General features: G+C 36.4%; 2 protein-coding genes across 2 annotated transcripts; one reads left to right on the top strand and one right to left on the bottom strand.

Moving 5' to 3' along the window:
• The first annotated feature begins 33,277 nt into the window (after positions 1-33,277).
• On the top strand, positions 33,278-69,674 carry LOC129256725 (DNA/RNA-binding protein KIN17-like). The gene is made up of 10 exons (XM_054894891.2): positions 33,278-33,443; positions 39,791-39,885; positions 50,225-50,391; positions 51,417-51,598; positions 53,295-53,416; positions 54,059-54,161; positions 57,962-58,087; positions 58,528-58,627; positions 61,713-61,813; positions 63,821-69,674. The coding sequence occupies exons 3-10, from the start codon at positions 50,244-50,246 to the stop codon at positions 63,881-63,883; spliced, it is 945 nt and encodes a 314-aa protein (XP_054750866.2). The 5' UTR covers positions 33,278-33,443; positions 39,791-39,885; positions 50,225-50,243; the 3' UTR covers positions 63,884-69,674.
• Positions 43,251-44,345, bottom strand: LOC135153462 (uncharacterized). The gene has a single exon (XM_064096077.1). It carries the CDS (start codon positions 44,343-44,345, stop codon positions 43,251-43,253), a length of 1,095 nt encoding a protein of 364 aa, XP_063952147.1.
• Positions 69,675-72,089: the final 2,415 nt, after the last annotated feature.

Genomic DNA, 72,089 nt, shown 5'->3' with positions numbered 1-72,089 from the left:
ACATATATGTATGATAGCAGTCCAACCCATGTCTGTCTTAGCACACGCTCTCTGTTTCTTTATGAATCATGAACACTCGCCGTAATGTCCTCGTCACCCCCATCTGCGAATGGCCAAGTTCCTTTTCTCTTTCCCCCCCCCCCCCTGGGATACTATCTCTCTCCCCCTACCCAGCTCGCACTCCATCTTTGTTTCTTTATGAAACATGAATGAAAGGACTCGAATATTGTTTCATAAAGAAACAGAGAGATGGTGCGAGAGGGGCTGGGTGGGGGAGAGATATTGTTTGCTAGAGGGGGGCCGGGGGGGGGGCCAAAGAGAAAAGGAACTTACTTGGCCATCTATAGAGAAAGAAACACTGATATTCGCAGATGGGGGTGACGAGGACATTACGGCGAGTCAATTCATTCATGATTCATAAAGAAACAGAGAGCGTGTACTAAGACAGAGCATAGAGGCGAGCTATTACAGACAGAGAGGGGAAGGGAGATTGCAAGAGAGAGGGGAAGAGAGAAATCGAAACTTGAAAAAGGGAGGGAGAGAGTGCTCGTCCATTCGTTCATGTACAAATTGATGAAGCTATAGAACTATCGCAGAGTCCATGCGCCTGCGCACTTCAGTTTTTTAGCTCAACTTCCCAGGACCAAAATCCAATTGAAACAAGTTGGATTTCCAACTGGTTTCAATTGGTTTTAACTGGAATATACCAATTTCCAATTGAAACCAATTGGAACCAGTCGGGCAACTGGAAATCCTAACTGGAACCAGTTGAGTAACTGGAAATGTCTTCCAACTGGAAGTGACTTCTAACTGGAACCAGTTGGGTAACTGGAAATCCTAACTGGAACCAGTTGGGTAACTGGACATTTCTTCTAACTGAAAATGACTTCTAACTGGAACCAGTTGGGTAACTGGAAATCATAACTGGAACTAGTTGTGTAAATGGAAATGACTTAATTACAATTGGAAAGTTGGGTAACTGGAAATTACTTCTAATTGGAACCAGTTGGGTAATTGGAAATCCTAACTGGAACCAGTTGGGTAACTGGAAATCCTAACTGGATCCAGTTGGGAAATGACTTCAAATTGGTTTTCAATTGGAAATTTTCCAGTTACCCAACTGGATCCAATTGAAAATCAGTTGATTTGCATATTATCTGCCAATGTGTAAAGATTAATGTTTTATGTGATTCATCATCATTTACAATGTATCTATTCATTTCTTTTCATTCTCAAGTGCCACACTTTTTTAAGATAAATGTTTCGAATACTTAGCAGTGAAAACCATGTTCATAAATATTATAGATTATAATTAAAACTGATTAAAAGATAATTTATACACCACTAACTTTTACCAAATTACATCAAATATAAATTCATATAATCGAAGCTCCTCCATGGAAATATATATATATATATATATGAGAGTCTATATTTAAGCAATGCCCTTTACTTTGGTATTTGTAGACATATAACAATGCCCCTGTGTTGGCATGAGCAATAGTTAGTACAAATGCTAATTAATTTGTAACTAATTAAGCTCATTCCAACTGGAAGTCCCAATTGGATCCAGTTGAAACCAATTGGTTTCAACTGGAACCAGTTGCCTCCAATTGGTTTCAACTGGAACCAATTGAAACCAGTTGCCTCCAATTGGATTCAACTGGTTTTAATAGGGAAATTGGAACAACTGGAACCAACCGAGATGCAGTTGCCTAATTGGTTTCAACTGGAACCGATTGAAACCAATTGGCAACTGGTTCCTTCTAACTGAAAATGACTTCTAACTGGAACCAGTTGGGTAACTGGAAATCATAACTGGAACTAGTTGTGTAAATGGAAATGACTTAATTACAATTGGAAAGTTGGGTAACTGGAAATTACTTCTAACTGGAACCAATTGGCAACTGGTTTCAATTGGAACCAGTTGTTCCAATTTCCCTATTGAAACCAGTTGGCCAACTGGTTTTTGCTCTAATTGGTTTCAACTGGATTTTGGTCCTGGGTTATGAATAATTCATGCACCATAGCGTTCCCACGTACGGAAAAATATTCGCGAACGGGCATACGTGCATGCAGCTATAGCCCGGCGGCACGGGCGCCGGGTGCGCTAGCGCAGATGCGATGGTCGGACAGCGCCCTGCGGCCGCTTTTCACCAAAACTGCGGCTCGTTGTAGCATGCAGATCAATACGGCCGGTGTAGCGGCGGATTCGGTTCCACCGGCGGATACCGTATCCGCCGGCAGATATCGTTCTAAATGGTCGATATCGTTTTTAATCGGAACCATATCCGCCGGGTTTGCGCGGCTTGAAGTTTGCAGATTTGGTTCCTCGGCGGATTTGGTTCTATTGACTATACGTGTAATTCAGACAACCTCGGCAGCGCGCGCATGCGCGGCTCTGGCAATGTCGATCGCAATGGGGGGGGGGGGGGGGGGGATTTTCGTCCGCCTTTAGTGAATTTTTATTCAGGGGCGGATCCATACAGCGTTCGACATAGGGCTCGATGGGGGTGAGGATTAATAGGAGAAATAATGTCTCGATATTTCATGTATTACATAGACCTGGCACATACGCCAAAACTTTGATATTTATTATGATCAGATTTTGATGAAATTTTAATCATTTTGTTTTTTTGAATTTGTATACTATTTTCAGTCCGCAGTATGCATCGATCTCTTTAACTGTGCTTTTTCACATCAATGTTAGTGTCAGTTTGCCAGACTGTTTGGCGAAAATGTGCACCCCCATACAGTGCGTATAAAAAAACGGGACAGTTTTGAAAAGTCTATAAAAACTTTGTTTCAAATTATGATATCTATATTTTGATGTTAATAGATGCTCTGAAATCTTATCTTTGAAATGCCATTTAAAAAAAAAATTGTTCATGCTTGAGCGAACACGGGACGTTTTTGTCGGGGGTTCAAAGAGAGGCTTGCGCCAAAATGGCAGAAATTAGAAATTTGATGATCAGACTTTTTGCTAATCAGCAGGCTTCCTTTTTACCTTTTCCTTATCTTCGCCATGATTTTCGAATTATGCTGTCAAATTTTATTTACAAATGTATTTATATACTTGAATTATTTTGTTTTTTCATTAAAACTTCTTTAACCTTTGAATTTTCCTTCATAAGTAAGAAAAGAAGACTTTTGTCAACCCAGGGAAGAAGATTTGCGTTATTAATCATGTTAATTGGGAGAACTTGTAATTATTCAAATCATATTTTATTAGGTGAAAAAAATTACGTTATGGTACCTTTATAATAGAAAAACATGAATCCTATTTTCAAGGGGTCATTGATTCCTTGACCAAGTTTAATTAAGTGCTTGACAGGGCAAACAAGAAAGGATTCATGTCTTTCAATGGCAATGTATTGAGTAAATTTTGAAGGAGCTAGATATGGCAGATCGGATAAAATGTATTTAAATAGTTGTGAGCGAGCAAGCAAAAATTTCCACTTTTTTTAATATCCAATTCTGTGATAGATTTTGACAAAATATTTAGAAAATAAATCATATTTCACTTTCTATCTTTCCTTGTATTCCCTTTCCATTTTTTTATTGGGGGGGGGGGGGGTAACACCCCGAGCCCCCACCCATCTGTATGCCACTGTTCAAAAGCACCATAAACACAATGTAGCACACAATGGAAGGATTAAAAAAATACACGCTTTCCAATACTTCGGTTTAAAAATTTTGTTTTTGCTTATAGAATGAATATTGAAAGCTAAAAGAGAACATATTAAAAAGAAACAACAGAACAATTCAGGCAAATAAACAGATTCGAAAATGAATTTTAACAGCATAATTCGAAAATTATGTCAAAGATAATTAAAAGGTTAAAAGGAAGTCTGCTAAATAGCAAGAAGTCCGATCATCATATTTATCATGTTATGCCATTTTGGCGCAAGATTCCTTTTTAACCCCAAACAAAAACATTCCGTGTTCGCTCAAGCATGAACAAAACTATTTTTTAATGGCATTTGAGAGATAAGACATCAGAGCACCTATTAACACCAATATATAGATGTCATAATTTGAAACAAAAATTTTATAGACTTTTCAAATCTGTCCCGTTTTTTTTCGATACGCACTGTATAAGGCATATTGGTTTTTGAAACTACAAATGTTTAGAAAAATTTCAACAAATTAAAACTTCATATTTCCAAATAAATGATGCAAATAAGTGTATGAAAATATGTTTTGCTGTTAACTCATATTATTGCTTGTAGAATGCTAATTTTGGGTGAAAACATAAATTTGACATTTTTAACAAAAATCCCCCCAAAAAAAGAATGTCAAAACATGATTTATTTCTTATGTAGTTTATTGTAGGCCAATATTTAATTTATCATGTATTTTTTTTTTATTTTTTTTTTCTTCAATATTTTTGTTAAGGAATCTGAACTTGGGGACCGGAAGTTCACCCTGACAAAAGTTAGATACGCCACGTATCGTATGCTCCTTAATTTACCTCTCAGTCATCTAATTTTAAGATCAATATGGGATCTTTAGTGAAATATAATTTCTCCTTTATATCTTTTGTTTCTCTTACTATACCCCCTTCTGGTTTTTCATCTCTTTATTTTTTGCCTTTCTTTCTGTCCCTGCTCATTTCGCCCCTTTTGCCTCTTCTCCAGTTTCCTAACATTTCTGGCACATGAATATATCTGGGGCGTATACGCGTGGGTGATATAGCACCAAAAAGGGAGAAATAGAAAGAGGAGGGAAGGGAGAAAAAAATATACGAGAAAATGTGGAGGAAATAATAATAATACATAGGAATTTCGCAAATCAAGAGTTTCATTCGCAGTGATCATTATCTATACTTCCCTTTTTGCCTCCGACGAAGATTCTGCTAGGATCGAAAGCTTAGGCCCCTTTTTGACTTTCTAATTTACTCCATTGGCTCTCTTTTATTAGATAAGCAGTTTTCAGCAGCTTCTTTTTGCCATTGATCTCCTATTCTGCTGTTGTATCACTCCCATGTGATCCTCCTTATCTAATTTGTCTTGTTTTATCCATATATGTTTGATTTTCTGTATTTGTATTTTAGTGTTTTCTTATTTACATTCCTTCCACAGTTAAACTTGCATAACTTTTTTTTTTCTGGTATCTTTGTCTGGTCGATTTTACTTTTCAGCTTGATTTAATTAACTTTGTGTATTCTTATCATTCTGTTTTAGGTCCAGTTCAAATCTACTCGACTTTTCTCATTCTTTATATTAGATATTTTTTTAATTTCCATTTTCTTTGTTTTACACTTTTTTTTATTCTAGGTCTCTTTCAGCTTGATTTAATTAACTTTGTGTATTCTTATTATCATTCTGTTTTAGGTCCAGTTCAAATCTACTCGACTTTTCTCCTTCTTTATATTTTGATTTGTTATGAATATCCATTTTCTTTGTTTTACACTTTTTTTTATTCTAGGTCTCTTTTCTACCATGACTAACCATCTATCTTTATTTCACCAGCTCAGGAAGATCAAGCTGAAGGCCCTCAAGACCTCTTTTCACCAGGACAATTACAGATTTTATTCCCTCAATCGCATTATACCCTCAGGCCTCCAACTTCATTGCACTCCTGGTCTCGGTACGCTCACACCTGAACTTCGCAAACGATGGAACCAGACCTTACATGGAGCTTCAGTTCGACTAATTAACATCCTCTCTGAACAGTGTATTGCTTCTCTTGATTATTTTTCAGCTGACATCAGTAGCCTGGAAGACGAACTACGTTCTTGCTGTACCCAAACCCAATGGCTTCAGTATAATGATGAAATTGAATCTGATCTCTCTAAACACAGGTCTCTCCTCACTGAACACAGGAACAAGAAAATAGGCAACCTCACAAAGAAGCGACAACGGTCAAACAGATTTAGACGACATACCAACAACAATGATGCATCCCCCCATTTGGTTGTTAATCTCTCATCCTCCCCTCTCTCCCAAGCAGAAACATCTCTTCTCTCTAAAGGTCTGAAGTTTTGCCCCACGCCACCAGAAGTTGAACAGATAGCTCTCAGCCAAGACCTCTCTACATTCTATCGCAGGATACGTCTCAAAGAGTTCTTTTAGATGCACCCCCTTCTGATCCCGAGCCCTTCTACAAGAAAAGCACATGGATTCCACCCAAGAATAGAGTTCCTTCTCTTGAAACTTACATCCAAGCTGCCTCATCCCAAGTTCGCTCCACAGATACCCTCGACACCAGAGCACATGACAACCTTCCTCGAGAAAAACGCCAGGCTCTCTCATCACTAAAAAACAGGTCCGCCATCATCATCAAGCCTGCAGACAAAGGATCAGCCGTCGTTGTTATGGACCGCCAGCAGTACATCGATGAAGCCATGAAACATCTCAATAATCGATCTCACTATGCACTCCTCGATTCTGACCCTACTTGTAATTTCTCCCTACAGATCCAATCAACACTGAATGACATGAAAGAACTCAAGCATCTCTCCGAGAAGGCCCACAAATTTCTCTCCCCTACTAATGCTAAACCTGCCCGCTTCTATCTCCTCCCGAAGATCCACAAACCTGGCAACCCCGGTCGACCCATCCTCTCAGGAAATGGTTCCTCAACAGAGAACATCTCCCTTTTTGTTGATTACCACATTAAGCCCCTTGTCTCACGTGCACCCTCTTACATCCACGACACTCCAGACTTTCTCAGGAAACTAAATATGACATCAAGGACCAGATACCCGAGACTGCGATCATCGGCACTTTCGATGTTTCTTCACTGTACACCTAGCATTCCCCACGACGAAGGTATCCAAGCATCATGTGAAGCCTAATTGGCCGCCAGTGGCCATTCCAGTCCCCCCATATCCGATATCAAATATCTGATGTCTCATGTACTAACAAAAAACAACTTCACATTCATGGGCAAGGACTACCTACAGATATTCGGTACAGCAATGGGCACCCGGATGGCTCCTAGCTTCATTCGCCTGTCTCTTCATGACCAAGCTGGAACAGCAGATGTTAGATTCAGCCCCCATGGATTTGGTGGCGTTACATAGACGACATTTTCTTCATCTGGACCAGGGATGAAGATAGCCTCCATACATTCATTGACCACATCAATTCCTTCCACAGGACCATCAAATTCACTTCTGATTTCTCCCAACAGGAAACCCACTTCCTTGATGTCACAGTCCAGAAAAAGTCTAACGGTATCACCACTACCCTATACTCTAAACCCACAGATACCCACCAGTACCTCCACTCATCCAGCTGCCACCCCCGTCACTGCAAAACCGACATCGCTTACAGTCAAGCCCCAGACTTCGCCGTATCTGCTCCGAGGACCCTGATTTTTCCTTCCATGCCAGGAATTTGCAGAAACATCTCTGTGCCAGGGGCCACGGGGCCAGGGCAGTCCAACTGGCAATTAACAAAGTTCGTTCTCTCCCCAGATCTGAAGTTTTCAAACCAAAAAGTGACAAGGAGACTACCGACAGAATACCGCTTGTGACCACCTTCCATCCCAATCTACCCCCTCTCCGCAAAATCCTGTGTGATAACCACCACATTTTACACACTTCTGATCGTCTCCAACAGGCCGTTCCCGATACTCCCCATCTAGCATACCGACGCCCACCGAATCTCAGGGACCTCATTGTTCGTGCTGAAGTGCCCTCCCTCACTAACCATTCTTCTCCCATACAGCATGGCACCTTCAAATGCACCAGCAACAGGTGCATCATATGTGAAATACACTTTCACGAGGGCGACACTTTCACCAGCAACTCTACCAGCCTGTCTCACCAAATCAAGGGCAACATAACATGAACTACCACTAATGTTGTATATCTCATCACTTGCAGACTTTGTAGGGTACAATACATAGGGGAAACCAAGACCACACTCAAGAGACGATTCTACGGGCACAGATCCACCGTCAACACAGCAAAGCTGGACACTCCAGTTGGCCGCCATTTTAACCTCCCCAACCACTCCATCACTGACATGATGCTACAGGGCATCGAATCTTTAGGTACCCGTCCTGACTCAGTCCATACTAGCAGAGAGAAGCTCTGGATGAGACGACTTCGCACCACCCAACCTCATGGCCTGAACATCCAAGAGGGGAACGACTGATTATTCTTTCCTATCCACTTTCAATTTATATATACATATCATTTTTCCCCTCAGCTCTTTTGAATAGTTACATTATAGTTTCTTCCTCTACTTTCCTCCCATATATCATACAAGCTCAGCTCCAATTTTTCCTTCCTTATTCAGGCGATATAATAATTATTATATATATATTTTTTTTCTCTACTCACCTCTTTTAGATTTACCACATTTGCTTATTTACATGTATACTATGGTTTCTTCATAATACACCCCCTCTCTTCTATATTTGCTTTTACCTTTTTAGGCAATTTGCTTCCTCTTTTTCACATATACAGGTTTTGTTTTTTTCCTACTGTATAGTCCTATATGTTTTTTTCCCGTCACACCTAGCGGATTACAATATCAGTTACACCATATGTGTATTTATATTTTTTCATATACATTTCTTTTTTTGATATATTTATATACATATCACTTATAGATACATATTTACACTTACCTTCTTCTCTTAGTTTGTTTAATGCTTTATCATATATACTTATATGTCCTTTGCACATTATCAGTTGTTCCCCATTCTTTTCCTTTTTCCCCCCACTCTTATGCACCAGTTTATTATGCCTTTCTTTGTAACCTGTTTGACCCACCTCTCACTAATTCTCTAGTTATTCATCCCTCTATCACTGTTTTGTTCCAGATCCTAGCTGTTTGATGTTGCCTGCCTCATTATCTTAATCCCTCTTGGCCTTACTTACACTAACTTCCCTTTGTGTCTGCCTACTCCTTTTCTTTCATCCCCTTCACTAACCTGATTGGTCTTCTCTACTCACTAGGTGGTTTCAGACCGCCTCGAAGTTCGCCAGTTCCAGGTATTCTCTGATCGGGAAATTTACCCCGATCAGAAAATCAGGGGCGGTATTCTGAAAACGTTCTTATCTTAATTTTGTTCTTATCTACGTCATGATCTCAAATTGGTATTCTGAAAACGTTCTTATCTTTTTCTTATCTTTTGTTCTTATCTTTTTCTTATCTTGCTTTCCATCCTATGCTGAGCGCGTAAATTTACTACTCGCGCATATAATACAAAAGCGCGCTAAAAAGATAAGAACAAAATGAAGATAAGTGGTATTCTGAAAACGTTCTTATCTTTTTTCTTTCTTATCTTTCACGATATTTAAGATAATATTTAAGATAGCTAGAGGGTAATCACATCTCACGATGTACGCGTTCTTTCTTGCTAAAAATCGATGGCCACTAGTAGTAACAAATACCCACAAGTATTCCTCCCACCCTTTCTTTAATTCACCCTTTATTTTGCCCGTCTCTTCTTTTCTATCCCTTCTTTCTTTTCTTTTATTTATTTTCTATTTTTCTTCCTTTCTATCTGTCTGTCTTTCTTCTTTTCTTTCATTCTTCAATTATATCTTTTGTTTCATTCTGTTTGAATCTTTCATTTTTTGTCTTTTGCTTTGTTTCATTTATACTTCATCTTTCTTCCTTTTTATTTTCCCTTTTCGTTTTATCTCTTTCTTTTTTTCTTTACTGAGTCTTTATTACTGCTTTCCCCCTTTTCTCTTCCTTTCCTTTCCTTTCTTTTTCCTTTTTCTTTCTTTCTTCCTTCATTTATTTGTAATCTTTTTTTTTTCTTCCTTATTTTTTCTTTAATTCTTTCGTTTAATATATGCTTTTCATTTTTTTTAAATCATTGATTTTATTTTTCTCCCTTTTTCTTTTTCTTCCTTCCCTTAATTCTTAATTTTTCTTTCTTAATTTTTTTTATTTCTGCTTTCTGACACTTTTTGTGTCTTTTTTTACTTTCTTTCTTTTTTTCTTTATTTCGCTCATTTTTTTTTCATTCTTCATTTACTATTTGTCTTTACTTTCTTTCTTCTCTCTGTCTTTCTTTTATTAACTTTTTCTTTATTCTTTCCATTGATGTTATTTTTCGTTTTCTTTTCCTAACTTTTTATTTTCCCTTTTCGTTTTTTGTTCTTTCTTTCTTTCTTTGAATTTAGCTTTCTTTCCTTTAGCTTTTTGTAGTCTTCATGTTTGCGTTAATTTTCCTTTCATTTTTTCTCTCTCATCTGTTTCATTTTCCTTTTTTTCTTCCTTCACTTTTTAAATTTTAATTCCCTTTTTCTCTCTTTCTTTCTTTTTTTATCTTTCTAACTTTCTTTCATTCGTTTTTTTTCAAACCTTTTTTCCTTTTCGGTTCCTTGTTACTTTATTTTTTATTCTTAGTCTGACCTTTTTCTTTTTTTGTTCCTTTTATAGATTCGTTCTTTTCTTTATTTTTTCTTTATTTTTTTCCCTTCACTTTATCATTGATAATTGTTCTATTTCTTTCTTCTTTTTCCTTCTTTTATTCATTCTTTTTTTCATTTTTCTTTTTGAGTTATTTTGCTTGCTTTCTTTTGTTTACTCTATTTTTTTTCACTTTTCTGCTTTGTTCCTTTCATCTTTTTTTCTGCTTCATTCTGACCCTTTTCTGTCTTCTTACTTCAATACCTACTTACTTTATTTCTTCATATTTTATTCCTAAAGACCACCGCACACCTTACGACTGTTCGTGATCCGATTTTGGAACAAATCGCATTTTGCTTATTTTCGGAAAATGTGAATGGAACATATCATTTTATTTGAGGTTAAAATTAATTGAAAGAATACTAATATAACCATTTTGAAAGATTACAAGCCTTTATTTTGGAGTAAAGGCCAAATTAGTTTCAAATCGTAGCCAATCGTACGACTGCTATGACGTCATTACGACTAGATATTAAATTTGCTTTTATTCTAAGAAGGATGATAGCATAGTCACAGATTTGAACATGGGAATTCGTACGATGATTTCGAACATTACACAGTAAGATATTCCACGTCTCAATATTAGCATCAAATTTTACTTCGTTTTATTCCAAAATCGGGTCGCAGACCAATCGTAAGGTGTGCGGTGGCCTTTATTCGTACCTGCTTTATTTACTTTTCTGTCTATATTTTGTGCACGTGGACGTCTCGAAATAATAAAATCAGTCATTGCGTACAAAATGCCTATTTCGCGCAATGCGCCAGAAACAGTGTACGCGCAGTGCCCATGATATTCTCTTCACATAAGGAACGCTTCTATTGGTTAAACTGCCAATATAAAGCGCATTTTGATTGGTAATATCCTAAAAATGGGCGTGTTGAAGATAAGAAGGAGGCAGTCCTTACAGAGATAAGAACGCGTTAAGAAGATTTTCAGAATACCGATTTGCAATGATTTTAGCGTCTTCTTATCTCAGTGAGATAAGATAAAAGATAAGAACAAAGATAAGAACGTTTTCAGAGTATTTTGGCGGTGTGAAAGCAAACTACGCGTAATATCCCCGAAAGAAAATACCCGATAAATAGTAGGTACTTGGCGAAATTACGAGAACTTTCGCGGGGATTTTTCCAAGGTCGTGGGTATTTTGGCGGTCTGAAAGCAAATTACGGGAACTTTTAGCCCAGCGTGTCGTTGGTTGCGGCGCCGCGCATGGGTTGCTGCTGGGCTAGTGATTTGGAATTTCGCGCCTTGCTGCTTATCAGACCATACTGCGCATGCTCGTAACTTCAGGAACTTATCCCGAAGGATATGTTTCAGGGCGGTGTGAATGCAGGAATAATTAATGGGTATTTTTCAGCCTAAAAAAGTTCTCGTAATTTAACGGGGATTCTTGTGATCGAGGCTGTTTGAAACCACCTACTAATGCCCCTTTTGTCTCCTTGTTTCTAGTGTTGCTGTAGCTGAAAATGTCTGTGTTTTCCGGAGATTACGCCCGCATATTTTTTTTCAGCGACTGGAGTACAGGCTACGATTTTTCGGCGACTGGATCACTGATCTGGAAATACGTATTTCCAGTTCAGTGGACTGGATCGCACGCTACGATTTTTTAGGGTGTCTGAATCACAGGCTATCTAACAATGGTGTCCGTGTAGTGCTTGCGAAAAAGCAAGTCAATCATATTTTTTAAAGATAATTTGCTACTATAATTGTAAATTATAATCCACTGTTTCTTGTTAGTGTTCTCTCCATTGTGAAATTTTACATGAGTTTGTTTTTATACTAGATAAATATGCAAGTACCTTGTGTTACTGTTAGGCCTACTTGTTGCGTGTGAATCAACTAAATTAGCAGGCCTTTGGTCCCACTTATACATTTTTATGTGGCTATAGAATCGTTGAATCGGGGGGGGGGGGGCAAATAGTGCATATAGGTATTAAGGACAAAAGATAGATAACCACTGTTATTCATGTTAATAAACGTTATGAAATTACATAGACAATTTGTGCGTGCAGTGTATATTTTAAAGGGGAATTGTTGTAAAAATAGCTAATTAAATAATACAAAATATTAGTGAAGGTTTGAGGAAAAACCTTTAAGTTATTGGATTTTAAGTTTGGGATTTTCACGTCATAAACGAGCAGCTGGACCATATGTTATGTATTAGAAAATGCACCGAAATTTTAATTTTTTGATGGTTCGTAATTAGTTATTTTTGTTTTCGTTTGTAGGAACGGGTGTAAAATAATTTGGTGGTACAATAAAAACCGGTTTCAGTTTTCTGAGAAAATGACATTTCATTGATTTCTTACCATTCGATTATGTAGGAAAGCTGCTCGCATATGACGTCACAAATCAAATAATAAAAATTCTAATAATTCTTTTTCTTTGATGCATTTTGTCTTAAACCTTTGATAATATTGTTTTAATTATTATTTTTTCTGCTATTTTTACATCATTTTTTGCCAGGGTGAACTTCCCCTATAATGGTGTTTTTTATTAGCTATCCCAGATTATTTATGTGATTGATCAAGTAATTGTTTTGTATGTATAACAAACTATGAAATTGCACCCCCCCCCTTACATGAATTACGTCCCGCTCCGCGCGACCGATTATGAATACTCAACCCCCCTACTCACAAAAGAAAGGAATTCGTGTCTACGCCCGTAAATTGTGAGGTGGGGGTGGACCACTTTGCACTTCAGTGTGTCCACAAAATACTGTAGAAGCGTACAGAATTTTTCGCGAATCGCGGGGGTCCCGACATTTTCGCGGGTTGTTAAATTCGCGATCGGAAGATATAAAAATATTTCCACAGCACTTAAAAGAAGTAAATCTAGTGCAAATCACGTGCATATCTTTACTCCTCAAAGTCCCCATGCTGATCTGTGTTATGTACATAAATATGTCCCTGTAAAAACAGTTACAAACTGTGGAAAAAAGTGGTTTAAATTTCAATTTTTTTACCTTTAAATCTGAAAATTCATCATGCCACAGTTTGATCTGTAATTTATAGGGTTAAGCAATCTTTAGAATTGGTGTTTTGTTCTAATAATTTTTCAAAAAGATGGTAAAAGTGCAAAAATGTGGAATTTTGTGAAGAAAATCTACACCTTGAAAAGCTCTGGTCATGTGACTTATGAATATTAATGAGTATGCAAATAGCTGCCAATCCGTGTGTATAGAGTCAATCAGATGACAATAAAATCAAATTATTTCATGGAAAATACATTTTAATATTACAGTGAGCGTATAGATATTGATGAAATAATGTTAGAAAATACTTTAGGCTCTGATTTTGTTTGAGAAATTAAAAAAAGTGAAATTTTAGATAACTTTTTGAATCACTAACTGTACTTTCTAAGCCTTATTTTTTGTACATATAGAGGTGCATATCTCCATTTTCTCACTATACAGTTTGTTTTCAATAGCAAAGCTTTGCTGCTGGGGACATTGGCACTGACTAAGAAGTGTGTCAATATTTTCGCGTGTTGTTAAATTCGCGGCCGATCGGCATTTCGCGAAATCCGCGAAAATAAAACCCCCGCGAAAATTACAGCTTATACAGTAGGTAATTTCAATCCTGTCAAGAGTCAAGACCAGGGGTTACAGCCAAATACCAAACTTTGAATTTAAATTTCTAATAATTTTCAACCAAACTTGGTGACTTTTTTCTAAAATTTCAATAAATATTTCGTTGGGTATAATATTTCTTTTTGCCATGGGAACTACAAGTTTGAAACACGTTTTTCTATTTTTTTTTATCCCATATAATATATAAAATCATGAAATATATTTTTTTCCAATTTCTAATGTCTGAAATGAGTTTATCCCTTCAAAGTCATAGAATATGATTATTGCTTATTGTATATACCTTGCATACCTTAACAGTATATAAATGAGTACAAAAATAAATAAATTATTTTATTTAATTATCCAAATCTAGTTGAGAAAATTTGCTCCCATTTGGCAAATTTGAGTATTCTAATTAAATCATAGATTAATGAATTGTAAACTGTCTCCAAACTGTGATTATAAATATTTTTACATTGTATAATTCAAAATGTTCTTTATTAGGCCTGTTTTAATTTAACCGCCAAAATATGTTGCCAACCTCTTACCAAGTTCTAAAGCTCAGTCGATCTATGTCATCAATCGTGCCAAACATGATCAGAATAATAAATAAAAACAACACTGGGCCTGTGAACGATCAAAATACCTTGGTGTTGATAATGTTACAAAGCATTTGTTGGTTGCCCCGACAAACAGGGAATGTACACCTATATTAACAAGGGGCTTAACTAAAATCAACCACGACTTGAGGGAGCTATACACAACAAAAAAAGTAAGTCCCCCCTTAAACAAACATCAATAATTTCCGAACCAAGGGCTGACCATGCAAAAAATCACAATCGTATGGTCATTTTTTAATTTTTGTACATGCTTTTGGAAAAAAGTGGGGGGGGGACTGAAGCTCCCCGCCCAGCCCCCCCTCGCTTCCGCGGCCCCTGCAATACATTGTGCTCACTCAACCATGAACATATGATATCAAAAATGTGTGTGGAGTGGCCAAATGATGGAAATTAAAACAGCATAACACCATAAAATTCACCTAAAGACAACATTTGTATTTGCACAATCTGAAAAACGACTCTTGTGACTTTAAAAAATGATCATTTTTAATTCAATCTTTAATTACTCATGCATGACTCAACCGATCAATCTTATATTTCCCCAGGAGTTGCTTAATGAGTGTAAAAAACCACCTACGGAATATCATATCTCAAAATGATTCCGTTCAAAAGTTACAGCAATTTGATTTAGGGGGGACTTACTTTTTTTGTTGTGTATATATTGTTTATTATTTCAGGGGTATATATACACAACAAAAAAAGTAAGTCCCCCCTTGAACAAACATCAATAATTTCCGAACCAATACGAGTTTTTGATATATTTTTACATGAGCGTGTAGGTAATTTTATAAGCTACCCTCTGAGTAAATGTTATGGACGTATTTTACGTCATGCTTTAGTGAGCACCGTCAGAAGGCAAAAATGTCACTTTTCAAAAGTCACAAGCCAAAAATCATGACTTTGATTCCATTTTATTGGAACTGATTCCACATTCTCATCATGAAAGTTAGTCAGAGGGCTTGTAAAAGGTACTTTCTAAAAGCCGATACAATTTTTTGGCTAAATTTCACGGTTGAATAAACGCAAGTCCAAATTTGCTATAATTGGATTTTTTACACATTTTCATCAATAAAAATGATAGAATATGATGACAGTTATTTTTGGGAAGAGTATCTTGAACAATATTCATCGTTTCACGGTTCAATGAACATTTATTGAAAACAAAAAATACGATTTACAAATATCATAGGCAAGTATTGTTTCATTTTGGTAACTGAAACTGATCTTTTATCAACTTTTTCGTTATGTTCATGACCAATTAATATGCTTCAATGATTCAAAGGCGTTTAATTAAACATTCACGCTTGAATGAACATGTGGAATGTGTTTAGCTCTTTTTTACGTTATTGGAAAAAATGCACTTTGTAACTATGGATATCTGTCACAAACCTCCTTGTATGGTTGATTTGATTTGATTTTTATGAAAATCACAATGTTTAATGCATCAGTGAGCACACAATATTCGAAAATTATGCAAATGAGAAGAAAGTTCAAGGCCTTGGCCCCACTCTGTGTCGTATCGAATGGTTATTTTGGTGTGCGCGCCTTTTGGATAGTGTTACTCTGAAGCCATGTACGAAGTTTCATGAAATAACTATTGGCAGAAGTAACAAAATCCGTCCATGAAACAAACCCTCATTTCATATTTGTTAAAATTTTGACTTCGTCTCTCATAGACTTGTGTACATTATGGGTGCACATGTTTAAGAATAAGTAACCCCTTATTCAATATGGTGGAACTTTTTTTCACGGCTGTCTTTAGCAATGTCACTTAGGAAGTAATGTTTATCAACCTATGGGCAGAATTCTGTGCAAAAATGAAATCGATTTGGTTATTTATGGATGAGTGAGCACGCATCAAAGTGGGAAAATTTGTATTTTCAATGTCACAGACTCATTTTAAAGGGTAATAAAGTGAATATTGGGGGCAAATTCGGTTTCAAATAAGACTTAAATTGCTATTGTTTTATCATCCATCATTTCTATCACCATACACTTTCCGAACTTTAAACATTTTCATGGTTGAGCGAGCACATTCGAAAACTTAGGAATGAATACTCTTTATACTGCATAAATGTATTCTTTTCTAACAATTTCTCATGATCATTTTAATTTATGGACAAATCAGTGGTGGGTCCAGAATTTTAAAATGGGGGAGGGGCCTATAATCGGGGTAGCCACCAACATTTTCAAATTTTAACATGATCTAACAAGTTGTAGAGGATACTACCATAAACCCCTATGATGATACGTCACAATACAGGGGCCGGGGAAGGGTTTTCAAAGTATGGGGGAGGGGCTGAGGCAAAAGTTGGGGGGGGGGGGCTGACCCATGCAAAAATCACAATCGTATGGTTATTTTTACATTTTTGTACATGCTTTTGGAAAAAAAAAAGTGGGCCCCCACCCCGCTTCCGCGGCCCCTGCGATATTGTGCTCACTCAACCATGAACATACGATATCAAAATTGTGTGTGGAGTGGCTAAATGATGGATAGTAAATCAGCATAACACCATAAAATTCACCTAAAAAAAACTTTTGCCCAACTTTGTATTTGCACAATCTGAAAAACGACTCTTGTGACTTTCAAAAATTGTCATTTTTAATTCAATCTTTAATTACTCATGCATGACTCAGCCGATCAATCTTATTTTTCCCTAGGAGTTGCGTAATGAGTGTAGAAAACCACCTACGAAATATCATATCTCAAATTAACTCCGTTCAAAAGTTACAGCAATTTGATTTAGGGGGGACTTACTTTTTTTGTTGTGTATATATGTCGCTTGGACACTCTTCTCGTAAGTTCAGTTGTACCTATTATTTAAAGGGATGCTCCGGGCTGAAAATATTGATATTTGAATAAAAAGAGTAAAATTCACAAAGCAAAATGCCGAAAATTTCATCCAAATCAGATAACAAAGTTATTGAATTTTTAAGTTTTACAATATTTTGTGAAAACAGTTACATGCACGTTGTCATGAATATTCATTAGGTGGGCTGATGACGTCACATCCCCACTTTCCTTTTTCTTATATTATTACATGAAACTATATATATTTGTTCATTATTTCATACATTTGTGAATGATATGTCTCCCATATAATGAATTAAGATGCAGCAATTAATATTTAATGCACTAAATCAGTTGTCAATCCAATCTGTTTAGTTCTTGGATGAAAAAAAATGAATAAACCTTATTTCATATAATAAAATACACAAGAACAAGTGGGGATATGACATCATCAATTTTCTCATTGAATATTCATGAAGACACGCCTAGAACTGTTTCACTGGAAAATTCAAATATCTTTAAAATGTCATAACATTGTTATTCATTGTCCAATTTTGATCAAATTTTCAGTGTTTTGTTTGTCTGATTTTTCCTTATTATGTTCAAATCATATTTACTTCAGCGTGGAGTATCCCTTTAAGCATAATCCACATCCCACAATCGGGACCAAAAGGTGTGTCAAAATCTGTTCATTTGACTTTTTCATTAAAATGTCTGGTTCACGGGTGTCGATCGGTATTCTTGGTTGGGGGGGGGGGGGGGGGGATGATTGACATAAATGTTATTGTGGATGGGGATCTTTCAACATTACCCCCACTATATCACAAGTTAGGACATTTGGGAGTGGTTGATATGCATGATGTTCTTGGAAATTCCTTCATTGTCGCAGTGTACTGTACTTATATAATTTTTTTGAAAATTCAATTTGTGTTACAAGTAAGCCTATTCTAAACTCATACGAAAGAAAAAATGACAAAAATTGTCTGGACCATGTACAAAGTGATCTGTTTATTGAGCATGATGTATACAACTTCTCTCTTAAATCTAACCCGACTGGCAATATCTTTTTTCTTCTTAATGCATGATGATAAAATGCAGATTCGGATAAATTAAGACTAGCACAAATTGCAAACTGTGTGGCTTCTCGTGCGCCATCGGGCTTACCGTCATTCCTTAGACGATTTTAACCCTGGATTTTAACTTGTTTTAAATACTTTATAAGTGCATGTAACAAAAACAAACATAAAAACAATCAAACTCAACTGTCATGTTATGATATTTCTCTAACATTTTCTTGAACCATCAGTGTGTAATATCAGCTAATATGTGTGTTAAAATGAAATTTACGTATCGCATGAGTGTGCTCATATAGGATGCAAAACTGTCATCCCTTTCCAAACTAAAAAGAGATTTCTTTTTGCCAAAATAAGAAAAAACCAATCAAGTTTAGTTACTCAAGTCCACAACAATAACAAGAATAACATGGGAAAAAAACATCCGATGTTCATATCCGAAGATACGCTTTAGATAGAAATTAATGATAATTCTTTCTGAAACCATTAATTGGTTTCACTTATTAAAAAATTGTAAAAATATGATCATATTATATTGAGCTCACTATTTTTAATATTTTCATGAGAGGCATCTGATGGGGTCACATGAAAAATGTTTAATATTAATTACATCCAACCGCATACAACAAAAACACCATACATATGAGCTACTGATCACCAAACGACCATTATGACTTTTTAAAAGTGATTTTTTTTGCATTTGATATGGGCTCACTCTTCATGACTATAGGTACCTCACTTCCACATAGATAGGTAATGAGGACATCAATGCTCTCCTGCAAAATATTATTGACCAAAACTTATCGTTCAAGTCAAGGTATTTGGATATACAAGTAGGGGTAACTTTCGTTTTGTGCAGATCTTCCTTTTGGTATATATTTTCTTGTTCAAAGGTTTACTGAATGCCGAACTTAATATATAACAATACTACCATGACATACATCGGTAAAGTGTGTATAACCAGGCAAATAAATGAAGTGATTAGCCTATAGTCTATAGAAACGCAAAGGTATTTTTCTTTTTCTTTGAATTTTCTGGGAATGAATAAGAAAAAGGGTGAAATAGAACAACATCTATTTCAGGTAGTCTCAATAATGTCCGAAAATCTTTCGCCTCATGATAGACCCCAATGCAAATAACTTATTTTACATAACAAAAATGAAGTGATATTCAAAAGGGTTGTAGATTAAATGGGACAAACATCATGCACTTGGATGAGGGGAGGGGTAAATCTAAGAAAAGTTATTTGTTCTTTTCAAGATCTATTTACGTCCATGGGGTTTTCCCCGTTTATCTTGCCACCCTTTTACTCCCGTTTATTTTTCCACCCTTTTGAATTAATTGATTTATCAAAATTAATTAATTCACCACTGGTGGGATGGAACACCCTATCAACAAAAGTTGTTTTTCGTCGGGGTCCTTTTATGTCATGTGTTTTCTACCCTAAATTATTGGGGGGGGGGATGATTATACAGGCCACCCCCCCCCCACTTGAAATATTCGGGGGGATATATCCCCCATCCCCCCCGTGATCGACACCCATGGTCTGGTTCATACGAAAGTGACCAAAAAGCGACAGATTTTCACAAGCCTTATGACTACAAGTACTAGAAGAGTATATAATATACAGGTTTGATCGATTTAATCTATACCCCCTACACTAATACACATTACTTTTCTAGGCGTAAAATAGTAAAAACAAACAAAAACTTGGGTCTAATGATAAGAAATACTACTACTACTACTACTAGTAGTGCTAATGGGAGTAAAATATCGACGCATAGGACGAGGGCCCCACTCGATCCCTCACCCCCACTCATTTTGAAACCCCTTTTGAAACCTTAATTGTATGCTAACAATATCCCACTTGTCCTTCATTCGCCAATTTACTTTTTAATGGACGAATTCAAAATCTTGCTTGATGAATAGCCTTTCTATGAAAATGGGCATAATGATAAGAATACTACACACTTAAAACAGATCAGTCAAATTGACTAGACCAGTAGTCAGCTGGGAGCAACTGATATGGCAATCACTGATATTCACATTTCTGACATATATTCTAGTCAGAAATAACTCTATTCTAGTAAAATATGACTAGAAAATAGTCAAATATAACTAGAATAACAGTTGCACCCAGCTGACCCTATTAACCAGTCATTTTTGACTGATTTGTTTTTAGAGTGAATTACTACTACTATTAGTAGTAATAATAAACACAATATATATGGAGATTTAATACAATAACAGTAGTACACATCTGTAGTTATTATTACTTATATCATTATAATGATATCCCAATAATTAGACATGTTAGGCCAATTCTGAGGCCAGTGCCTATTTCAAAATTAGAAGAGTGATATTGGCGGATGCCTACTGCCGTGACTGCCCCGAGTGCCCCTTCCCCTATCATTGAAATAATGGGATGATTTCACATTGAATTGAACTGAACTATTTGACAGCGTCGGGTAATTTCGTAGTCTAGGGTATTATTTGCAATTATTTCAATCGACCAGGGAGATGTCTAAAACTCTAATGCCTCGAAAGATTCGGTGCCCTCGTGCCCGTGCGTTACGTTGCTGCAGCGTTCTATATAATCCAGCTGAGTTACAGTACATTACTGTTTCTTTCAGACAGTTCAGAGTTTCTGAAAACGTGATTTTGGTGGCAAATAGTAAAATGTTTGCCTGATAATGACTGATCTCATTATGACCTTTAATGCAAAGTTTCAAGTTGGCCTATTAGCATTCTCTAGACTATCCCAAACGGCTGAATCATCCTAACACTAGCACCGCATTTATAAAATATACATGATGATCGCCTTCTTGCCTGATAATAAATTTACCCCTAACTCCCCTTAAGTAAACACCCCGGGGTAAACACCTAACCCTAATGGGGGTAGTTTTCCTGGTACGCTAATACGCGGCTAGTACGCTGACATGCAGGATGTGCAAAACATGAAGCCTGCTTATGTGTTATGACGACTGAAAAACAATGACTACGCACGGAGAAAACGTCCGCCCCTCGGCGGAGAATAGACCAGTTCGTAGTTACTTCATGGAAAATTTTGGTCAAATGACCTTTCATTTCTTTCATTAAGATAGGCAGATTTCAAAGCAAGATATTACGTATGCATGCCTTACATAGCGGGATGAAGAAATTGAATAGACCAGGTGACGAGAATAGCACATCATGAACACTCTATGAAGGTATTTGTTGCATTTCTACTTTATTAGAGGATGTTGTACAATGTACTTGGCAAACTGTGATACATACCAGTCATTCGTGGACGCATTGTTTTTTGTGTGGATGTGAATGAAAAACACAATTCAAAAGAATATATGAATAATCAAGACATCGAAGTTGGTGCTTATCTCATTAAATTTTAAACCACCATGTCACTTTAGTACAAATGACCTTCCTCTGACCATGCGCAGAGTGGAACTACGAACTGGCTTAAAAACACGGTGTTTTTGCCCGCGGACAAAAAACCCTGAAATACTCTAGGATTTTTCGTCCGCGCAGACGGATTTAACTGGCCGGACGTTTTCTTCCGACACAGCTGGGTCGTCGATCGAGCTAGCGAGACTTCTGCCAACATTTACAATGCCTAAACCTGGAGGATTTTTGACTCCAAAAGCGATCGCAAATCGTATCAAGGCGAAAGGATTACAAAAATTGAGATGGTATTGTCAAATGTGTCAGAAACAATGTCGAGATGAGGTAAGAATTTAGAACTTAGATTTTATTTTAGAAGTTTTAACAGAACAAATCAGAACAGAAGAAACGTTTGACTTTGACTTTGAGTCTTTTTGTAATCCCACGTACCCAGTTGTATGTCCGGACAATCGATTTCAAATCTTGGCCATACTTAGCCTTAGACCACTCTAGGCGACACCCCAATACTTACCCGCGTTAATAAACTGGGACTCCACTCACGCGCATTTGGGCCGCCCTAGCTTAGAACTAAGCAATATTATCTAGAAATTGTTAAACTCTAGAGTCTAGTCATGAAATATGTTCTATTAAATAAATTGATAATGTTTAATCGGTACTCACCGGTTCTTTTGTTGCATTTTCAGACCATTTCTCACAATTCTTCGTAAATATTTGCGGCAAATTTTGTCGCCATAGACAGCTATACGTCCATCTTTATTAATAAATGGAGCGCCCTTTACGATAGTTGTTGATGCCGCGGAGAAATCGTTAGGCATTTTGGCCTGTGTTCAAGGCGTTCTTTCTGTTTTATTTTTTATATTGAAGATTGTGCATTTGTTGAATAGCGCCGTCTACGTCAGGTATGAGATCGAGTGTATAAATACACTCTTCCAAAATAATTATGATTCCGACCTGGCGCTGTTTAACTTCAATCTCTTTCACCTAAATTAGCGATGAATGCTAGCATTATAAAATATATATTATTAACGTCTGACGAAAAGAATAATCAACCGATCAGCTGACGAGAACGCGAATCACGTGATCTTCATATCAGCTTCGATCGCGAGTCAGAAGTGAAGAGCAGCTGCCCAGAAAATCAGGAAAAAGCCGTGAAAATGTAAGTTCCCCTTCATTTCTTTCATTTTTTTGTTGTTGCTAACGATGCATTTACACTATGAAATTATAATTTAAATAAGAGAAAGGAATATAGCTTGTACTTGTGATATAATATAGAAATATCCTGTTCTCAGAGATTTCTAACCAAAAATACTAGTGATGTCGCCTATGAGGTCCATACATGTAATGTTTGGACCTCATTGGTACTAGGAGTGCCTTAGACCAAAAGCTTCGGTCTCTGTTATGTTGGTTGTTCCGCTGGGGCCTGTTGCATGACGAGATGAGCGATACGTAGGAACGTCCTAGTAGGACCATTCTTCCGAGATAGGAAGATTGGCGACAAATCAGCGCTTTCCGTTTCACGAAGGCAATTTTGTCTTTCAAGTCCGCGACATCGGTTGATATTGATAGTTTCTGAAAAATAATTTAGTCTTCATCGTCACCTGAACCGTTTATTTCGGAATGACGACTTTTCATAAAATCATATATTTCAATAAAAGGGGATCAAATAATGTTTTATTTATTACTGATTGTAAAATTGATGTATGGAGCGTACTTTATGAGGTAAAAAGAGAAAAAACTTTCAAGATTCACAAACATAACTGGATAAAATCGAAATTTTCATTATTTCCCTTATTTAGAACACGGTGTCCTTTTAGAGACACCTTTCATTAACATTTCAACGAAAGAGACCCTTGTCCGACATAAAAATTGATTTAACTTTATTTCAGTAATTTCGACATTTTACTAGTTCAATACTAATTTTTTATAAAATACATACGGTATATATAATGATGATTTTGCAAATTATGCGTAAATATGTTATCTGTTGAGGTAAAAATAGGGTTTGAATGGAGTAAACAAAATCAACATTGTCTGATTGTTTGAGACTAAAAAGGAAAATATGAGAGGCTGCCTGTGAAAAATCTAATTTATTTATTTTATTTGTCAGATATAACGCAAGAAATACAAATGTGAGTGTTTAGAGTATAAACATACCTCAGTTGCATGATGAGTAACCGAAGACAAGGAAAATATGAAAATTGCTGCAAACATGTCCAAGTGGATAAAGTAGTGCTTTGCAATAACAATTAAAACATAGAAAAAGGTGTGTAATCCGCAATGGAAAATACTATTTACAGAAATAATGCTAAATATTACAATGTCATAAACATTGGTCATCTTTAAAGTTGATCACTTAATTTATGGAAGCTTATATAAGAATATAAGGTTTAAGAATATAAAAAATATATATGTTCAACATTTCAAAGTTGAGGAGTAGAGACTACATTATTGCTTTAACATTACATAGGGAACGAAAGGGGCCGCCTACCCTACGATTTAAAATGCGCCTCTTCGTATGGACTTTCCATAATCTTTTCTTTAAAGGGGAATCCAACCCAAATAAAAACTTAATTTTATAAGGAAAAGAAAAATCAGACAAGTTGATAGGTGAAAGTTTGAACAATATTGGACAAACAACAAGAAAGTTATGAATTTTTAAAAGTTGTTAATATAGGTAATCACTATACCCATGGAGACTTCAAATTGGCCGCATATGGGATGCCATAGTGATGTAAGGCAAGGACTACTCTTCCATGTACTCCAATACATATTATTGCTAAAATGTCATTTTTCCCAAAAGTTTCATTTCAAATTATATTTTTCTTTCATGAGGACATAAAACAATACTACCTGGGTTATATTTAGATTACTGCCCAAGAGGAATGGGTACTTAGGAGAAAACCACAAATCCCTGATAATAAAGTACATGGCCTATGGGAAAGTTGTCCTTGCCCCTTGTCATAATTTACTTACCCAGTTGCCAATTTGAAATCTACATAGTATTAGTGATCTCAATTTTAAAGCAGCTATAACTTTCTTATTGCTTGTTCGATTTCTTTCAAACTTTCACCATTCTGTTTAATTTATTTTTCTCCTTCCCAACATAACATTTTATGGCCAAGGCTGGATTCCCCTTTAATGAACTAGCTTATCTTCATTTGTAATAATTGTGATGGATTCCTAAGCTATAGGCCTAATCTGTATCTTAAATTCAATTAGCTATTTTGTTACTGCACCTGCAGATTTTTTGTTTTGTTTCACTGTTTCACATCTCAAGTTAGCCCAAATCAGACAATTAATTTTTATTGATTAAAATTAATCTCAGCAAAAAAAAATAATTATAATGAAAATGAAATAAAAATAAATAAATGATTTACCATGTTTAACATTTTAGTTTTGTATCGTGTTTTTTTGCAGAACGTTATAAACACGTTTATTTACCTTACATAATTTCTTTTAAAGAATTTTTTTCATGTTGTTTAATTATCTATAATGAGAAAGCAAGAGGGGTCAGAGAGATAGTGCCGCCCATTTCGATATTTCAAAAAAAAATAATGGAAATGGTGTGGGGATAGGACGGAGAATAAAAGAAAACATATTAAAAAAAATATTTGGGCCTACATTACCCCCGGACATAATGCCCGGAGAAGTTAAAATGACATCTGTTTTTGGTCGTCTTGCCGTGCAAAAAGATGACCTGAACTTGATGACAACTAGCCCCCATATAAAAAATAACTTGGCGCCATCCCAGATAAAATGCATCAGTGTGCAACCTAAAAAAATGTTTAAAGGTGATATGTCAGTGTGGCTTGCCGTAAACGCATTTTCTCTCAATGCCAACGGTGGCGGGCAGTGTGCAAAGAAGATCATGCCTATGTAGGACATGTCTGGAGGTGTATTTCCAAGGACCATTCTTCGTATCGCCCAAATCGGCTTTGTGAAACAGTTTAGCGATATCTCGTTCTTACGTAGAATGGTTCTATGAAAGACCCTTTCATGCAACAGGCCCCTGAACTCCGTTGGCTCCACTCAACAAATACAGAGACCGAAGTTCTAGCGCGATCTGTACAGGGACTCAATCAATGGCCATATGTTTATGTAAGTTCGGATCAACCTGGGCTGGGAAGTGGGAGTTGCACGACGACAGCACCCACGGGTACATTACCAGATTACCGCCGCCGTGCACAGGATAACCACTGGCACGGCACTAGCAATAAGTTTATTCCTCTTTTGTAAAAATTAGAAATAGATACCTATTTAAAATGAGATAAGCTTTGGATATATGAAACTTATTATGAAGCCAATTTCATTTCCTCTCTGTCTTTCTGGTACTTTATATCGATGATTTTTCTTGATGTCGAAGCAGGCATGGAGCTAATTCGCTGGTTTTCTCTATACCCACAGAAAAGGCGCGTGATATTATTTAATAAACTTGCTTGTTTACGTCGTTTACGTCAGATCAGCTGTACTGCTACATGTAGTTGTGTTCTAGGCACTCCGCATTTTTTTTCGCTGTTCAGCGTTATTTTATGATGTAGCGCCATCAGCGATTATACGTGAGATGCAACCTGTTGATTTTTTTTGGTACAATTTCCTATTATGCGCCGACGACTTGAATCTGGACTGTTCGATAGGAAAAATTCGCATTTCGATTGTTGTTTGCGTAATTTCCACTGCAGTATTAAGGATCAGAAGGAGTGTCTTGGCTGAGATTTGGAGGTAAGCGTTTAAAATCCCTTTTTATAAATACGTTCGAGCACATTTTTAAAATTAAATTAAATGATATTAAAGATGTAGATTAATAAATTTAGTATATTGTGAAGATTTTGGCGTGTTTCATTCTCTCACATTCGTGTGATGAATGAAAACGTCAAAATTAATTGTGAAATGACATGCTTTGTGCGAGGTTAGTACAACTAACCTCGCATGCTTGTGTGAGTGCTCGACAGCCGAAGTAAGTCAATGTTTTTCCCCTTTTATGTTTATTTTTTCCAGTTTTGATGCATTTTAGGGCAAAACGGAATAATAATCTGTATTTTGATACAGTTCTTTTTATATATTTTTATGAAATAAAGACAAAAATCGATGAGCCCTGTCGGGGGATTTTGCATTGTTAACCCCCTAATGGTGGCTGCACAATAGCGAGCCGTCTGTGTACGGGGAGAAATAATTTTTTTTTTTTAATGTTTAAAAACTTTTAAATGTTTAAAAACTCCTCAAAACAGACGGCTGCCAGCTGCCAGCTTATATTATAGAGGCGCACGTGTACAGGAAAATTGAGGCACGGCGCATTCAACAATTCAACAAACTACTGTAAATTTAATAAGAGGATTTACAGAATGAAATCCTCCTACGAAACTTACAAAACAATGTGAAGTCAATTCCTCCTAATATGATGAATATCCCTCAAAAAGCGTCATTTAAGCGTGAATTTTTCTTCTCGTTGACCACAAAATACAAAGCAACCTTGCGAGTTCTCAAATTTTTCGTCTAATGAGCGAAAGAGGGCACGCGATTTATCTTCATATCAAAGACACTACAAGGGAAAGACTAGACAAAAAAACTATATTACACGTAAATAGATGCAAAGCATTACGCAAAGTCGGCAAAGTGTCCAATCTTTTTACTGTAAAGACTTTGGTGGAACGTTAATTGACAAACGAACGGTAGCACTTGCGAGGCTTCGTTCAAGGTACGTAGAATTTTCTATATTTTTTGTTTAATTTGTCATCGCTTTGAATATTTTCCAAAACGTATTATCGTCAGCAAAAATAATAAAAAAGTACATTTTTCAAGTTATTGCATTTATTGGTGTCTCTATTTTATCAAACAATCATTGGAATTGCGCATACAATGAATAAAAAAATCTAGTTTAAAAAATACCGACAAGCTGAATTAAGGTTGTGACTTGTGAATTGTATTAGCGCCACCAACGACCTTCCTTTTATTTCCGTCGAAGAGACATGCGAAGCAACTTTCCAGGCCGAGGTAAGGGATTTTGCTCTTTTTTTGCATGCTTTTTCCATGAATAAAATTTGTAAAATTGAAAATGGAACGCTTTTCACCAGAAAAAGCCCTGGTGAGTAGTGGAATGAGTTTCGGCTAACATTATTCGCGTTATGAAGCGATGTTAACCGACAACTCTAAAATCCATACTGTAAACACGTACGTGGTGCGAGGTTCGTATAACATACTAACCTCGCAATACATGTGAGTGGGGGCACACGGCCAACATGGAAGACTCTCCAATATGGGAGACTGCTTTGCAAAAGAACAAAAGAATCAACATAACAAAAGCGTAAATTTTTCCACCCAAAATTTTGTCTCACTGAGGTCGTCAGAAGCCCATTTGTTTTGTGTGTGGATTACAACAAAAATCCATATCAATTCAAAACAAAAGTAGACGGTGAATTGAAAAGGGGTAATTTTATGAGGAATCTGCTTATCACATTTTTATTTGCCGCCAAGGTAATCCTTTTGCAGCAAATGTAAACAAAGGAAATTGGTCTTCCAAATTACTGGAGTCTTGTGAGACTGTCTCTGAAATTGCATACCCAAATTCTTTACAAAAATCTCAGATATTGGAGATAATTTCTCTCATGGGAGACAGTCTCCCATATTGGCCGTGCGCCTCTACTGCTGAACTCGCTAGATCATGATGTTGGTTGGGGCACACTCAATCAAGGGTTCATTACATGCCGCTGTGCACAAGGCATGATGCATGCAACTCTCTCTAGTATGAGCTGATCCTTGGCCTTCCACTTCTTTGGAGATTCGTGGAGGTGGAGTCCAGATAAAACACTTCCAGCACTCATTCAATGAACAAGGTCAGTCAGTCTGCAAGCCCCTGTGCTGTGTTAATGAGCAAATAAGCAAGATTTATCCAAGTCCTCTCGTGGCTGAATTCATGCCCCTGCAAAATCTCGTGAATTGTGAGACTTTCTTTCTCAAAGAATTTAACCACTTTCTTCTTGACTATTTTTGTAGCATATGAAAGAGTAGACAGCTTGCAGCCATCTGTTTCGAGGAGATTTTTAACATTTCATTTTTTTCTTTTTCTCCTTGTACACAGACGGCTCACTAGCATGCAGCCACCATTAGGGGGTTAACAATGCCCCCGAGATGGGGCTTATCGATTTTCGTCTTTATTTCATAAAAATATATAAAAAGAACTGTACCAAAATAAAGATTATTATTCCATTTTGGCCTGAAATGCACTAAAATGGGGAAAAATAAACTTAAAAGGGAAAAAACAGTGACTTTGGCTGTCGCGCAACTTCACTTCCCTGTTTTATCCGAACTTAAAGGTATAGTGTATGATTGGTTAATCTCAGACAAGGGCAGTGAATCAATTGTACAGATATTATTTGCATTAAATATCTATATCAATGCTCTACTTTATCACTCAAAAGAAATTGGTATAACTCTTCTGTTTTCATGATATTGAGGGGTGAAATATATATTATAATTTCTCGGTTAATCGATAAAATTGCCCTCTAGAGTTAGAAAATAAATTGATATTAGAACGCCGTTTGATTCATGCATATTCATTATGACATCATGGATATTCATAAATATGTCATGGCGCATGCGCAGTATGGACGAATGCTACACGCATAGCTAGAGCAGAGTGTAGATCATTACACCGGACGTTGCATGCACGATGCGCCGATGGTTAGCCGGCTAGAGCGACCACTGGCTGCTGATACTGCAGCATATATATATATACCAAAGACATACTAGCATGCCCTACGTGAAACTTCAGACACGTTGATTATCGGACGTGAATGATGACGCAATACGGCTTACTGTAGTAATTTTATGTCATGAATCTGAAAGTACTCAAAGACTAGAAGAGATTCGAGGAATCCCAGAGAAGGGCAAGGGCTGTGTTTGATTTTCTATTCATGTCGGATTGTAGTTGTTTATGCACTGTTTTCAACATGTTTCCTCCATATAGCTTGGTGTACTAGATACGGGAACTCGGTTTCGGAGCGAGGCGATAGCTTACTATACTGACTCCTTGGCCCTCCCCAAAGGAAAGGGGGAGGGAAGAGAGAGCCCGGAGGGGCCACTTCCATTGACAAGTGGATGCCATGCGCGACCATGGGGTCCTGAAAAGCACCCTAAACAAGTATTTTCCATATTCTGAAAATGCACCCCTTAACAAGTATTGGCGTATGAAACCCTACCCTTAACAAGTATTAGAAACAAAACAATACCCTTGGCAAGTATTCCCTGAATTGAACCCCTGAACAAGTACAGCGATACTTTAATTCTCGCTACCCCAAATAGCGATTTCCCCGAGATCCGGGAAAATCCCTGTAACGCGCATTGCATTATGGGATAGCTTTTCGGTATTACAACTTCCTGTTCGGAAGTCCAATGCACTGTTTTGCCATTCAGATCAACAGTGCCGTCATGCACAACACAACGTTGCTTTCGCTCGGAAAGTTCGTGATCACAACCCTCTCTTTCACGATACAGTTTAACGGCCTTTTCTGCTTAATTAAGTCACTAATTCTGCCCGAAGCTTTCCATTGCAAGGTATTCCTCCGTCAGTTAAGATTTTTTTAAGTTCCGAAACTGATTTTTTATCCATTTTGTGGTCGACGAAAATTTGAACGGAATGAATGCTGTATATATTTAGCGTCTAGTCGAATACGATCGTGATGTCAGGCCGGTCGCTAAATACAACATTTTAAGATATTAATTTTTTGTTTAATTTTTTTATAACCAAATAAAAACATGAATAAAAATTATTTTCACGTGAAATATATTTTTCATTTTTATTTATAATTCAAATGGAATCAAAACTGACCAAATTGAATAAAAAGTATTATAATCTGTACATATTACGCTGATTGGCATCGATTTCAGCGTGGTGGAAAACTCAGTATCGCGAACCTCGCGCGAGCATGACTCTGAACCGGAAGTGGTGATGACGACCCGACGGAGTGAAAATTATCTCGTCTCGCGCATTATGAGATTTTTGTTCCTATTTGGGGTAGCGAGAATTGCTATATGTCGATCACGGACGTCGGTTTTGCCTTTACCTACATCATTGGGTTTATAGTACGGCCCCACCTCCCACACCTCGCACAAATTACCACTCTAAACACGTAGTGTTGACTTTTGGGGCAAAAAGTACATCCTTTATAGAACATTTTAGTCTTTTTACCCTTGCAAATTTGACCCTAAACAAGTAGTTTTCCTAGCGAAATAGATACCCTTTTTTATTATTTTAGTGTTTTTGACACCCTTATTACGTTACGTACGTAACGTGCACTATCTTGAAAAAAAAAAAAAATTTTACATGTTTTTTTGGTCGCGCATGGTATCCACTCGTCAATGTAAGTGGCCCCCCCGGGGGAGAGAGAAGAAAGAAGTGGATTGGTGAAGGAGAATTAGGAGAACGATCATAAAGGGAATGTGAACACAACATACCCTAATATAATTATTTTTTTTTAATCGTTTATCTTTCCTGAAATCATAATATATTGTATAGCGTTTCAGTCAGTTTCAGATTATTTGGCTCCACTCACCAATTACAGAGGAAAAATTTGATAAAAAGTTAAAACAAAAATGTTTAAAACTCTAAATAGACGGCCACCCCCATTCTGTCTAGGGCCTAGTATGAAGAAAGGGAAGGGTGAAGAGAAAAATGATTATTTTCAGGGCGGGATACAAAATAATAAAACATAAAAGGAAGATAAAAGTTGATAGGACCATGAGGACACACAGTATTGACATGAAAGTAGGTGCAATGCAACGTAATGCAACGCAACTTGATTATTCTTTGTTGTTTAGACTGAACTTGCGAGGTCAAAACACGGAAATAAAATGAAGGGGAAGGCTTATACCCGTCCACAATGCACGCACCGGTCTGTCGCCAATTCAATAGCCCTTCTCTTCGCTTGAGTGCACTGAGCGCAATCTTGCTAGTCCCTCAGTTTGTTGGATCGTACGGTGAATGCACGTAGCTCGGAATTCAGCGCAGAATTAGAAAACAGTCTCAAGCGAAGATTTCTTATTTCATACATTTTCTACAGTATTTATCACTGAAAATTTCCAAATAAGATCACTGACTTTGTTTGTTTTAAAGTATGAGCTAATTAGAAATTGAACTTAAGACAAAATGCATGCATCGCTAAGAACAAAGGTTAACTTTCTGCTCATTTTTTGTTAGGTGTGGAGCTTTGGTTTTGGAATAATGTTGTAACCCGCAAGTGAAAACCCGAACCGTACCGTCCCGTATAATCCAATAATTTGCAAGCGGGACCCGCTGACCCGTCGGGTTTTAACCCGCAAGTCAATTTATCTTTGAAAAATGAAAAATATTATTTCTGCAATCCCCACACTATACAGGCTCAAATCAGGAAAATATATGCCAAATACTAACCTAGCCTAGAGTGAATTTATGTACAATTTGCAAATTCGCCTTTTATTCCGGAGATAAAATGTTTTTTTGGGTGACTTTGTACCACGAAATGGGTCCGCTCTGATCTCGAAATTGAAAGCATTACGCAATTAACTCCTCTGATTGGAGCCGCAGCTCAGTGCGTGCTAGCTAGCCCAGGCTGCCCAGCAAAGATCGGCAATGTTGTTTTTCAGTCCAGGTCGATCGACACGGCGACTCACAACAATCATAATTACAATATTCAATTCTATGGGACCTCGTCTATAAAGTAATCAAAATTGAAATAAATACCAGGATAATGATACAGTCAATTTTTTCTTCTTGTATATCTCCATATTATTTCCTTCTGTTTTTGTATTTCTTCCAATTCTTTGTAAACTAATACAAACGTGCACGAGGGCGCCCATGAACTTACCTAAACAGCTCGTGTTACTAGTGATTAGCTAGCTTAGTTAGGCTTTTATTTATTTTTTATCTCTCTTGATCGATCGGTCAAGAGAGAGGTATTTGCAAGAAACTTGCAATCCATTGCAATCCAATTTTACATCTTCAGAAATTTTAAAGACTTTCAATCAATTGTACATCAGAAAAATCAAGAGATCTGGGCATTCAGGGTGCGGGGGCTTCAGTTTTCATCAGAAAATGTATGAAATAATGAAAAGGAGGGTTAGTTAGCCACTAGACTAGACCAGCTTAGCATGTCTTCAAAAAAGGGCAGCTAACACTCTGACCTGACTATCAGGTCATTACCTAATTTGGTAATCCGATAAGCAAACAACTGTCTCACTGCCGTGCACCGCAAATCCCTCGAGCTCAAACAGCGAGCATTGCTGTGGAAACAGGCTCGACTCGCCCCACTCCAAGTCATAAAGCATTCCTTTCTCTGCCACGTGGCCTATCACTCACTCCTTGCCAGACATGATTATGCAATGTATTCTGGCTTCTGTTTACATTCTCCGAACACATCCCCTCCCCTCTCTCTCTCTATCTCTCTCTCTCTCCCCCTCTCCCAGTCGTAAAACATTCCTTTCTCTGACTGCGCTGCACTGGCGCTCCTTTGAAAGAGCAACTCGATGTATTATGTCGAACTGTCTCAGTCCTGTTCACTGTTCACAAGACAAAAATACGCCGGCATTTTTTAAAAGGAAATATCTACGTCTCTAAAAGAATCCGCCACGTAAGAAGCACAATTTTCATTGTTAATGTTTTTATTGTGCGTCGTTACTTCTCCCTTTTTTTCGTATGACGGTTCGGGGTTTGAGAATGAACTCGGCCCGGCCCGCAACCCGCGATGGGGGGCATACCGGCAGGTTAACCCGTACCGCAACGGGTGCGGGTTACAACATTATTTTGGAACATTGAACATTCTCTGTTTATACTATTTATGCACTGTTAATATGTTCATTACTATGTTTGGTCGTAATTCTCTTAATTTATTTGTATTTTTTGTTGATTATATGCTTTATTTTCATATAATTATTTTAAAAAACAGTCGCCCAAGCACAGTACAAGATACTGCCAATGAATAGTATTTCCATGAACCCTATTGGTATTTCTGTCTGTGCCTTACTGTTATACTTTTTACAGGGGTTGTCACAAATCCAGAAATATCCCAAACCCAAACTTATTATCAATAATAGATTAAACAATTTTATCTTGAATGTCTATAATTGCATGGGAAGTGGAATGATTTTTTCTGAATCCATATTGGCTGTTAGTGATAATATTGTGGCTACAAAGAAAAGAGTACACTCGATTATATAATTGCATGGGAAGTAGAATGATTTTTTCTGAATCCATATTGGCTGTTAGTGATAATATTGTGGCTACAAAGAAAAGAGTACACTCGATTATAAATAAATTTCTCAATCAACTTAGAAAAACAGGGTAGAATAGAGATTGGACGATAATTGTTGAAAACATGACAATCTCCCTTTTTATAAATGGGCACTATTTTTGCAATTTTCAATTTGAGTGGAACGTCACTAGTTTCAATAGACATGTTAAAAATATGTACTAAAGGTTTCACAATGGAGTAAATAATTTGCTTCATAATTTTAACATTTAAATAATTAGAGTCATATGAATAACTGTTTTTTAATGATTTACAAATTTCAGCAATTTCAGATTCTGTAATAGGTTTTAAAAATATTGACTTCGGACAGCTATCAGCAAGATAACTATCAACAGTGATGTTACATGAACAACAGTTAACATAATAGGAAATAAACTCTTTGGCAATACTATGTGGATCATTGATTTCTTTCTCATCACAAATAAAATAGTTTGGAGTATTTTTTTTCTAATTTTTTTAGTATATTGTTGATAATCGACCATGTTCCTTTAACATTGTTTTTACTTTGACTTAACTTATTAGAATAATACATTTTCTTGGCATTGCGCAATAAATTATTAACTTTGTTACGATGCCTTTTGTATTTAATTTCACTGGAAGATGTTTTATTTTTTAGAAATTGTTTTTATAACTTGTTTGCTTTTGATATATCTCATAAGTTTTGGGGTTATCCATGGTTTCCGAATCTTTATGGTACAAACTTTATTTTTGTCTCGCCCACCAGAGGTGAAGGCGAGACTTAGGGATCCAAATGTCGTCCGTCATCCGTCCGTCACAAACCTGTAACGACACATAAATCCACAACCGTAAGTCTCTTTTCAACCAGACTTGGATGGTAGATGGACTTGGGAGACCTGCATGTTTTGATGCAGTCTGAGGTCACATGGTAAGGTCAAAGGTCATTTTGAGGTCAACGTTAAAGTTTACATGCAAGACTCTCTTATGACACCTAACTCCGCAACCGTAAGTCGCTTTTCAACCAAAACTTGGATGGTAGATGGACTTGGGGGACCTGCATGTTTTGCTGCAGTCGGAGGTCACATGGTAAGGTCAAAGGTCATTTTCAGGTCAACGTTAAAGTTTACATGCAAGACTCTTATGACACCTAACTCCACAACCGTAAGTAGCTTTTCAACCAAACTTGAATGGTAGATGGACTTGGGGGACCTGCATGTTATGATGCAGTCTAAGGTCACATGGTAAGGTCAAAGGTCATTTTCAGGTCAACGTTAAAGTTTACATGCAAGACTCTCTTATGACACCTAACTCCGCAACCATAAGTCGCTTTTCAACCAAACTTGAATGGTAGATGGACTTGGGGGACCTGCATGTTATGATGCAGTCTGAGGTCACATGGTAAGGTCAAAGGTCATTTTCAGGTCAACGTTAAAGTTTACATGCAAGACTCTCTTATGACACCTAACTCCGCAACCGTAAGTCGCTTTTCAACCAAACTTGGATGGTAGATGGACTTGGGGGACCTGCATGTTTTGCTGCAGTCGGAGGTCACATGGTAAGGTTAAAGGCCATTTTCAGGTCAACGTTAAAGTTTACATGCAAGACTCTCTTATGACACCTAACTCCACAACCGTAAGTCGCTTTTCAACCAAACTTGAATGGTAGATGGACTTGGGGGACCTGCATGTTATGATGCAGTCTGAGGTCACATGGTAAGGTCAAAGGTCATTTTCAGGTCAACGTTAAAGTTTACATGCAAGACTCTCTTATGACACCTAACTCCACAACCGTAAGTCGCTTTTCAACCAAACTTGAATGGTAGATGGACTTGGGGGACCTGCATGTTATGTTGCAGTCTGAGGTCACATGGTAAGGTCAAAGGTCATTTTCAGGTCAACATTAAAGTTTACATGCAAGACTCTCTTATGACACCTAACTCCGCAACCGTAAGTCGCTTTTCAACCAAACTTGAATGGTAGATGGACTTGGGGGACCTGCATGTTATGGTGCAGTCTGAGGTCACATGGTAAGGTCAAAGGTCATTTTCAGGTCAACGTTAAAGTTTACATGCAAGACTCTCTTATGACACCTAACTCCGCAACCGTAAGTCGCTTTTCAACCAAACTTGGATGGTAGATGGACTTGGTGGACCTGCATGTTATGCTGCAGTCGGAGGTCACATGGTAAGGTCAAAGGTCATTTTCAGATCAATGTTAAAGTTTACATAGAAGACTCTCTTATGACACCTAACTCCGCAACCGTAAGTAGCTTTTCAACCAAACTTGGATGGTAGATGGACTTGGGGGACCTGCATGTTATGCTGCAGTCGGAAGTCACATGGTAAGGTCAAAGGTCATTTTCAGGTCAACGTTAAAGTTTACATGCAAGACTCTCTTATGACACCTAACTCCGCAACCGTAAGTCACTTTTCAACCAAACTTGGATGTTAGATAGACTTGGGGGACGTGCATGTTATGCTGCAGTCAGAGGTCACATGGTAAGGTCAAGGTCATTTCAGGTCAACATTAAAGTTTACATACAAGACTCTTATGACACCTAACTCCGCAACCGTAAGTCACTTTTCAACCAAACTTGGATGGTAGTTGGACTTGAGGACCTGCATGTTATGCTGCAGTTGGAGGTCACATGGTTAAGACAAAGTTCATTTTGAGGTCAACGTTAAAGTTTACATGCAAGACTCTCTTATGACACCTAACTCTGCAACCGTAAGTTACTTTTCAACAAAACTTGGATGGTAGATGTACTTAGGCGACCTGCATGTTATGCTGCAGTCTGAGGTCACATGATAAGGTCAAAGGTCATTTTCAGGTCAACATTAAAGTTTACGTGCAAGGCTCTTATGACAAGTGTTATTCCATCCCAGTCATTTCACAATGAAGTTTCGATATAATTCTCTTGCGTGCCCTCGCAAATCACGATATTTCTGGTTATTTTCATAAGTGGGCGAGACACAAAATTGCTTTTGCCTTGTTCTTTATAGGTAAACACTTATCTAACATAGGAATGAACATGGACAAAAATATATTATAAGCTTCATTAACATCATTAGATATATAAACAGGGGACCAGTCTAAGTTATAAAGCTCATGACCAAGGTCAAAGGTCATTTAGGGGCAATGAACTTTGGCCAAATTGGGGGTATTTGTTAAAGGACAAGTCCACCCCAACAAAAAGTTGATTTGAATAAAAAGAGTTATGACATTTTAAAGTTTCGCTTAATTTGACAAAACAGTTATATGTACATCCTGGCTGGTATGCAAATGAGGAGACTATGACGTCATCCACTCACTATTTCTTTTGTATTTTATTATATGAAATATTCTAATTTTCTCCTCATTGTCAAGTAATACAATGATTAATTCCCTCCTGAACATGTGGCATTAGCATTGTTTAATACTATATATGTTTCAGTCAAGTTGGTCCTTATTGTCAAATCTATAAAAAATGAAATATTGTATAATTCAAACAATAAAAACAAAAGAAATAGTGAGTGATGGACATCATCGACTGACTCACCTAGTTGTGCATATCACTGTTTTGTGAAAAATAAGCAAAACTTCAAAATGTCATAACTTTCTTATTTTACATCCGATTTTGATGAAATTTTCAGCACTATGCTAGTTTGATTTTCCTCTATTTATTCAAGTCAGCATTTTCCTGGGGTGGACTTGACCTTTAAATTAAATTACCATCAGATTCAGAACTTTAAAAATTTATGGATATGATTCATGAAACTTGGACATAAGAGTAATCGCGTATCACTACACATCATGTGCGAGTTTCAGGTTATATGATCAAGGTTAAAGGTCATTTAAGGTCAATGAACTTTGGCCAAGTTGGGGATATTTGTTGAATTACCATCATAACTTTTAAAGTTTATTGGTCGAGTTCATACAACTTGGACATAAAAGTAATCAAGTATCACTGAAAATCCTGTGCAAATTTCAGGTCACATGACCAAGGTCAAAGGTCAATGAAATTTGGCCATGTTGTGGGTATCTGTTGAATTACCATCATAACTTTGAAAGTTTATGGATCTGATTTATGAAATTTGGACATAAGAGTAATCAAGTATCACTGAACATCCTGTGCAAGTTTCAGGTCACATGACCAAGGTCAAAGGTTATTTAAGATCAATGAACTTTGGCCATGTGGGGGTATTTGTTGAATTACCATCATAACTCTGTAAGTGTATTGGTCTAGTTCATAAAAATTGGACGTACTGTACATGTAAGAGTAATCAAGTATCACTGAACATCCTGTGAGAGTTTCAGGTCACATGATCAAGGTCAAAGGTCAATGGACTTTGGCCATGTTGGGGGTATTTGTTAAATAACCATCATAACTCTGAAAGTGTATGGATCTAGTTCATAAAACTTGTACATAGAGTAGCCTAATCAAGTATCATTGAACATCTCATGTGAGTTTCAGGTCACATGACCAAAGTCAAAGATCATTTAAGGTCATTGAAGTTTGGCCATTTTGGAGGTAATTATTAGATTCCTGTCATAACTTTCAAAGTTTATAGATTTAGTTTATAAAATGTAGATATAGGGGTAATCACGTATCACTGACAAGTCTTAGGTTGTGTGATGAAGGTCAAATGTCATTTATTGTCAATGAACGTAGTATTGTATCATTATATGAATGGCGTTTTTGTGAATGATTATTTTGTAGTAGTTTTCAAAGTCAGCACTGCTGCTATATTGAATTGCGTGATGCAGGTGAGACTGCCAGAGGCGCTCTACTTGTTTTTATTTTAGAGTAATTTTCGGAGACTCCACTTCTCAAATCTGAACTAAGCCACTTGGTGCTCTGGAAATTTCAATATTTGGCGCAGATCCCGCAATTTTCAGACCGAAATTAGAATATTCTGTGGGGATTTTTGGTAACGGCCAGTGCCCGAGTGTATACATGTATTGGCGCTAATGCAGTTTCATACCCGCCTGTGTTGCGGTGATGATTGACTGTGAGCTACAGGTATGTGTTGGGGTGATGATTGACTGAGAGCTGTGCTATGTTTAGTGGCTGAGCTGCGCTAGCGTAGGCATAGCGTAGCCTAGCTTGAGAAATAGTTGACATCGTGACATTAGCTGTCAGGCTGTGATGCATTCAATATTTCATTAAATAATTTTCAAGTGAGTTTTAGTCAAAAAGTATTTATGAAACATTTCTCTGAATACAAATTCTGTTCAAATTTGATAAACTTCATCCTTTTCAAGTTAGAACGTCCAATACAGAAAAGAAAATAATAATTCAACAATCAATAACAATGAAGAAAAAGTAAATAGCAATTAAATAAACAATGTTTAACATTAAATAAATTTGTAAACAAGCAGGAAAAACTGTGATGCGAAACCATGCGCTGAATCATTTTTTTTAATGGCTCTTGTAAAATGGAAAATGGCTCTCTTTTATTTTTCAAAATGGCTCCCTAAAAATAAAAAATAATTTCAACACTGGACAGGAGTGTGGCGAACAATTCCTAATCAAAATTTTCATAGGTAGAGATTGTAATAACTCGCACAAATCAAAGAGAACCAACAAGTTATTACAGTTTTGGAGTTCTATTCTCTTAATTATATTAATTTAAAAAGCAAAATGTGACTCATCAAGGTAGCTGGACAGGCCAAGCTAGGTTAGATGTTTAGAATCATCAAAAATTTATCTTTATCTTTCTTCCCATTTAGAATGGATTCAAGTGCCATCTTACATCTGAGTCGCATCAGAGGCAACTCTTACTGTTTGCAGATAATGAGGAAGAGTTTTTGGACACCTTCTCCAAGTAAGTGAATCTATAACCATGTTTACATGTGATCGGCTTTTGGTTCAGAACCAAAAGCCAATGCAGAATCGGCTTTTGGTTTATCTTGCACTGCGTTTACACGCTGTTACAGCTCGCGGTGCAGAATCGGCTCGCGTGTCAAAAACCTGAAATGATACGCACACCAACAATATACGTCATAATAAAGACAACGCTGGATCCGTGCGCTTACAATTACGTCACAATGGTAAAATAAATGAAATGCGCACCAATTGCCGATGCAGAATCGGCTTTCTGTTTACACGTAGTAAAACCGATTCTGCATCGGCTCGCGGTTCTGAACCTACTACTTTGGTGGTGCAAAATTGCCGATTCTGAACCAAGAGCCGATGCAAGTTAATGGCGTTTACACGCTATGAAAAAGCCTATGCTGCATCGGCTTGCGGTTCAGAACCGCGAGCCGATGCAAAAGCCGATCACATGTAAACACGGTATATTACAGTAGACTATGGATCATTATTGTAGACTGTTCATGGAATGACAACTAAGCATGTGTAGTAATCAGTAATTCTATAAGAAATGGGGAATATAGGGTTTGCAACATCAGTTATGAGTAACAATTAAAAAGTAAATGTATCATTATGATGTCTGAAGAAATGATGATTTATTTATATGTAACTTTCAGACATCAAAATGACCTTCATTTATATTCAATATTTGAAAAAAAAACTTGTATAGAATGCATGATATCAGTGATTTCATGGCACAGATAATTTGTCTTCATAATCATATTATAGTATCATTATTATCTGTTCTATTTTTATATGATTCTTAATATTATTAATTCTGTTGTTTCATATAAGTGCATAGGGACATACTTAGAAATTATTATATTTATCATAATTATTAGTTTGATAGTTTCATGAACTATTAAAATCTTATTTGAATTTTTTATACATAAGAATCAGTGTACGGTCAGGCGTTCAGTCAGTCCGTTGCAAATCTTGTGCTTCGAACTACTTCTATTCTTCAATTTTGAATTGAATTGAATTGAAATTATTGTCCAATTAAATGGAAATTTAGTGCTCGTTGGTTATCAACAAATTTACAAATACCAATACAACGTATACCAATAAATGATAATTGACAATCAATATATATCCAATAATAACAGCAAAATGGCATTGTGACTAAACAAATATTTGAATTTTTTTGTCTTGCTTGCATAGCAGAGCGTGACTAGGCACCGCTTTTCCAACGGTGGCTACGACTGCGGTGGCATCAACATCAAATCTTAACTTAAGGTTAAGTTTCGAAATGACATAACTTAAAAAGTATATGGACCTAGTTCATGAAACTTGGACATAAGGGTAATCAAGTATTTTTGGACATCCTGCCTGAGTTTTCAGGTCACATGACCTATTTCAAAGGTCATTTAAGGTCAATGAACTTTGGGCATGTCAAGGGTATTTGTTGAATTTCCATTGTTACTTTTCATTTCTTATGGACCTATTTCATAAAACTTGGATGTAAGTGTAATCAATTATCACATAACATCCTGTGCGAGAATCAGCCATGTTGCGGGTATTTGTTGATTTTCATCATAGCTTTGAAAGTTTATGGATCTGGTTCATGAAACTTGGACATAAGGGAATCAAGTATCATTGAACATCCTTTGAGAGTTTCAGGTCACATGACCGAGGTCAAAGGTCATTTAGGGTCAATAAACTTACATTTTGTTGGGGGAATCAAAACAAAATTTTAACCAAGTTTAAGTTTTTTTAAATGTCATAACTTTGAAAGTGTATGGATCTAGTTTATGAAACTTGGACAAACGAGTATTCAAGCATCAGTGAACATCCTGCAAGAGTTTCAGCTCACATGACCAAGGTCAATGAACTCTGGCGTTTTGGGGGTATTTGTTAATTTGCCATCATAACTATGAAAGTTCATGGATCTTGCTCATGAAATGTGGACATAAGGGTAATCAAGTATCACTGATCGTGTTGCACAAGTCTTCAGTCACACAATCAATGTCAAATGTCATTTAGGGTCAATAAACAGTATTTTAGTACGGAAGATGTTGATCATCGTGGTAGTATAGAATAGGTAAAGGAAAATAATCTGTTGTCTCACGATGTGGCAAACTGAAATTGTGACGTTTCGACTGCACCTGCTAGTCTTCGTCAGGCAATAAGGTGGATAATCGCTGCATGCGCCTTTTATACCGTGAGCTGTGTGCCGTCGCTGCCTGAATCGCTGCACTATGATTGGTCGGAGCAACTTACCAATTAGAAGCCGCAGACGGTGCGATCGCTGGGCGGTGTGCGGACGTCGGGGAAATCCCGTCGGCTGCCGGCGGACTCGAGTATCAGGCGGCCGGCATGCGCCCCCTACGACTGCCCGATACTTATCGAGACCGCCGGCAGCCGACGGGATTTCCCCGACGTCCGCATGCCGCCCAGCGATCGCATCGTCCAAGGCTTCTGATTGGTAAGTTGCTCCGACCAATCATAGTGCAGCGATTCAGGCAGCGACGGCAAACAGCTTACGGTATAAAAGGCGCATGCAGCGATTGTCCACCTTATTGCCTGACGAAGACTAGCAGGTGCAGTCGAAACGTCACAATTTCAGTTTGCCACATCATGAGACAACAGATTATTTTCCTTTACCTATTCTATACTACCACGCTGATCAACATCTTCCGTACTAAAATACTGTTTATTGACCCTAAATGACATTTGACCTTGATTGTGTGACTGAAGACTTGTGCAACACGATCAGTGATACTTGATTACCCTTATGTCCACATTTCATGAACTAGATCCATAAACTTTCAAAGTTATGATGGCAAATAAACAGATACCCCCAAAACGCCAAAGTTCATTGACCTTGGTCATGTGACCTAAAACTCTTGCAGGATGTTCACTGATGCTTGAATACTCGTTTGTTTAAGTTTCATGAACTAGATCCATACACTTTCAAAGTTATGACATTTAAAAAAACTTAAACTTGGTTAAAATTTTGTTATGATTCCCCCAACAAAATGTAAGTTCATTGACCCTAAATGACCTTTGACCTCGTTCATGTGACCTGAAACTTCCAAAGGATGTTCAACGCAGCGATTGTCCACCTCATTGCCTGACGAAGACTAGCAGGTGCAGTCAAAACGTCGCAATTTCAGTTTGCCACATCGTGAGACAACAGATTATTTCCCTTTACCGAAACAGTATTTTATCATCATATGAATGGTGTTTTTTGTGAATGATTATTCTATAGTTGATGTGGAAGAGGTTCATCGTGGTGAAGGGTTGAGTAGAAGAAATAACCAGTTGTCTCACGATGTAGCAAACGTAGTGGGAAAGCGACGTTTCGTCTGCAAGCTGCTAGACTTCGTCAGACAATGAGCAAAGACGCTGCTGCGCACGGGTTATATAGCGTCGGGAGCTATTGTCTGGCTCCACTCGGGCGTGAGCCGCGCTGTGATTGGCCGATGCCGCTGGCCAATCAGGGTCCGCGCTGGTGCTTGGCGCCCTCTGGAGCGTGCACCGCGCGCTGTGACTGGCCGATGCAGCCGGCCAATCAGCATCCACGCTGGTGTCAGGCACCCGCTGGTGCGGGCGCCGCGCGCTGTGAACGGTGGATGCAGTATGCCGTCGGATGGTAGGTAACCATTCATCAGGGATCTCAATGCCGTTGTCCCTGTTGATATTACTCGGGTGCAAACGGATCTGAATCGCTTCCTTAATGCGCCGCGTATACCAATGCTTATCATTAGCAATGCAGCTGACCTCATCCCAGTTAGGTGGATGATCGGAGTCCCAAGCATGTTCTGCAACAGCAGAGCTATCAGTGCTCCTAAGCCGAACATCACGGCGATGTTCCTTCATGCGTTCCCCCACAGGTCTACCAGTCTCACCGATGTAGACTTTGTCGCAAGTCGAGCATGGGATCTTATAAACAACCCCATCGCGTCTGTCGGGGATCGGGCGGTCTTTCGGACAGACCAGCTGGCTGCGGATGCTGTCGGACTTGAATATAACTCGGATGCCATGCTTCTCCAAGCGCCGGCGGAGAAGATGCGCGATACCATCAACAAACGGGATTACTATAGCGGATTTAAATTGCGTAGGCTGTTCGGATGGAGCGCTCTTCTTCTTAGTGACGCGGTTAACGAAGGAGCGCAGGTAACCGTTAGAAATAAGAGCCGAGGTGATGTGTTGCTTCTCTGTAGCTGTGAAATGGGGCTTTGTAACGATGCGTGAAGCTCTGTCATAAAGACACTTCACTACCCCGCGCTTAACGGACTTCGGGTGATGCGAATCATAAGCAATGTACTGATCGGTGTGCGTGGGCTTCCTGTATACGGTGATGTACAATCGCCCGCTGGTGTGACGGTGCACCATAGTGTCTAGAAAGGCAATGCGCTCGTTGCACTCCATCTCCATGGTGAAACGGATGGATGGCTGCTGCGAATTCATGTGGCTCAAAAGGTCATTGGCGGCGGATCTATGCGTGATAATAAACGATTATTCTATAGTTGTTTTCAAAGTCAGCACTGCTGCTATATTGAATTGCGTAATGCAGGCGAGACTGTCAGAGGCGCTCCACTTGTTTTACACATTTTTAACCAATTCTCATGAAATTCAGAATACACACTGGTCTGGAGTCAAAATATACGAGACACATTTTTCGCTTGTTTTTGAAATTGTGTTGTCATGGTAGCATATTGAGTATATTATGTCAAAAATTAGGTAAAAATTTTGTGGTTTGAACTGCATTCTCATTTTTAAAAACCAATTCTCATGAAATTTTGCACATACATTGGTCATGTGGTAAAGAAGTGCAAATGTAGCGGCGGATCTGGTGCCAGGCAGATGCGGTTGTAAGAATACTATCTGCCAGTGGATTGTGTTCCAACTTCGGCGGATTCAGAACCAATTAGTCTTCGGCAGATATTGTTCTTGCTATTGTTTCTCGATCTGCATGCACTCGGTACCCATTTCCTTCATATTTATATAGGACCTTTCATTTTGATCTATGTTATTGTTAATAGGAGAATAAATAATAAAAAAATTAAACCGCGTCAACCCGGCAGTTATGGTTCAGAGTAAGGCCCTCGTTCCACAGAGGTGAGACCTTTGAAGGACCTTTGAAAAACCAAAAATTGGCAAGGTCTTACAGCATTCTCCAAGATAACTGAAATTTGCCATCTCTCAGAAAGACTACTCAAAGAACTGTGAAAGACTGATTGATACTTTTTGTCTCACTGGACGTAGACAAGTCCTATATATATCTTTCAAAGGTCTTTCAGAGATCTTTTGTGCAACATGTGGTCTTTCAGAATTCTTTCCATGGACTTTCCCTGGTCTTTCAATGATCTTTCAATGATTTGTCAAGAGTCTTACAGTGATCTCCGCGAAAGTTTTGAGGGACTCTCGATAGATCATGGAAAGGCTAATAAGAACTTTGAAAGTTCATAGAAAGTCTGCTGAAAGACAATTTTCCTGAAAGACCGCTGAAAGACTGTTTTGAACCGTTTCAAGGACCACAAAGTCCATTGAAAGATCCATCAGGAATCGTAAAAGACCTTGGAGATCTTTGAAAGTTGATTGAAAGACCTTTGAAAGATCAAGCAATTTCATGCTTAAGCAGTCTTTCAGAAGTCTTGCTATCTGTGGAATAGGGGTTTTAAGAACGATACCTGCCGGCGGATACCGTATCCGCCGGTGGAACCAGATCTGCCGCTACACCAGGTATATTTTTTGCAAACATGTGTAGGAAATGGTTTTGCCATGGTAGCAACGTATTATATGGTGAAAATTTGGTAAAATTCTTGTGGTTCAAACTACTTCATCAGTTTTTGTCTCACCTGCATAGCAGAGTGATACTATAGGCGCCGCTTTTCCGACGGCAGTGGCGGCGTCAACACCAAATCTTAACCGAAGGTTAAGTTTTTGAAATGACATCATAACTTAGAAAGTATATGGACCTAGTTCATGAAACTTGCACATAAGCTTAATTACTGAACATCCTGCTTGAGTTTCAGGTCACATGACCAAGGTCAAAGGTCATTGGGGTCAATGAACTTAAGACCATGTTGGGGGAATCAACATCAAAATCTTAACCGAAGGTTAAGTTTTTGAAATGACATCATAACTTAGAAAGTACATGTATATGGACCTAGTTTATTAAAATATGGACATAAGGTTTATCAAGTACAGTCAGTCGGCAAGCCCTGAAAAAGTAGCTTCTTTTATCCAAGTGATATTCATGACTAGAGGGTTTTTGCATAGTTAATGAGCTTGGTGCGAACCAAAACACCTCTTTTTATTCGGCCATTGCTGCTCTAAATATTGACCAAATTTCATGTTTTTGGTATCTTTGTAAAGAAGAAGAATCATTCTTTCAGGTCATGTGTTTGGATTTTTAAAAGGATGTTGTAATATAGGGAAAACTTTTGATCTAAAACATGAAACAAAATAATTTTTTCATGCAACAAAAGTTGTTGTTTTCACACTTAATTTCTGTTTGAGCACAAATGATTTTTAGATCATGATAAAGCTGAATATCTAAGCTTTAATATGATATAACTTTTATAAGAAGATGTATTTTAGATGGGTCAGCAGCCAGCCTTTCATAGGCCAAGTACATTTAGCAGCTCAAAAACAAGAATACTGCGCTCTGATTGGTCATAGAGACAACACACCCATGCAAATTCCAATGTTCCCCTCACTGGGCCTCTGCAAGGTCACACTCACCATGTGGTAATCTCTTCAAATTACCCGCGCCTGTTGTGTTGAAAACATTATTCAGCCAATCAGAACTCTGGATTTTATGTTACTCAGAAATTTCAGAAATCTCGCTTGCATCTTGATGGAAAAAGCTGGCTGCTGACCCATCTAATAGATGCCACATATCAAGAGTGACATTGTAAGAAAGTATAGAGTTTGAGCTTTCTGATGATATAAATAATGTTGGTGCCTAAATCACAAAATGTTGCACAATTTGCAAGTGAAAACAGAGGAAGAAAATTCTGTTTGATGCATCTTTTCAGGTAAAAAAATCACTTATTTATCAAAATATTTCATTCAAAAGAAATGACCAATATAAAAGAGTAACATTTACTCTTGCCCATGGTACAAAAATAATCAATATTACTCAAGGAGAAAGTGGTTAAATTCTTTGAGAAAGCAAGTCTCACAATTCACGAGATCTTGCAGGGACATGAATTCAGCCACGAGAGGACTTGGATAAATCTTGCTCATTTGCTCATTAACACAGGGGCTTGCCGGCTGACTAAGTACTACTGAACATCCTGCCGGAGTTTCAAGTCACATGACCAAGGTCAAAGGTCATTTAGGGTCAATGAACTTTGGCCAAGTTGGGGGTATCTGTTGAATTACCATCATAACTGAAAGTTTATGGATCTGATTCATGAAACATGGACATAAGAGTAATCAAGTATCACTGAACATCCTGTGCGAATATCAGGTCACATGACTGAGGTCAAAGGTCATGTAAGGTCAATGAACTTTGGCCAAGTTGGGGGTATTTGTTGAATTGCTGTCATAACTTTGAAAGTTTATTGGCTCTAGTTCAGTGATTCTCAAATGATGGCACGCGCCACTTGTTGCGCACCGAGCCTTGCAGAGTGGCGCGTGGGAGCTGGTAGGAAAAAAAAGAAAAAATATATGGCAGGAAAGTCTGATCTACAATAACAAATAATGGTGAAATTGCTCAGATGCATCACTCGAAATGATGAAAATAAATCCATGATTTAACAGAAGTCTTATACATGGCAAGCCATGGTCTTAATTAATAACTTGGACTCCGGGCAAAGAACATCTTATCGGAAAATGTGGCATACAAAATATATAAAAATAAGTTTTTAATTTGCATATTATTATAGCATCACGATAAGTAAGTCGGGTAAGTTTTAACCATCAAATGATTTTCATGGAAGTACGGAATTTTAGACATTTTTTTGTTGCCGATGCTGATTATTTAAAATCAAAGGTTGTAAAAGTGAAATGCTGCGATGTATTGTCTGCTGGATGCCCTCGTGGAGTCACGCTTAACATGAAATGAATGAATGATAAGGTGAGATATTTCTCAGCCCTAGCAGCAAAATTAAGGACATGTCACTTCAATCACTATTATGGTATCACCAGTATATGTTGTGAAAAGTCACTTATTAATTAAAAAAAATAGATTGTGTAGTTTGTTTGCATCTGTTCATATTGATTAGAGCTTCTCTTGGCCATTTAAAATGCCTCATAATACAAAACTTCAAGGGGCTCCGCCCCTCGAGCTAGCCAGGGGCCTCCTTAGCAATATTTCACTCGTTCGCGCTAGTGGAGCAGTAGCCTACAGATTCCTAACAAGAAATATGGAGCTTTCACAAAAGTAATTGAGAGTGGCTGGTCTAGTTCATAAAACTTGGACATAAGAGTAATCAAGTATCACTGAACATCCTGTGCAAATTTCAGGTCACATGACTAAGGTCAAAGGTCAATGAACTTTGGCCATGTTGGGGGTATCTGTTGAATTACCATCATAACTTTGAACGTTTATGGATCTGATTTATGAAACTTGGACCTAAGAGTAATAAAGTATCACTGAACATCCTGTGGGAGTTTCAGGTTACATGATCAAGGTCAAAGGTCATTTAAGGTCAATGAACTTTGGCCACGGTGGGGGTATTTTTGAATTAACAGCATTACTCTGTATGTTTATTGGTCTAGTTAATAGAACTTGGACATAAGAGTAATCAAGTATCACTGAACATTCTGTGCGAATTCCAGGTCACATGACTAAGGTCAAAGGTCAATGAACTTTGGCCATGTTGGTGGTATCTGTTGAATTACCATCATAACTTTGAAAGTTTATGGATCTGATTCATGAAACTTGGACATAAGAGTAATAAAGTATCACTAAACATCCTGTGCAAGTTTCAGGTCACATGATCAAGGTCAAATGTCATTTAAGGTCAATGAACTTTGGCCATGGTGGGGGTATTTGTTGAATTAACAACATAACTATGTAAGTTTATTGGTCTAGTTAATAGAACTTGGACATAAGAGTAATCAAGTATCACTGAACATCCTGTGCGAATTTCAGGTCACATGACTAAGGTCAAAGGCAATGGACTTTGGCCATGTTGGGGGTATTTGTTGAATAACCTTCATACATGTAACTCTGTAAGTGTATGGATCTACATGTAGTTCATAAAACTTGGACATAAGAGTAATCAAGTATCACTGAACATTTCATGCGAGTTTCAGGTCACATGACCAAAGTCAAAAGTCATCTAAGGTCATGGAACTTTGGCCATTTTGGAGGTAATTATTAGATTGCTGTCATAACTTTCAAAGTTTAAAGATATAGTTTATAAAATTTGGATATAGGGGTAATCAAGTATCACTGACAAGTCTTACGTCGCATGATCAAGGTCAAATGTCATTTATTGTCAATGAACGTAGTATTTTATCATTATATGAATGGTGTTTTTTTTAATAATTATTTTATAGTAGTTTTTCAAAGTCAGCACTGCTGCTATATTGAATCGCGCGATGCAGGTGAGACAGCCAGAGGCGCTCCACTTGTTTACTAATTATCATTAAATTTGACTCACACGTTTGTTTTGAGGTAAAGATGTTTGAGACACATTTTTCGCATGTGTCGGAAATTTTGTTGCCACGTTAACTGTATATTTTGGTGATAATAAGGTGAAAATCTTTCAGTTTGAACTTCTGAATCAATTTTTAACCAATTCTTATGAAATTTGGATCACACGATTGTTATGGGGTAATGATGGGCAATACCTTTTTTTCCATGACCATGACATGAAACTACATTGCCATGGTAACAACGTATTACACCACATAATGTGTAAACATATGGATTGAACAACTTCATTTTATGACTTAAGCCCATGAAACTTGGCACGCACGTATACCACCTGTAGGTCTTGAGCTAAAGATGTGCAAGACATGGTTTTTCATGTTTGTCAGAAATTTTGTTGCCATGGTAACCACATATTATGGCCATGAATCCAGGAAAGCTCATTGTGGATCAAACTACTTTTCCCCAGTTTTTAGCCGGCACCGATAAAAATTGGAACAAATATTCATCTGGGGGCAAAGACATGCAAGATTCATTTTCGAAAAGGTGTTGGAGGCTGCATTACCATGGTAATGGCATTTAGATGGGGGTTACAAGGGTATTAATCACCTTCAGTGATATTTCTAGTCTACTCATATTTGTTTATGTGTGTCCCCCCCCCCCCCCTCATTTGATGCCTTATTTACATTTTATTATTAGATTGAACTTTTACTTCAATTGAATTTATTTTCAGTGATTTCCTTGATACCTTCATGGAGCTATTGAGGCGCCGTTTCAACACTCGTCGTGTTCACTCGAACATTGTATACAATGAGTATATCTCTGACAGAGATCATACTCATATGAATTCTACAAAATGGGAGACATTGACAGAGTTTGTTAAGTGGCTTGGAAGAGAAGGTTAGAAACAGCTTGTTATAAAATGCTGGGTGAGGTGCATGTGAGTTTTGGGTGAATTTCTATGGAGAAAAAGAACAAATACTATTAAACTGCGGACATGAAAACAACAGCAAAATGAAATCAAAGATTTGAAATGAAAATCTATAGAATTACACATCCATAAACATCCACATCAACTAAAATATTGAACAAAACAACTGAGAGAATGCTGAGAAGAGTCTATCATGATAAATATGTGTTTTGGTAGCTCAAAAATAAAGACTGCTAGAATTATAAATGAAGCAGCAGTAATAAAAGAGCATACATAAGACTGACAATATTAAAGAGGGCAGGGTTAGCTATTAAAGGTTAATTAATTTTGACCCTTTCGGCCACCTATAGAAATGTACCCGAAAATTAAATGGAACTCCCTCATCCTTTTATAACAAGCCTAAGAAACAAAGGCTTTTAATTTTTTTTATGGATTCATAGAAATAAACTCACCAAATTTTAGCTTGTTCATCTGGTAATTTAATTCAGAACAAGAAATTTATTCATGAAATTAGAGGAGTATTTTATGTACCTTGCAACATAGAGATCAATGAATTGATATCTATTGGGTGTTTGACATTTGAGATGCAGATATTTTGGCCAATATGCAGATTACCATTACAAGGGTATTTTCATCTGTACATCAACTGAAGCTAGTGCTATAAACATACTCATTACAAGTAGATTATGTAAAAATACTTAAATGTAATTTATGACAGGGGTTGATATTTGTGTGATTTACTATTTGTTATTCATAAATGAATGACAAAATGATAGAAGCGCAACATGAGGCTTTTTGTTCTAGAGATGTGTTCAGTGATATTCCCATTGCTGTAAAAATTGTAAGACTTCTCATTTTTCTGATAAGTAATGAAAACTGAAAATATGTATTTTTTTTAATTATTCATGCATGCTTAATCCCAGGATGGAACATGATCCTACGGCCTATATATCAAGAATGAATTTTGCACATGATTATCTATTGTTTATTACAGGGTACTGTGTAGTGGACCATACTGAGAAAGGATGGTTTATTACCTATATTGATCGGGATCCTGAGACTCTAAGAAGACAGGAGGCAATGAAGAAGAAAGATAAAATGGACTTGGATGATGACGAAAGAATCATGAAACACATCCAGGAACAGGTTGCACGTGGTGAATCTCATGGGTCAAAGGTTAGGTTATTGTTCATCCGTTATTGAGTTTAGGCTTTCTAATAAATAGGTGGTTACTGGTTTAGGGCTAAGCATTGTTTACTAAGTAGCAATCCAGTGTGTATTGGTTGTAAGTCAAAAGCTAGAGGGTAAAACCAGAGGATTTTCATGTGATAAAAGCTTGATATTGACAAGGATTTGTTTATTGGCCTTGTTAATTCAGTGGTCCTGGGTCTATTGGCGTTACTAGTTGGTAGTCATCAATGGTGACAGGAAAGTTCTGATCTTTGAAAAGGTTTATTTAACAGTCTGGTAATTAGTTAGTCATGAGTCAATAATTATGTAACATGAAATGTATTGCCCGCAGCAGAATCATATTGGACCGAGTCTTTAGAAGAGGCCAGTATAACTCTTGTAAGGGCAATATATTTGGTGTTTCCTGAAAGAAAAGCCGGAAGTAGTGCTCGAACCGAACACCATGCTTGGTTTGGTGGTTCAGCATGAACTTAAAATGCCAGATGCATTTTTAAAGTGTTATTGATCGCATATTGATTTCCATTGGGACTCCATATATTTAGGTATAAAATGATAAACATTTTTATTGGTTAGTGATTAAGCACAATAAGAATTCCACACAATATTTTTTAATCCAATACGAAAGCATTGTCTTCGTCTTTGATTTAATTCTTATCAATTTCAAAATTTCTGTAAACATGAATTTGAAATGGGAGGACATTTGAAGCTAAACTCGGTTTAAAAGTGTGGAGGAATATGTACATGGCTGTAATCAATCGTAGTAGTAATCGGTCATAATTGTTTTTTATTTGATAACAGAAAAAAGACAAGACATAAATTCCTTCCTCATAACTGACAAAGTAATGGTAAAATTTATTTTTCATCTTCTGGCGATCTTTTAGGACCAAGAATTTATTTATCTTTTAAGAGTAATTGACCATATTAAACCACTTGTAAGAAAATATGGACTTTGGAAAACCTTTCATATTCTTTGGAATATGAATTTTACCAGTATGATAGCAGTTGAGTGGAGATAGGCTGTCTTGTGGTTCAACATTCCCGATCAACACCCTCCTATCGGGGTAGCTGTGTTTGCTTGACATTGTAATCGATCACAATCATATCTGTGTGAAATAATCCTTAAAAAACTTCTGTTCATTGAAATTCTATTTCTATCCTCATTCTCTAATTTTCTTTCATTTTATTTCCTTTGGTAATTTTATTTAATTTGATATTAAAATAGAAAGGACTTTTACTATCTTTTTTAAAGAAAATAAAAGGAATTTATGCAACAGTCAATTCTTTTTAAAAACAATTTTTTTTCAAGTATGTGACAGATGTTGGTTCAATGAATGTTATGTGGTTCAGGGCAAGCGATCTTTTTTTATATGTTTTAGTAATTTATTTAGTCATACATTGCCAAACCAAAGTTCAGAAAAAAATTCCTGAACTGTGCCGAACCAAACTGAACCCGAACATGCCACCTGAATTGCAGCACTACCCGGAAGAGAGAAAGTATGATGTATTAACTGCTGTAAAGACAGAGTATGCAAAGTATGGAAAATTATTGCCACAGAGAAACACCTGATATAGGTAATAATAACTAGTAAATAAGTGTCAGAGATTAGGTATTTGGCAAGAGGAGATCATGGTCAAAATTTCAAAAGAACTTTTATTAGTAGAATTTCTTTGCATTCTACAGCAAACAGAGTTCACTGAATTGAAGAGAGATGATGAAGAAGAGAAGGTGACTTTCAGTTTTGGTTCATCAGCCAGTATGTCAGCAGGAGGTAGTCAAGAATCACAAACCATCCAAAATAAAAAGTAAGCATAGTCATTTCTTGTGAGTGTTTCATGATTTGTAATTTTTGTTTCCTTCATTGATTTTAGGGAGTATTGTTTCTTATGTTTTCTCTGACAAAGTATGCTTCAAAGTTGTCAGACAATTTGTTTGAGGAAAAATGTGGACGAAATGCTACCAACATTTTCATGTCTCTGGAAATGTTTAATAGTAACTTCCTGAAGAAGTTTACAAGCATGTGACACAAATATCCAAGTTGACTGACGATATAAAATCAAATATTTTGTTAAATCTAAAAGGCAAAGATGTTTTGATAAACACTCCCTCCATCTCTCACTATTCTTCATAGGAAATATGGTATAGAAAGAGTTAGAGTGAATTGCATTCAACAAGTGGTTGGGGGGTGGCAGAAAAGATCTTTTCAATGTGAATACTCATTTCTACCAAACCAAATATTTATGTTTTGTTTTCCAATAAATTTTTTTTGCTGCATTATTATTTTATCATTATTTATGTTTTCTGTCTGTAACAGTACAGTCTTATAATAAAGACTACAGTTGCTGAAATTATGGTTTTGTTCATGATGTAGATTTTCATGAATACTTGATTATTCACTTTCCTATGAATGTATTCATTTATTTGTCAATATTTTTGTATTGATAAAGAAGCAATATTCTACAAGCAGCAGCAGCAGTTGGAACCAAAAAGAAAGAAGGAAGTAGCAAAGAGTCTGGAAAGAGGAAATCAGCTTTGGAAGAAATCATGGAGGTATGTACCAATACATGTAAAGAAGTTCATATCTTCTCATCAGAACCAGAAAAGGGTTTGCATTTATACTGAATTGTTTTATATTTGTAACTAAGGGTAATTCAATATGCCTTGAAATAAGGAGTTGGGTGATTCCATACGTGTCGTACGGGACATTTAGAGAACATTTGACAGTTTTTTGACAAGAAAAACAAAAATATTCCAGTAACTAAAGCCCCTTTCACAATTGACGTACGACCACTTGCGACCTTTTGGTCGTGCGACAGGCTGCAACAGGCATCAATCGCCAGTCATCTCATAATATCGCACATAGGCTTTCACAGTTGCAACAGCTGTCGTACAACAAAAACAACCAGTAAAACCCGTTGCACGAGTAAGTCGATTATGATCCTATTGTGCTCGTGCGATCACATGCGAGTGTTGCACGAGGGATTGCGAGGGGAACGGTCGCACACAACGGTAGTGCAATGTTGTAAGCCGTTGCGATCGGTCTTGCAACAGTATTATGGCACATCATATTATCGCACCCAGTCGCAAGACAGGTCTCTGTACATGTAGGTCGCTAGCACATGTGCAAGTGTTGTACGACCTCCAGTCGAGTAAATGCGACTACTTAGTTGTGCCACCTCTCGCACCAAGTCGTGCAACGTTGAACAACACTCCCACGATGATCGCCCGACCGATGGTACGACCCCGGATACGAGCTGATGCGAGTGAATCGGTCGTATTTGATCGCGTTCGGATTTTGAACATGTTCAAAGTTCAGATGTGACCAGTCACGACCACCTCGAGTTCGTGCGACCGTCTACAACGACTGCGAGTGCTCGCAAGTCACCAAGAGATCGATCGTGCAACAGCAGAAAAAAACTGTTGCAGGCGGTCGTAAACTGGTCGGATGTCAATTGTGAAAGGGGCTGTACGGTCGCATACATGCGAATGCAACGGTAGTGGAATGTTGTAAGCCGTAATTTCGATCGGTCTTGCAACAGTCTTATATTATCGCAACCAGTCGCAAGACTGGTCTCTGTAGGTATCTAGCGCATGTGCAAGTGTTGTACGACCTCCAGTCGACTAAATGCGACTATACGTAGTTGTGTCACCTCTCGCACCAAGTCGTACAACGTTGAACAACACTCACACGATGATCGCCCGACCGATGGTACGACCTGATGCGAGTAAACCAATCGTATTTGATCGCGTTTGGATTTTGAACATGTTCAGATTCAGATGCGACCAGTCACGACCACCTCCGACCACCTCAAATTCGTGCGTTCGTCTACAACCACTGCGAGTGCTCGCAAGACACCAAGAGATCGATCGTGCAACAACAAGAAAAATCTGTTGCAGGCGGTCGTAAACAGGTCGTACGTCAATTGTGAAAGGGGCTTTAAGGTGATCATCAAGTACTACCAGAGTGTTAGAAAAAACAAGACTTAACATGACTTGAATTCACATCCTGTATAATACAGCTTTAAAATAGTAATGTGTCGTACGGACGCAGAAAAAGTGGCTTTTTTGAAACCTCAAGTTTGTACTCTAAAGTCTGTGAGTTGGACAGATAGTTTTAATAGAAACTGAACTCAAATTGATATTCAATTACCCAAGAACAAACACATCTATGAAAGAAAGCAAAATAAACATTCATGAATAAATAAAGCAAATTAAAATTTTCGAGAACATTGTGGCGTACGGGACACTCAAAATGTGTCGTACGGGACATCTCTAAATTGAAGCCAAACTTTCTTACTTTATGTCTCTTCGACTTCTTCAATCACTTTATTTGGCTGATGATAATGATAATCCTATCAAACTAAAGACATTCATTATGTTAGAAACCGCTATTGGCTGAATATTTCTGTCAATATATCATAAACAAAATAATGTGTCGTATGGGACACTTGTGTGTGGTACGGGACACTTGTGTGTCGTACTGGACACTTGTGTGTCGTACAGGCACTTGCGTGTTGTACTGGGCAGCCTGAATAAAACAATTAACTTTTTATCAATCAGAAGGGGAGCATTGCCCCTAATTTCTTCCTTTTTAATGAAAAGTCTTTTAATAAGTAGTCATTCAGGACAATATAATTAAGTAACCTCAATATATATATACAATCGGGAACAATATGTTATCATTTTTTTTTAATGATGGGAAATGTACAAGGGTTCACAGCATCTTTACGAGCTGAAAAACTTGAGGTTTTGTGTGAAGTTATATTTTAGTGAATTAATTGATGATTTCCAATACACTATTTAAAGTTTTAAACAATGAATGAATGAAACTGTTTGTGTAAATTATGGGGCTAAAATGTTATAATTTTTCATAAAAAATGTATATATACATGATATATGTCACAACTGTCACTTGTAATTCCACAAAATATTTTTTTTCTAAAGAAATGCGGTTCTACTTTTTCAAACCTTTCTGCATTTCATGAAACCATATGGTTTGTCTTATTTTCCAGATTTTTTTTTACAACTTGCAAAAAGTAAGGAGTTTCAATACTCTATATAAAAAAATTAGTAATCATCAAGGGAAGTCCAAATAGATGATTGATATGTAATTTTTTTTTTTACATCTTATAATAATTCCACATTAGCATGCAAGAGGAAGTCATCTTCCATGCTAGGGTGAATCAATTATAAAAGTTTTCTTTTCATGCTCAATGACAAAGAAATTAATCTACTCTGATCAGTGAAAATCATCAGTTTAGCTGACGGGATTCACAAAAGAATACGCCTACATGAAATCAATTAAAATGGTTAGAATCACCTATTTCATGTTCTATTGAGATAAAAAAAAGTAATTTTTCAGTTCACTTTATGTCAAATCAATTACTTGAATTAAAATAGGCCTACTTTTTATAGTTTCTGAATGCAAATCCTGCAATTAAATGCATCATATATTACGACACACACTGTGTCGTACGGGACAACTTTTAATAGGACAATTATTGAAAAATGAAGGGCAGTAATTAGATCCTTATGGGATAAATCGATCACCCATGGGTCAAAGAAAGAGAAACTGATATTGTGAAATTGCATCATCAAAAATAAAATTTTAGGAAAAACTTTTGCATTTTCATGTGTCGTACGGGACATTGCCAAAAATAGGTTCAGAAAAATCAGGGCTGCCCCTTTATATGGATCATGAAAATGTTGTAGATATGATTTGGAACCCTCAATGATACATTTTTCCATTGACCTGCAATATTTTCAATCTTCTCATGCTTTGCCAATAATTGTTTCAGGCAGTGTTTGTACTTAACTATTTAATTAGCAAAATTATTGAAAATTGAAAATTCCATTGTTCCCCCCCAAAAAAACTATATCTGACTTCACTTTTGGTTAAAACTCATAATTTTCATAAAATTTAGGTATCATAGTAAAATATTACACTACTTATGACTTATTGAAAGCATGTTGAAATTTATGATATTTTTGAAGTTCTAGAGTGGAATCGCCCAGTTGATGAAATGTATATGTTGAAAAGTATTGTCAGATGAATTGTTTGAATAAGTTCAAAGAGAAGTCTCCTGAATTACATATAATTTGTCTTTAAATGAGTTGCAGTTTATATCACATGATTTTGAGGGAGGTTTCATCCAGAACTAGCATTTTGGGGAATGAATCATCCCAGAGGAGTTGTCCTCCTGGAAAAGTTGCCCTGTAATATGCCCGAGATAACAATTATCTTCTTTACCAAGATTTGTATTGTAGTGTCAGATGAAGATGAACTATATTGAATCATACTCCTGAGCATCTGCATGTTAGAGTAGTACTGATTCTTTTTTCCATTTCAGGAAGAAGCAAAGAAAAAAGCCAAACTTGTTGAAAAGAAAGACTATTGGTTGAGAAAGGGGATCATTGTTAAAATAACTACCAAGAGGCTAGGGGACAAGTACTTCAAAAAGAAAGGTGTTGTCAAGGTGAGCTTTTCAAGTTGTCACCATTTATTCAAATTTCCTATTTCCATCATTCTTGAAATCAATTTCAGGATTAATAACATTTAGGTGGATAATAAGATACTGTTTGTTGTTTGAAAGGAAGATCTATATACTTTGTATATATATATATATATATATACATATAGTATTATGATCAGATATTGTATTGCGATATGACTGGTAATGAGTGTGATGGTTGTAGTAATGGTTTGTAATCATGATTGTGATAGTAGTGATGATGATGATATTGATAATGAAAATGACCATGATAATAATGACAGTAATAATAATGAATGTGACAATGATGATATTGATAAAGATGGTGATGGGGATGTTATTGATGAGCAATGGCAGTGGTTTGGAGAAGGAAGTAGTCTATCTAAAAATGAATTGCTGTGTTGATTTGTTTGTTGATTCCACAGGATGTGATCGATCGATACACTGGTGTTGTCAAGCTGATTGATCTAGGGTCAAAAGTCAAAATTGACCAAGTTCATTTGGAAACTGTCATCCCAGGCATAGGTATGTACACATATATGACTTGAATCATAATTGTTTTATACATGCCTTTACTTTAAAAAGTCATAAAGCAAACCATACTTTCTAATATTATCCATTGATTCTACTGTTACTGGATGCATTCATTCTTAATGCTTTCTTATATTTGTGATTTTTTGTTTAAAGTTGCTTTGCTGTAATTAACTATAGTAATCTGACTGTAAAATCAAGTCTTTTGATCAGATTGCTTATTCACTTTATGCTGAGTGCTAACATGTACTGTACAGGCCAAAAGTTTGGGGCCACCCTCAGATTTAAAAGATAATCATACATTACACTGCATTCTGAGTATTAGCAAATGTATTGGTACTGAATGGCTTATGACAGTTCCATTACATTACACTAGCATGTTTCCAACCAGTTGGCCTCACTTGGTTTCAAATATTTAAACTTTAAAGGTATACATCAACGAACGTAGAGGGCAGCAACACACAAGCATATTGCTATTAGGAAGGTCCATTACGCTTAGATTTTGTGACCACTCTAAGCTCTGCCCCTCACTCAGAGAACCATTAGGGTAGATTGTAGAGTTGATTTTTTTTCGTTTGTTTAATTTTAGTATTTTTCATGGGTTGTAAGAACTTAAATAGAGAATGTTAAATATTATTTTAAGAATGTTAATGTATTTTGCTAAAAAAGTAAGAAAAAGTTATTCATGAATTTTGTAGTTTGCACATCAATAAAAATACATAGTCTGATGACATTGTATTTACCGTTCTTCTGCTTAATTTCGCTGCCCCTACCAAAACTACACCAGCCAACACCAGAGCCAAGACCTTGATCTTCTGTCCTGACAGCGCCGAAACTTCCTCGGTCACATATGGGTACGTGCGCGTGCTGCGCGAACAACAGTGCTGGCCGCATACTCAACACGAATCGACCAAAGCTAGATATGGACTCGAAGGATATCGACTTGGTCTGTCACTGTTGTGGCACTAAAGCAGTTGAGCAACGATAAATGTTCAAGATTAGGATATTAATTTTCACTTCCAGTATAGAATGGAGTCTAAAAATATAAAATAGAGTATGTAATATCCACAAATCCGACCCAGCAGTCCATCAGGAAGAGATCGAAAACGGCCACTACACGAGAAAATCCAAGACCAAACCTATAGATCTAGTCCAACGTTAGACCGAAATTATCCGGTTTAGTATCGAGCCATGTTTATTCTGACGGGTATCGACTTATGAACTATCAAGGGGCAAAGGTATTGTTTTCATTCTATAATTTTACACCAATTTATGTAAGCATGCATGCAGAATTTCAGATACCACCAACCGGTAAACCAGCCAAACCTACCGGGACGCTGGCCAGCCGGGCATGCATGCGTGCACAGTCAATCAAACGATCAAAACACCATGGCGCTGGATTGTGTAGGCACATTGATGTGGTGCAGCGAAATTTAGATGAAAAATGAATCAACCTCACATATCTTTGTTATCATAATTTATATGCAAAGTCATAAAATCATAGTTATCACCAAGTAATATTTTAGGAAAAATACAGATATAAAAGTTTCATATTTTTAAGCATGATATTTGATGCAAAAACTTTTCTATCAAAAATGCTGAAAATAAGTAAATGAAAAAAATCAACTCTACAATCTACTATAATAGTTCTTTGAGTGAGGGGCGGAGCTTAAGGGCGGTCACAAAATGAGCTTGGCAGAATCGGGGTGAAATTAGTAGATTGGTTTATATGATGACAGAATTCAACCTATTTACTGAAGATAAAAAAATTATTAAGACAATGGTTTAGTGATCATTTTATTTTTAAAATAAGGTACATTATTTTCCATTGTTGTTATATTTTTATTTTTCTATTATTAGAATCTACTGTTGTCAGAATATTTTAGTTAATCTCTATTTTGCTAGTAATCCCTGAGTGTATTGTGTCGGTCCATGGTTTCGTTGGCATGCCTACCAAATTGTGCGCATACTTCAATGGTATGGGCGTATCGAGTGGACCTTCCTAGAAGCAATACTGGAGAGTTTTAGGAGCAGTGAACGAGAATGACGTAGCAGTCGTCTGATCGTTTGAGTCAACGTCGTCGTCTGCCCTTGTTCACTACAATTGCGAATACTTAAGATTTCACTCGACTTGTACGTATACGTCTACGTGAAACAGCACGATAATCAGCGGGTCATGACACGCTGCCCGTCCCGGAAGATTTGGTGTTCCATCGCCTGGCGACCCGGTCGGGTGATGCGAAAGTGCAACTTGTGCACACGTGCCCTTTCACTTGCTTTGATTCCTTTTTACTCCAGTTAGGATATATATCGATATAAATTTTGGAGGTCAGAAAGCAATTCCAAATATGATAAACATAATGCATCGTACTACTTACATTAATTTTGTGAAAATTCACTGAAAAATGTATTTCAAAAGGGAAATGTTTATCTTCATGCTGGGCTTGAATGGTTAAAATGACGTCACTCACGTACACGTCCACTATGATTTAGGAGAATTGCAAAATGGTTCTCGATTCTGATAGTGGACGTGTGTGCGGACCTGAGGCATATGGAACGCCAAAAAATGACGTCATCTCGTACCAGTCCACTATGTGGACGTACATTTCTAAAAGTGGTCAATGCGAATTGTTGCTGCCCTCTACGTTCGTTGGTATCCATGAAATTTGAATATATCTAAGGCAAACATTGTTTTTTGACAAACTGAAAGTTTGCAGGAGCGGGAGAGAAGGATTGACGTTTCACGCAGGTTTGACTGTCGGCAGGTTGACATATATTTATTTGTTGCTATGTCAGACAAGCTTCTGGCAAGCTTTCAAGTAGTCAAAAACAACCTTTGCTTTAAATATATTGGGAACATGCTTGTGTGATGTGATGGAACTATAATAGCCAATTCAGTATCAATATATTTGAATGAATGCAGAATGCAGTGTTCCGTATGATTTTCTTTTCAATCTGAGGGTGGTTTGTACTGAACCAATATAATATTCTATTAGTTTGTGTCAAAGCCATTTGAGTCTTTGTTTTCAAAGTTCTGTGTTTGAAGTAAAATTCTTCTCTTGCTGTCCATGCCTAACAGGAAAACCCATCTGTATAGTGAATGGTGATTATAGAGGAGTGACTGGAACGCTTCATTCACTAGATGAGAAGAACTTCTGTATTACAGTCAAATCAGACTCAGTGAGTTCAAGCAAATGTTATTCTTTGAACATGACTATTTTGTACTAGGCCAATAATCATAGTTGCTTACAGATCTTTTCTGATTGCGTATATCTTTCTGGGTCTGTATGTGGGGAGGGAGGAGGAATTGCATTCAAATTTTCCTTTAAAAAATGAATATTTTATGATTTAAATGATATTGGTGCTTCCAATATTAAGTTTTCATGTTGTATAGAGATTTGTAAAGAGATATTCATGTATCATTACATTGTGAATTATAGTGTATTGCTATGGGCTTTAAATTTGTCTGATGAGCCTTGTTATGCAAAACAGTTCAAACTACATTGTGTAGTTTGAACTGTAATAGGCTTGTTTAGGTGCTAGGATACTGCCATGGTAATGTAACTCTATATAAGTACATAAAAAAATTGAATCACCTGTTGCATGCCCTAAAACCATTGATGGTAAAACTGTTATGCATGTTATTTAATTATTCTCAAGTTACCCATACACTCTTTAAAAATAGTGTTCTTGGGATTAATCACAGTTATGGAAAGACAATGTAAACAGATTATAAATGTAATTTTCTGAGGGTTGACCCAACTGACAGAATTAAAGAAATTTTTATTAATTAGTAAAATAATCAGTAATTAAAGAAATACTGATTACAAGATTTCTCTTATTCTTATTAAAAACACTTCTTTATTTATTGAATTATATGTAATGCTTGCTTGAATACCATATAAGAATTATATGAGACTTATGTTTTGATTCTTTAATAAACCCCTCAAAAAAAATTTGGAAATCTGAGTTCGGCCATTAATTTATCCCAATGCATATTTTACATCATTCAAAAGATAATTTAATTTTCTTTAAAATGATACCATGCTTGTTATGATCATGCCATCACGAAAAGAGCAGCATTCAAAAGTGTTGGATGAGGTCTGAATTGAAATGCTGCAAAACGAGCAAAAAAAGTTTGGAAATCTGAGTTTGTCCATTAATTTCTCACAACTGCCAATTTTACACAATGCATATTTGACATCATTCAAAAGATCATTTAATTCTCTTTAAAATGATACCATGCTTGTTATGATCATGCCAGCACGAAAAGAGCAGGATTCAAAAGTGTTGGATGAGGTCTGAATTGAAAAGCTGCAAAACGAGCAGAAATCGTCATGAAGGGTCAATACAGAACATGATTCTTTTGTCTGTGTCAATAGACAAGATAGAGATGAAAATCCATTCAAATCAAGCCCCTGCTTCTTCATTTTTTATGTTTTGTTATGGTTTATGTAGTGATGGTTTGTTTGTTATGTGTTTGCTTGTGCAGAGGTGTGTTTGATTTCATGTTAATGTTGATGTTAAGGTGCATGAAAACAATTAAAAGAAACCGCTGAGAAACTCACTGATCACCACAGAAAAAAGAACAGTGACTTTCAATATTGTGTCATTTTGCAACTTTTTAATTTTGACCTTGCCCCAAATTTCAAGGCACTGTACCTCCATGTGAACCATAATCATATCATGTAGGGTATCATTTTAAAGAAAATAAAATGATCTATTCATTAATATTAATTACGTAATGATATTTACTAAAACCGAGGAGGGATTATTGATGAAAGTCAAAAGAAACCGCTGAGAAACTCACTCATCACCACGGAAAAAGGAACAGTGACTTGCAATATTGTGTCATTTTGCAACTTTTGAATTTTGATCTTGCCCCACATTTCAAGGCACTGCACCTCCATGTGAACCATAATCATATCATGTAGGGTATCATATTAAAGAAAATTAAATGATCTACCTATTAGTATTAATTACACATTGATATTTACTAAAACCGAGGAGGGATTATCGATCAAAATCAGATTTCCAAACTTTTTTTTAAGGAGTTTAGATTGGTTTTTAAAAAAGTGTTAAAATTATTGCTTGTATTAATATCACTTAAGGTCTCATGTTTGTCAATGCTGGATTTGTTATCTTTTCTTACACTTCCCATTCTTTAAATATTTTGTTTGTTTCAAGGGCAAACTGATTGAAGGTCAAGGTTATGAAGATGTCTGCAAATACAGTCTAGAAGATTCATGACATCCAGAGATCTCCATCACATCAGAATCAAAGAATATCAACAAACACCAAGTGTGTGGTTTTTTTTAAAGACTTTATAGAGCTGTTGTTTACAAGACTTTTCATGCTGACGATTGCCATGGCATTGTTCTCTAGATGTATGACACATCATCAACAGTGGATTTTCTATTGATAAAACCATGTAGAACCCATGAGATCCATAGATGAGATCAACCTTGATCTTTATTACTCTAGCAATATTTCACCACCCCAAGTCCTTAACTTTGCCAAACCTACTACATAACGAGAATGGGATGATGTTTTGATTTGTTGCATACATGTACATGTAAATGAAAAACTTGGATAATCAAGATATAAAAAATATGAGTTTTTAATGCTATCCTAATCCGGCAAGTGATGCGATAGAATCCAAATGAATTCACATCGAAAAGCTGAAAATTTGTTTTTGTTTGTATGAAATCTGCAAGTCATGAAGCCCCTTTCCCTGGTATTCAAATACAATGAAAATCATTTTGGAGTTATTGTACAGGATGCTATAGTATATTGCAGGTCTGTAAAGCTTCACTATTTTTTTTGTAATTTTCAGTTGAATTGACCCCACAATAGCCTCCCTGTTCCTTGGAGATTTAATGAAAAAAATACACCATAAAGCCATGCAAGTTAATCATTCAGTTCAAACAATGGCAATAATTTAAATAGATATCAAATCTTACTGTGATTATTGAGTTGTGACATCAATTTCTCATTCAGTTTGGGACATTGAGCACAAAATAAGGTGGTTACTTAGTTACCCAGATGTACACAATAACAAATTGATAGACTTAGAAAAGTCTGCAAATTCTATTTAAGAATCTGTGTAGTTCCCATTTTTAATCTCCTACTGCTCTGGCTCTGTACGTGGTGGTAATTCTACCTACATGTACATGTAAGTTAAATCTTATGGAAGTAGAATATGTAGATCCATAACTCTTTCTTTTGATAATCTTGTCTAAACAAATTTCTTTGACTTGGGCAAATATTTGACATATTGATGGTGGACTTAGGCAAAGTTACCAGTATTGTGATATTATGATGATGTCATGTATATCATATACATTGTAGATAATTCAGTAGAAGTAAACATGAGAGCATTGATAAGGAAAGACAGGAGTCTCATATATGTAAACCTACAGCTTCCTATCCGGTATGTGTAGCAAATAGCTGGCATGGTATTGTGCTACTCAAACTTGGATATCAAACCTGGCCGTTTTGTTACCTCACATTATATATTCATGGTCAGATTATCTGCCTTAAATTTTATGATACATTTTTGAGATAAACTGATATTCCAGTCAATTTCCAATGAAATTGTAGTGTTTCTGAAATTCATGCAACGTTTATGCCACCTTTGACCTCCACTGGGATATTGGCTTGCTGCCATGCAATGGTTGAGTATGTGTTATCATGTAGAGTTTTCTCTTATATTATTTTACATTTGTAAAGCAGAATAGGGCTCTTCGCCACATCTAAAAAAGTTTGGACACTTACAGTGTCTACAAGAATTATTTGTACACTACATACAGCAATGCAAAAGTAGAAGATTAATTATGTTGGAACCCCAAAATACCTAACTTGGCCATCATAAAATATAATGAATTATATACATGTATCATATGAAAGAGGGAAGTATAGCCATTGTTTTGCACCTAGTTGCTAATTGTCATTGGTCAGGCATGAATAATTATGACTTATGAAATGCAAAAATGCATCTTTTCAGACCTTGATGTGATATTGAAGCATAGCAAGCAATACTTCAATGATCATGACTTATTTCCTATTTTTCAGAAAGATGAGGTGATATGCTTTCATTTGATATACAATTCTTAATATTTCAGTCGCTTTTACGGATTCATTAACGATTTTAAACATATTGCTGTCTGACTGCTGTTGCCTCATTGACTTTTGTAAATGGGTGTAATTAAATTCATTTTTCATATTTCATTTCCTGTCAAAATAAATATTAAAAATGGAAAGTAAAGTATGGCCTTTATTTTACTTCCAAATAGTGATCAGTCATGCATGAATGATTATGAATTGCTATATGCAACAATGCATATTTTCAGACCTTGAAGTGATTATGAAGTGTAGGGTACCACGCCTTGTTGATCATGACTTACGGTATTTCATACTTTTTCTGATTCTGAGAAATGAGATATGCTTTCATTTGATATACAGTTCTTAATATTTCAGTCGGTATTACAGATTTCACAAACGATTTTAAACGAATTGATGCCTGACTGCTGTTGCCCCATTGACTTTGTACAGGGGTGTAATTAGATTCAATTTTAATATTTCACTTCCTGTCAAAATAGATAAAACAGGTGAAAAGGATCTGAATTTTATATGAAATGAAAGCATGTCATCTCATCTCTCAGAAAAAAAAGAAATGTCATGATCATTGAAGCATAGCGAGTTACACTTCAATGGTCACAAAAAGGTATGAAAACGTGCATTATCACACTAAATGAATTATAATCATTCATGCATGACTGATAACAATTTGTAACTAGATGGAAAACAAAGACTATACTTTTCTCTTTCCTATGATATATAATTCATTAGATTTTATGAGAGCCAGGTTACAGATTGTTTACTTTGATCATAGTCCATCCACTCATTTTTCAGTGTTTTGAATGTACAGTGTACAAATAATTCTTGTAGACTCTGTAAATGTTTGGTCTATTTCCTTCTTTTACTATTTATCATTCATCATGGAGAGGCAAATTTTCAGTGTCTTAGTTTTCCCCTTCTCATGGTACTTGCTACATTTGCAATAAAAAAGTAGGTATTGTGAATAGAAAGTCAGCTGTTCAGGGGCTGTATTTACATGTAGTTAATTGGAGCAAATTCTTATATTTTTGCATAAATTAGTATAATCAATTCATATTAATAAATTGTATTAATTAGGAAAAACTAACCAAACAGCCTTGTAGATATCATTGCACACTGCCCCTGTGCAAATTTTAGTGGTATCCATGCGAATGGCAGCCAAGATCTCAGGGGGGTGGATCCCCCCCCCCCCCACTGAGATAACCCAGCTCTATTAGGGTTAACTTAATTTTTTATAAAAAATTACAAAAAATTAGGTGATCTATTAATTTCGTACGAATTTTCTTTTTTATTTATTTCTTTATTTTTATTTTTCCGCCCTTTTCTTGTTAGCACAAAATCTCAAAATCTACATCATCAATTTTCTTCAAAATATCATCAGTTATAGGGACTTCTCATGTCATGTGTATAAAACAAGTTCAAGGTCAAAAGGTCATCATGACGTCATCTAGACGCCATTTTGTAAAATCACATTATCAATCATATCTTCATTATCAAAAATTAACAATATTTACATCACATTAAATTCAGGTCAAGGGTCAACTGTCCGCGTCAAAATTTTAAAATGCTCAGAATCACTTTTTGACCAAAGTAGAGTATGAATCAGGTCATTTTAAGCATTTCAAAAATTTGCGCGCGCGCACGATTACGTGCGCGTTCTTGCGCGTAACGGCACTATACAACAAAGGATCGCCATTTTTTTTCATATCAATGGATTGATAATATAATTCTGAGTAATTTGATACATTGATCAACCTTCTACGACAAATAATAATGGAATTAGCTTCCATCAAAGTTTACAGCATGCGCGCGCACTAACCATAGACAATATATGTGCAAAAACATGCCTATACAAAATTGATTATAGCTCTTCAGGAAATCCGTTGACCCCCATTTTTTATTTCAAATTCGAATAGAGTATGGATGGGAGATATGATTTCATGCCACGTTTGACCCTTAATTTCATCACGACGTCATCAAAATGGCGTCGGAACTCAAAATTTCCATTTTACTACTTATGACGTCATCATAGTTATGCAAATTTGACTCTAACTCCGTAAAGATTGGTCAATTTTTGCTCAGTTTTTTTATATGTTGTAGCTGAGGACATACTCTTTCTAATGTAGTGGCTATATTTACATTCAAAGGAACGAATCATCCTGAAAAATGGCAAGTTATAGAGGCATGTCATTTTCGCTCATTTTGTGTGCAATCTCTATGGGAAATGACTTTTTCTAAAAACTGGATTTTACATTCCTCTATTTCGCGAGCCATATCTCCTTTTCTTTTTTGTCGGTTTTCTCTGAGCTTGGAGTATGTTGTAGCCAAGATTCTAAGCTATCGTAAAAGTGGTCTCCATTTTCCAATCAGATGCCGGGATCATGCCCGTATTTCACTTGCAAAATTGGATTTGAGATCTTCTTAATTTGCTTATGTGTAAAGTCTATGGGATATAGTGTAGCTTAAAGGACAAGTCCACCCCAACAAAAACTTGATTCGAATAAAAAGAGAAAAATTCAACAAGCATAACACTGAAAATTTCATCAAAATCGGATGTAAAATAACGAAGTTATGACATTTTAAAGTTTTGCTTCATTTCACAAAACAGTTATATGCACATCTTGGGCGGTATGCAAATGAGGGAACTGATGACATCACTCACTCACTATTTCTTTTGTATTTTATTATATGAAATATGAAATATTTTGATTTTCTCGTCATTGTCATGTGAAGTGAAGTTTCATTCCTCCCTGAACACGTGGAATTCCATTATTTCAACATTTTGTGCTTCAGGCAAAGAGGTCCTAATCATCAAATTCGTAAAAATTGAAATATTGTGTAATTCAAACAATAAAGAACAAAAGAAATACTGAGTGAGTGACATCATCGACTCTCTCATTTGGATGTAACTGGCTCGTTCATATAACTATTTTGTTAAAATAAGCGAAACTTTGAAATGTCATAACTTTCTTATTTTACATCCGATTTTGATGAAATTTTCAGCATTGTGCTTGTCTGATTTTTCTCTATTGATTCAAATCAACATTTTTCTGAGGTGGACTTCACCTTTAACCCTAAATCTCCCGGGGTATTTTGATTCTTGTCATTCCCGGGGGGGGGGGGGGGGGGGGGCATTATGGCCCCCCTTAAGATCTCAGCCGCGGATTGCGCGATCACAACGAAAATTTGCATGATGGTAGAGAATGACTTAATCTACGCAGTTGCATTGGTAAATTTCACTAATTCATATATTTTTATTTTATATGAATTAATTATGCCAATTTATTCATGAAATCATACTTTTTGCTCTGATTCACTAAATAAAGCTCCTAGAATGCTATTTTTTTGTGAAAATATTCTTTATAGCATTCCTAACAATTGTGAATGAAAAAAATTCTGGTACCAAGAACGATTTCTTATGTATTTTATTGTTTTTTAAATTTTTTATGTATTTCCTTGTTTTTTTATTTTTGTTTTTTTTATTATTTTTTCGATGGAAATCGTTCCAGACTTAATTCTGATCATAAACAAAGCAAAATTAATTAAGTTTAATCAGTAAAAGTAGAAATAATGATACATTTATGAATTTTGGCTAAATACACAATTTGCATTGGATTTGTACATGAAATCACGTTTATGAGCAATTTTGGGTCTGACATGCACTTACATAATGTTGCGTAATGTCGTAACCGCGTACCCGGGCGTCACAAATTTGGTCTCCCCCGGGAGAATTAGGGTTAATTGGTAAGGCTTACATCTCAAGGGTCCACGGTTCGAGCCCAAGGGCGAACATGAGATTTTTTTTTTTCTTATTTGTTTCTTTTCAACATTTCGCATATGGTCCTTTATGACCATTGCAAGGTAAATAAGTTAAAATATTTTACAATGAAATAGATTAAAATTCCTTTTAATAGGCCTATAACACCATATGTGTATCGCCTACACCTATTTCACGTAACTTCTCAATTTCCCTCTTTTCAAGAGTATTCAACATGTTCTTTTTGTAATAAAAGTTCAGTTTTCATCATGATAATCATATTGATCTCAATAAACGTGATTGTATTCGTAATCATGAGAATCAAAGACAGATCACCTAATTGTCCTCATGATGAATTAAAAGTCTAGTTATATTTATTTTATGACTATTTTACCAAGGGGGAAACTACCAATCTATTCTGATGGTGGACATGGATAAATATATAATTTCACTTTCCATGACTAAAAGAATTTACTTTTTATACCATTCGAGCTTTGTTTTCTTTTACCTGTGATAGTGCAAATGCTGCAGAGATATGACACATCTTATATTCATACAATTTAACAATCGATCACATCACATGATTCAATATATGTCATATACTTTAATTAAAAATGACACTGCATCCTCATTCAAATGATTACAAACAGTAGAGTGTGTATGTCACTTTGTATTACTTTCCACTCATTGATTCATAGCTCTTAGAAAACCTTAAAATACATTCATTCCAAAAATAGTATTCCATGTAACATGCTTGAAGTTCATCAATCATTAATATATATTTATCTACAAAGAGAAACAAAAACAAAAATTATTGTGCATGCAATTAAGTATGAAGAGCATTTTTCCTATAGAAATACTGCTTAATTTAACATTTTTCGTTAATTATATTATCAAGAGTTACTTCCTTTGCTGCATTCATTTCATCTGAATCTATCACCAGGAATATGGATTTTTTTTTCTTCCAGTTAAATTTATATTTCACACACACATCCACATGGTTATGACAATCCAAGAATTGCTTCAAAATGATCTCCCTCTGTGCATCTTATAAGCTTGGCTGCATTAAAAAATAACTTATTTCGAGTTATTAATCCTTCACTAAATAACAAACTTAACATATTACATATATTAAAGTTTTTTAAAATCCTGATAGCCCTATTTCTCATGTTTTGTGCTTTCAAATCATAGTACTGAGTAAAGTAAATAACCTAGTCAAGAAATTCATAGAATTATGATTTAAATGTGACCAAAAATAATCTGAATTGAGTGAATGTAGTTACATAGCAGTGCAGTGTTTAACGTATTTTAAAAAGGCAGAGAGAATTATCTACATTACTAATAACTAATTCATACATCACAAAACTAATACATCAGCTGCTGTCCGCAATAAGGCTGTAGAATAGTAAGAAATGGTAGTGGCCATATTGCCAGTAGAGAACTGCCATGTTGTAAACATACATGTACTTTAAATGTATTTCCATCTTTATTGATTCTACTGAATTTTACTAATGAATTGTGATGAATGTTATTGTGTCAAGTACACACAAGAATATATAATTGATGTAAACTTGTATTGCTTATCCATACATTACAAAAATCAATGTTACTTAGAGTGAGGCGAAGGACATTTGTATAATTGATACTGCAATAATTGCTATTAAATGTTAATACCTTGTTTTTTTTCAATTATTTATCATGGAGTATAAACACTGCACAAAGGGCATATAAAGAAGATAACAGCAACATAGAATAAATAGATATATGCTCCCATCGCAAATTTAAAAAGCCTCTTGAGCAAGGAAATAAAAGTGAATACACGCAAAAGGTGATAGTTTTGATAAATTATTTGAATTTGGACACTTTAGCCAACAATAAATGGAAAAGCGAAACAAATTTCACTGTAGCTTTCAGCCATTCCCAACATTTACACAAAATGAATACAATATTTTTTTTCTTTTTGTGCATTTTTAATCCTAAATAGACTGGGCTATTTAGAAGCCTAAGAAGATGGGGGGGGGGCTGATTCAGCCATCCTTTATGATCTCTGCCGTCGATCGTGTGATCGCGACGAAAATTGACACACGCGTTACCCATTGCATAATCTACAAGTCTATACAATCAATTCTTCGAAAAATCTCATTGCTAATTAATCATGCTAACTTATGCGTAAAATCAAAAGTTTGCTCTCATTAACTAAATAATGCCCCTAAAATACTTATTTTTGGTTCTCAGACTCTTGATAGGAATCTGATCAAATGTACTCTTAAAAAATTTCAACGTCACATTTATTTTCTAATGTATTTTATTGTTATTCTAAATTTCTTATGTATTTCCTTGTTTTTTTTCAACATTTTGTTTTTTCAATGGAAATTATCGGGGACTTTATTTTGACCATGAACAAGATGAAATTAATTGATTTTAATCAGTAAAAGGAAAAATAATGATACATTTATGAAATTTTGGCTAAAAACACTATTTGCATTGGATTTTGTACACAAATTCATGTTTTTGAGCAATTTGGGGTCTGCATGCACTTACAAAATGTTGCGTAATTTCGGAACCGTGTACTCGGGTACG

This window comes from Lytechinus pictus, chromosome 3, assembly GCF_037042905.1.
Source record: "Lytechinus pictus isolate F3 Inbred chromosome 3, Lp3.0, whole genome shotgun sequence".
NCBI lineage: Eukaryota > Metazoa > Echinodermata > Echinoidea > Temnopleuroida > Toxopneustidae > Lytechinus > Lytechinus pictus.
The sequence above is the reverse complement of the archived record's forward strand: the minus strand, read 5'-3'. Positions and strand labels throughout refer to the sequence as shown.

Bases quoted from the DNA above. Each gene is read 5' to 3' on its own strand.
- LOC135153462 (XM_064096077.1), bottom strand. From the start codon at position 44,345: ATGAATTCGCAGCAGCCATCCATCCGTTTCACCATGGAGATGGAGTGC.
- LOC129256725 (XM_054894891.2), top strand. From the start codon at position 50,244: ATGGAGCTATTGAGGCGCCGTTTCAACACTCGTCGTGTTCACTCGAAC. The intron at 50,392-51,416 runs GTTAGAAACAGC...TGTTTATTACAG, and splicing joins TAAGTGGCTTGGAAGAGAAG to GGTACTGTGTAGTGGACCAT. The intron at 61,814-63,820 runs GTGAGTTCAAGC...GTTTGTTTCAAG, and splicing joins TTACAGTCAAATCAGACTCA to GGCAAACTGATTGAAGGTCA.